Raw genomic sequence first — 72,089 nt, 5'->3', positions numbered from 1 at the left:
ATAAAGGAATCGGCCAAGGGAAGCTTCGCCTCTTTCTCACGCCCCTGCCGATTTTCCTCTTCGTTTTCTTTGCGTCGACTCTACTCGACGTCACCGCTGCTCGATGTTGCACCCCTCTTCCTTCGCCGATTCTTCCTCCTCATCTATTCAGAGCTGTGCGTCGATCACCAGCCACTGGAATCCAGCGCCGTCGCCTGTGCCCTAGCACACCGCCCATCGCTGTTCCCTTGATCTGAGCAGCACAACCCGTTGCACACCGCCGCCTTCTCCCTACTCGAGTTGTGTTGTAGCGACGAGAAGAGTCCGAGCGCCGGCCACCAGGTCCGACCCAGCGCCGACGCCACCACCGCCATCTCCCTCTATTAAATCTCCGGCAGAGAGGATCGAGCCACCATCAAGCCTCGCTGCCGCACCTCTGCACAGTGCCGACGTCGCTGCCCTTGATCAATCCACGGTGAGGTTCAATTTTGGTTTTTTTTTAGGTTAATAGGGATTTGATTCTATGCTATGGATGAATCCCAAATCTGATCCGTGATCTCCACCCTTGACCTCACCTTGATCCGAACAGTGTACTGGAATTCAGAAGAGAAGTGCTTGCGGTGGGGTGTTTCTTTGGTCCAGCAGCCACGTTCTTGACTGTGGATCAGTAGAGGAGGGTGTGAAGTGAGATCTTGTTCTCTGAATCGCGGCGGTGAGTTGCTGATTGACTACTATACCTTAAGGTGGGCATCTGTACAGTGATGAATTTTAGATTTATAATTGGATTTGGATTTATGTTAGCTTCTCGAGGATTTGATTTAGCTAATTTTTTTATATATATAATTAGCTAAATCTGGATACCATGTACTACAGGACTTTGACGCGAGACGAGTATCTCGACATCAGATTTGGACCGGATACGATCCCTTTATTGGAGGCGGGTACTTTGACTTTATGCCATTTGATATGTATAGTAGTGTTTTTAACAAATAACAATGATTATGCTTCTTATCTGCTTCGGTTGGTCACTACCCGATCTGTTACATGCTTGTTTTTTTTATTTATTATGCACTTCATGTTAGTACCTACCTGATTATACATGCTTATAGGGCTAGTGGCACAACCATATTTTTATTATGTTCAGGACCTAGGTTTTTGATACCTTATCTGATCTGTGTACCTTGACCATTGATTTGGTCAATTTGTTCTAGGGTACACATTATATATATGGATAGGTTCCGGATATTTCCTTTATGCTTAGTGTCATGCACCATTTCGCATGATTGCATGTTGTGCGATAGTCGGCTCCATTATTGTTGAGCACATCGCCAGTTACATAGATCTGCACACACCACCACTCATGGGTTAGTGGTATGTCAGGTAGGTGTGTGCCAGTTTTGCTGTTAGGCTCCGCTGGTCCGGTGACTCAGCGTGGTAGCCGACAGACAGTTCTGCTCTGTCAGGTTCCGTTGATCAGGAGATGCAGCGTGGTAGCCGGCAGACAGTTTGATCTGTTTGGCTCCGTTGGTCTGCTCATGGGTAGTGGACGCAGCGTGGTAGTCGGCAGGGATCCCTCCCCGTCATCATGTACCGAGAGATGAGAGCATTGAGCTCCCCCACTTATGATTTGGGGTAGGAGAATAGGTGTACTCCGACAGCATCCCGTCCACTCGGTCACTCATCAGAAGCAGTGATGGCAGAGTGCACGGTTGTCACAGCCCTACCCACTCGGTCTCACCATCGTGTGTGAGATGGCTGACTGGCGTCAGGGGTGACCATGACATTGACATCATATGCATGATGCATTTATTGCTTGTGTTTACTGCATTTATTTACTGCATTTGGATGGATGCATATGATTGACATGCATACAGGATTTATGACACTGTCGGTCTGACGACCTTGTTATACTTATTTCCAGGTTCTGGTTAGTACAGTTTTTCTCCTGTTTATTTAGTTGCATTTCTGTCTTTCTTATATCAGGAGACTGTACGCATGATTACTGCTAGTTGTTATTTTCTTACTATGCATGTCGATATTACCCGCTGAGGAGTTGACTCACCCCGTTGATATTATCATTTCAGGTTGAGGCTGTATGGAGAAGTTCCAGTCGCTAGTCCCCTGCAGTCCACGAGGACGTTTGTTGGTCTTTTGGTTTTTCTTTATTAGACTATGTTTAGACTTGTTCTGTTTTGATACTTTGGATCTTGTATGGAATTTTACTTGTCGATAGATTTGGTTTGGATATGTTCTGCTACATGCCTGCCTGGATAGCAGAAGAGGTATGTTTGTTGTGATTTGTGTTTTATAAGTGTAGTGGAGTAGGACATCGGTTTTGTGCTTTATGGGTGTAGTTAAGTAGGGTTGTTTTTGAGTCTTCTTATCACTGTTCTAGTTTGTTAACTATTAAACTGCGTGGATGTATATGTGTTGTGTTTTAATTATTATTATTATTCCGGCCGTGCTGGCCGATGTATATGTGGCCCTGGTGGCAATGTATTAAGTTTCAGATTGCCGCCCGTACAGGGGAGATGCTGCTGAAATTTTATTCGGGCAGGGACTACCTGGGGCGTGACAATTTATTTGGTATCAGAGCCAGGTTGGCGATACTTGTTTGTATATCGTGTTACAGATTTCGAGATTTATCTGATACCAATTTATTGGTATCAGAGCGGATTACGAATACCTACTTTTGGTGTTCTGGATTTTTGGGTTAGCCCAAATTTGCGAGTAAACTTGGGTACTTATTTTTCGGATTTATATGATTTCTGTTGGTTTTCTTGTATGGAATTTCGAGGTAAAAGAGAACTGGACAGCGACGGAACATCTCCAGATGGCTAATAGGTATAAAGGTAATTTAAGTAATTTTATACTTGTAGTGATATTTGTGTTATCACTTAACAGATATGAGGAGATCTACACGAATAGCTGCGAGACGTGGTGCTGGACGGCCACGTACGAGGACTTTGGAATCTCTGGACTCGCCAGAGATGCCTATTGTGGTTGAGCCTGTCAGTCAGGGACAGACTCAGGATATTGCGGGTGCGTCGGGCTCTCAGACCCCGATGGCTCCTTTAGAGGTACCCACCTCGGCTATACTGGCTATACTCATCCCTACTGTATTTACGGTACCACCAGGGGTACTACCGGCATACCCCGCACCTACTCCGGCCGAGCCTACGGCGTACCCAGCACCACCGCCACTTGGACCTAGCGTGTACCCGACACCAGCGGCACTTGTGCCCCCTAGTACCTACAGTGTACCCAGCAGTACCTGCACCAGCGATACCGATCGCTCCACATCCGGTACCATTACCTACCGTACATCCATCCGCGGCCACCTATGCTGACCTTGTAGTACCACCAGCGGTATATGCTCCAGTTTATGCAGTAGCACCGGGAGTACCTCCCCCGGTCTATGCAGCGGTACCACCTGTAGCACCAGCTCCAGTGTTTTCGCCAGTTCCTGCAGCCGTCCCTACACACCTCACTGATATTGTTGAGGCACGAGCTCGGATCCCAACATTAGCAGAATCGATGAAGAGTCAATTTACACTCTTACGAGGAGAGACTGATCCGAGTGTGGCCCAATCCTGGTTAGAGCCCATGGAGCGGACTTTCTTCTACATGGCTTGTTCCGAGTGGGAGAAAGCGGAGCTAGCTGCTTTTCACTTACAGGACGAGGCCGACACTTGGTGGGTTACGCAGCGGTCCATCATAGGCAAGCAGAACATCACTTGGGCCAGATTCAGAGAGGCTTTTGAGAGCCGTTACTTTCCACGGGCCTATCAAATGACTCGCCGTCAGGATTTTCTGAGTCTGCGGCAGAACAACCGCTCAGTGACAGAATATAATACAGAGTTTAACAGATTGGCCAGGTTTTGTCCAGAACTGGTTGCTGAGGACAGTTCCCATATGCTGCAGTTTATTCAGGGACGGGATGGACATCTGCAAATAAAGCTTGCCGGTTTTGGGAACGCATCTTACTTAGAGACACTGGACAGAGCCCTTATGATTGAGTCAGCTCACCAGAGAGTGTATCCGGATAAGAAAAGGAAGCAGCCGGGTCAGACATCTGGACAGACCCAGCAGCCACAGGCTACACAGCAGCAAAGTGGTCACAGTCAGCTAGGTCAGGGTACTTCTGGGGCTTCTGGTCAGCCTCAGAAGTCAGGGCGATTTACATCAGGACGTTTCTGATCTTCTCAGCATAATCGGAAACAATCCGCTAGTGACATTCGCAGCGACATTCGCTGCATCAAATGTGGGTCCAGAGACCACATCACCTCAGAATGCGCTATGGGATAGTCAGTTTGCTATTATTGCAAACTGCCTGGGCACCAGAGTCGAGATTGTCCGCGAAAGGCTCAGCAGATTGCTTCCAGAGTTTCTGCTTATGGAGGACAACATAGTTAGTCAGGGACTCATCGAGGAGGGCGTAGAGCCCAATCTTCGTATGGCCAGCAGAGGATTGCTCCCCCTGCAGCTGCTGCTTATGACATGTATGGACAAGAGCACCCCAGTGCCCTCTTGGTACCACAGAGTTTTGTCGTGGGACCCCAGTATCAGTATCAGCCATAGCCACTAGTCCAGTACCAGTCATCGCCCCAGCCGTCGGTCCAGTATCAGTCTCAGCCTACCTATCAGTCATTGGCTCAGTGCCCAACACCGTCACAGTGGCAGGCTCAGACACAGGCATAGCAACCTATGGCCGCACTACCACCTCCTCCACCGCCAGAGACTGGACGTATTCATGCGGTGACCAGAGAGGATGCGCAGCGGGCCGACGGATCCGTTTTCCGCGGTACGATTTCTATTTATGCCTTATCTGCTGATATGCTGATAGATACTGGTAGCTCACATTCATTTATATCCCGTACCTTTATGCGGGAGATTGGTAGATTACCCACTTTCAGACCGCAACGACTGACTGTCTCCCTACCATCCGGTGATACCTTGGACTGTTGGGTTTTTCGGGCCGCAAAAATCGCTTTTCGCGTCGCGGAAACCCCGAATCACCCAAAGCCATAGGATCCGTGCAAGGAAAAATTTCGAAAACACGAGTACGAGTTATAAACTACGATCTACAGTAGATCTACAAAGAAAACACTTTATACCTTTGATGCGTGCCCTCGCAAAATTCCCGCTCGTCCAAGGTATGTGTCGGATCTCCAAAGTATCAAGGTAGATACTTCTCTAGTGATATCCACACGAACAAGGAGTGTCTCTCACACTCAAAGGATGGAGAAGAGAGCCCCAAGTGTGCTAGCACTTTCTAGGGCTCTCGGGTAGGATTTAAAAGGAAGAAAAGAAAGGATGCAAAAGGAATGTCTTACACTCAAGAAGTAGTATCCCTCCTTTGTGACCTTCACTCTTCCTTTGCTCTTGGAACTCACTCAACCACCTTCATCTTTTCTTGGAACCCACGGCAACCACAAGAGAAGAGGAGGAAGAAGCTAGGAAGAAGATGGAATAATTACCACACATCAATTACACTAAATGAAAACCTTATCATCCTTTAGTGTGGCCGGCCACACACTCATTACTCCCTCATTTAATGTGGCCGGCCACATTAAATGGAATGGGAGGTGTTGTAACCTCCATGAGGTGGCACACCTCATGAGGTGGAGATGATGTGGCAAGGTTAGTCATGCCATGTAGGATGAGTCAACCTTATGATGTGGCAATACATCAAGTCAAACTTGATGTTTCAACTTCTACTTGGTCAAGTCAAACTTGACCAATTGTCTTCCTTGTTGAGTTAAATCCAACCTTTGACTCAAGTCAATTTTAATTTAATGAATCTCAATTCATTAATATAAATTGACTCAATGAATCAAATCTAAATTAGACTCATTCAACAATTGAATCTAATTGAGTCTAACTCAATAAGTCTAATTTGAATCCAATTGGTTCATCATATGAACCCAATCTCCATCCACTTGTTCTTTGTGTGTGACCCAATAGGTTCTTGTAACGTTGGCAATGTTTCTAAACTCCTTTAGAAACATAAGCAATGAGCGGCATCTAGCAATACATCATTGCTACCCAAGTTACAAGAAATGTTGAGATCCAACATCACCTTGTGACTATTAATTATGACTTCTCACAATATATGACAAGTGTCCTTCTATCCTAGACATCTAGATTGATCAATGTGAGGCATAGACCGTGTCATCCTCTGACCAATCTAATTCTTGAACTCCAAGTAGACTCACTCAATCAAATGAGCTCAATATCTCATATTGACTCATTTGGGTATGACCATACACTTCGTGGTCTCACTCTATCAAGAATATCGATGTCACTCCTGTCATATAGGAGGGATAGATCACATCTACATCACTCACATCCCTCTGCATAATTCGTTACATACCCAGTAATCGCCTTTATAGTCCACCCAGTTACGGGTGACGTTTGACGAAACCAAAGTACATAACTCCTTATGTAGGGATCCATGGTGACTTCAGGTCTAAGGACTAGTAGTCATACTAATAGCCACATGAGAAAGTATATGACACTCATATAACGATCCATGATACTTTCTCATGGCGGGTCATTCAGTATACATTCTCTAATGTATACCCATGTGTCAACTTGATATCTCTATATCCATGACTTGTGAGATCAAGTCTTCGAGCTGACCTATATGCTAGTCTTATTGTATTAACATTGTCCCTGAATGTTAATACTCGACTAGGAATGATTTAGAGTAGTGTTCCCTATATCATCTCACTATCGATTCAACTAATCGATTGATATAGGTATGAACCTTCTACTCAAGGACGTTGTTATACTTAGTCTATTTGGCACTAATACAAATAAGTATAATAACCAAACAAATGCCTTTATTAATATACAAGAATATCATACAATGAGTCCATACAATCATCAAATGATTGGCTCTAGAGCTCTAACTAACAATCTCCCACTAGCACTAGTGCCAATCAGTATAGGCTCTAAGGCCTAATGACCTAGTGTGACCATCATGCTTTCTCTGTGCCAAAGCCTTGGTCAAGGGATCTGTGATGTTAGCCTCTGTAGGTACTCTGCAAATCTTCACATCTCCTCTATCGATAATCTCTCGAATGAGATGGAAGCGCCGTAGTATGTGCTTGGTCCGCTGGTGTGAGCGAGGTTCCTTCGCCTGTGCAATATCTCCATTGTTGTCACAATAGAGCTCAACTGGGTCAGCGATGCTAGGAACCACCCCAAGTTCAGTGATGAACTTGCAGATCCAAACTGCCTCCTTTGTTGCCTCTGATGCAGCAATATACTCGGCCTCTGTTGTAGAATCAGCTACTGTGTCCTGCTTTGAACTCTTCCAGCTTACAGCACCACCATTTAAGCAAAACATGAACCCCGACTGCGATCTATAGTCATCCTGGTCTGTCTGGAAGCTAGCATCACTGTAACCCTTTACAGCTAGCTCATCATTACCTCCATATATCAAGAAATATTCTTTAGTCCTTCTTAAGTACTTAAGAATATTCTTGACCGCTATCCAGTGACTTTCACCTGGATCTGACTGGTATCTACTCGTCATGCTCAAAGCATACGAGACATCAGGTCGAGTACATAGCATGGCATACATGATCGATCCTATGGCTGAGGCATAAGGGATCTGATCCATACGGTCTCTCTCCTCTCTAAAAGAGGGACCTTGAGTCTTTGAAAGACTCACGCCATGTGACATCGGCAGAAATCCCTTCTTGGAGTTCTGCATGGCAAACCGAAGGAGTACCTTGTCAATGTATATACTCTGACTTAGGCCAAGCAATCTCTTAGATCTATCCCTATGGATCTGTATCTCTAGAATGCGAGAAGCCTCACCTAAGGCCAGGTCTTGACAGACTGAAACATAGGGATGTCCTTCCAAATGAGTAGTATGTCATCCACATACAATATGAGGAAGACAACTATATCCCCTACAACCTTCTTGTAGACACAAGGCTCATCTTCATTCTTGTTGAAACCAAACTGTTTGATTGCATCATCGAAACGAAGATTCCAGCTCCGAGAATCTTGCTTTAGTCCATAAATGGACCTATGCAGCTTGCATACTCTGCTAGTATGCTGTGGATCTACAAAACCCTTAGGTTGTGTCATGTACACATCCTCGAGCAGGTTTCCATTCAGAAACGCGGTTTTGACATCCATCTGCCATATCTCATAGTCATGGTAGGCTGCAATAGCAAGCATGATCTGAATGGACTTAAACATCGCTACTGGAGAAAAAGTTTCATCATAGTCAATACCATGAATCTGCTTGAAACCTTTAGCTACCAAGCGACCCTTATAGATAAGTTCATCCATGTCAGTCTTTCTCTTAAAGACTCACTTGCACCCAATGGGTTTTACCCTTTCAGGTGGATCAACCAAAGTCCATACTTGGTTGGTGTACATGGATTCCATTTCGGATCTCATGGCCTCTAGCCATTTCTCGAAATCTGGTCTCATCACAGCTTCCTGATAGTGTTAGGATCCTTCGTACGGCTAGAGAGGGGGGTGTGAATAGCCGACCCCAAATCTTTCTCGTTTCTTCCTACGATTAGGGTTAGCGCAGCGGAAAATACAACAAAGAAACGAAAGAGAAGAAAACCAAACCTTAACACAAGGATGTAACGAGGTTCGGAGATTAGGGCTCCTACTCCTCGGCGTGTCCGTAAGGTGGACGAGCCCTGTCAATCCGTCGGTGGATGAATCCCCGGAAACCCGGCTAATAAATACTCCTTATGGGTGGAGAAACCTCGCCACAGTCTTTTGCAACAGCAAACAAAGGAGTACAACAATAGAGACAACAAACAAGAACAACAGAAATTGTAAAACACTTGCTTGCCTCTTGTTGTCGACTGGAACCTTGATGAAGCAGCAGCCAGCAGCTAGAACACCAGCAGGAAACTCACGCAGAGCTTCAAGACGATGAGAGCTCAGAAAGCTCAAGAGCACACCTGCAGAGAAGAGAAGAGGAAGGGGAGTAATGCGGCCCCCCCTTTATACTGCGAAGAAGAAAAAACTAGGCGTTGCGTCGCGGCGCTAGAACCTCGATCGGCCGATCGTGGAAGAAGCCTTAGCTGATCGGTCCATGGACCGATCGGAACCTCTGATCGGTCGTGGGGACCGATCAGGGCCTATCGAGTCGGTTCCTCGCACTCCTCAAGACCGATCGCCTCGTCTCACGATCGGTCGTGAGACCGATCGATACACTGATCGGTCCTGGACCGATCAGAGGAAGCTCTTCGCCGATCCCTGATCGGCCTGTGGACCGATCAGAACTCCCAACTCTCTGGGTGGAATCTGATCGGTCACCCGATCAAGAAACATCGAGATCGGATAGACCGATCCAACTCCTGGGTTTAGATTGCCCTCTCTAACCTAGTTCGGAGAGCGAGCCACCGAGCCCTCTCCGACTCCATATGCCAAGCTTTACTCACTTGGACTTCTCAACACCGGATGTCCGATCACCCTTGATCCATCTGGATTTTCCCTCGCCCGGCTTCACTCACCAGTTTCCACTTCACTCACCAGGATTTCCACACCGCCTAACATCCCACTTAGGACTCTTTACTTACTTTTCAACCTTTTTCTTCAGGACTTTCCCACTGCCCGGCTTCACTCACGGGACTTTCCAACCGCCTAACATCCCTTAGGACTTTCCCCTCGCTTCACTCACTGGACTTTCCAACCGCCTAACATCCCAGTTAGGACTTTCCCACTGCCTTCATCCCAGGACTTTCCAACCGCCTAACATCCCAGTTAGGACTTTCCTCGTGCCAAGCTCCCCGCTTGGACTTCTCCGTCCAAGTCTCCATACTTGACTTTTCCCAAGTCTCCATACTTGACTTTTCCCAAGTCTCCATACTTGACTTTTCGCCAAGCTCCTGCTTGGACTTTTCCCGAATCAGGTCAACCAGGTCAACCTTGACCTAAGGTTGCACCTATAATCTCCCAAACACCTATTCTTGTCAAACATCAAGAATACAACTCTCTCACGAGTGTCAAACATCAACATGCAACTCAACTAGGTCAACCTTGACCTAAGGTTGCACCGACAATCTTCCCAAGTCAAACATCAAAATACAACTCGAGTCAAGTCACCTCGAGTCGGGTCAACCAGGTCAACCTTCACCTAAGGTTGCACCAACAATCTCCCCCTTTTTGATGTTTGACAAAACCCATAATCAAGTTAGGTTAACCCGATAACCTAACTTAGGTTTTCCAACCATCTTCCAATGTCCAATGTTCTTTCCTTGAACATTCTCTGGACATTCTCCCCTTAGGTTAACCCGATAACCTAACTTGGGTTCTCCAATAATTCTCCCCCTTTTTGACACACATCAAAAAGAATTTCAATGTTCTTTTCTTGAACATTCCTTGACATTCTTTTCCTAGCTTAGGTTAACCCGATAACCTAATTTGGGTTCTCCAATAATTTCTCCAATGAACACTCTCCCCTTTTTGACACACATCAAAAAGGAAAAAGAGGGTATCAAGGTCAAGAGTTTCTTCCTAATGAAAGTCTCATACCTTTCATTGACACTCTTAATTTCCCCCTTGACACTAAACTCAACAATCAACTTAGTGATAATCCCATATCACTCAAGTCTTTAAGAGTAAAAACTCCCCCTAAAAGTCAACTCCCCCTTGACTAATAGGTAAAACTCCCCCTAAAGGTCAACTCCCCCTTGACCATTGCACCAACAATGTCTTGGAGAGTTCCAAACCTTTAGAAATCCAAAACACCAATTCCGCTGAATTTCGGACAAACAATCGAAAATCAGCAGATTGGCACGCCCTGATCGGTCAGATCCCATTGGATCGGTCCCCAGACCGATCCACATTCACTGCGATCGGACTGCCTCACTGCCTCTTACTGGATCGGTCTCCGGACCGATCCACACCTCCCTGGATTGGTCCAGTGACCGATCCAAGCTCCCTTATCAGAATTCCTGAATTTCTTTTACCCGAAATTCAGAAACCCATAAACAATTCCAAAAAATTTCAAAAATTATGAAACTTTGAGGATACACTCCTCATAACATATACTATCAAGAAAAAATAGTTTTCTATGAAAATAACTTCCATTTTTCAATCTTGATACAAAGTTCAAAAACTTTGAAATAGTTCAAGTTTAGCTCAACTTTGTATCACTTTGGTCAATGATGAATGCTATCACTAGGAAAGCTTCATCAAGGTTTTCCAAATCAATTTCAAAATGATTTTAAACCTTTTAATTTAGGACCATAATCTTAGGGCTAAATGTACATGACTTGTACACAAGCTTTCCCTATGATCCTCCTTTTCTTGAATTAGGCTCATCTAGGTACAAAAACTATGCACCTTGATCCTAACTCATGATCCTAATATCTCACATACATCTAAAGTGTATCAAACACATCCAAGTCAATGTTGATGTGAGATATGGGTTTAGGTATCTTAGACTAAGGTCTCATGCATTTTCTAAACACAAATTTGATCTCAATATCAAAATGTGTTTTCATCCTTAAATCAATTTCATTGATTATTAATGCAAGAGATGATGACATGGCATAAAATGATATCATAAGTAAAAACATGTGCCAATGTCATGATGTCATGACATAAAGTTTGAAAACTTAAATAAACATGACATATAGATAACCTAAGCATTATCATGACATTTCAAATGATAATAAAATAAATATGATGTCATGGCATGGCATATGGCAACCAATCATGGCAAGTTAGCACAAATAAAATACCTAAATTCCCTATCTAAGTATCCTTGGCCTTTGCTAACTTAAAATCTAACCCTAGATTGCCCATATATCCCTAAGAGAAAACCAAAATCCCAATTATGGTATTTCTCTAGGTTTTCTTAAATTGTGCCAAATAAGATTAAAATCGATATTTTTCAAATATGGCACAATTTACTCTTCAAGGAGTAAACGATAATTCCTTTTCATTTTCAAAGGTTCACAAAACCTTGAAAATGCTCCTTGAGTGTCAATTTCCTCAAAGTTGGGTTAACTACCCTTCTTATTGGAGTTGGCACTCTCTAACCCATTTATGGGGTAGAGAAGATGCTCCTAGGAACCCAATACATATTTGAGCTCATTGGGTTCACTAAATATTCACTGGGGATGACTTCCCTAGCAACCCTCCTAATGACCCTCTTAGGCTTTGAAGCCTTGGTCATTTGGGTCTCGTCAAGGTCAACTATAGGGGTGACTCCCCTTGTAACCTTGGTAATAGTCTTCCTAGCCCTAGGTTTTGTTCTATAATCGAATGGAACATTGTGGTAAGTGGGCTTGACCATTTGGGACTTAGGTTTGTGACCCAAACCTTTCTTGTCCTTGGACTTGAGTTTTTGACTCTTAAACCCTAGAGATGACTTCTCCAAATTTTTAAGAGCCTTTTCTAAATTATCAAGTCTTGACCTCAAGACTTGATTTTCTCTCTCTAATACCTCAAGTTTTAATTTGTCATTTTCTCTTGAGATATTCCTAGGCATGTGTCTAGTCTTCTTGGGATTTCTACCTAGGTTTTCCTTAACTTTAGAAGCGTTAATCCTAGGGTTGGTATTTCTAGTGTTATCCTTACCTAGGCTAACATGTTTAGCTCCTAAGCACATGTATTGGTTCCTAAAGTTAACATGCTTATCATTATTAACAATTGCAACAAAACTACTAGCATGAGTTTTATTAGAATTGCAATAATGAACCTTAGAGGTTACCTTAGGGTTTGCCTTAGCTCCCCCTATCGTTGTGCCCGGTCTCTTGCCCTTGTGAGGTTGCCTCCCCCTCGGACAATGGCTCCTATAGTGTCCCCTTTGCTTGCATTGGAAGCACACGATGTGCTCCTTGCCTTTGCGTGTTGGGACTCCGGCTTCCTTGACCTTTGGTGCCGGTGGAGTCTTTCTTACCCTCTTTGGACACTTACTCTTGTAATGTCCATGTTCCCTACACTCAAAGCACATAATGTGTAATTTAATTGAACTTAAATTGCTTGAGTTACCTAGGGTTGAGGGTGGAGATGAGCTTTCTTCTTCAACCCTTCCGGAGGTGGAAACTTCTTCTTCTTGCTCCGAACTTGAACAAGAGGAACTCTCCTCCTCTTCTTCCTTGGATGTTGAGTAGCCCTCAACTCTCAATTCGCTCCCTCCATGATGTGAGCTACTTGGCTCACTAGGCTCCTCTTCATGGCTTGAAGTGGAGCTCTCCTCATGAAACTTGGCCAAGTTATCCCACAACTCCTTGGCATTGTTGTATTTACCTATCTTACACAAAATATTAGTAGGTAATGAAAATTCAATTGTTTTCGTTACCTCTTCGTTGATTTCGGATTTGTGAATTTGTTCTCCGGTCCACTCCTTCTTCTCAAGAGGTTTTCCTTCCCTATCCACCAGAGGAGAAAAGCCTTCTTGTACACAAAACCAATTCATTATGTTAGTCATAAGAAAGTACTTCATCCTTACCTTCCAATACGCGAAGTCACCGCATTCGTAGAAGGGTGGAATGGTGACATCTTCTCCGAGTAGATCCATCCTCTAGCTCGTGCTCCCCGGGTGTTAATCCGATGAAGAGCAAACCTTGCTCTGATACCACTTGTTAGGATCCTTCGTACGGCTAGAGAGGGGGGTGTGAATAGCCGACCCCAAATCTTTCTCGTTTCTTCCTACGATTAGGGTTAGCACAGCGGAAAATACAACAAAGAAACAAAAGAGAAGAAAACCAAACCTTAACACAAGGATGTAACGAGGTTCGGAGATTAGGGCTCCTACTCCTCGGCGTGTCCGTAAGGTGGACGAGCCTTGTCAATCCGTCGGTGGATGAATCCCCGGAAACCCGGCTAATAAATACTCCTTATGGGTGGAGAAACCTCGCCACAGTCTTTTGCAACAGTAAACAAAGGAGTACAACAATAGAGACAACAAACAAGAACAACAGAAATTGTAAAACACTTGCTTGCCTCTTGTTGTCGACTGGAACCTTGATGAACTTCTCGGATCCAGCAGCTAGAACACCGGCAAGAAACTCACGCAGAGCTTCAGAATGAGAGCTCAGAAAGCTCAAGAGCACACGGCTCAAGAGCGTAAGAGAAGAGGAAGGGAGTAATGCGGCGACCCCTTTATACCGCCAAGAAGACGGCGAATGAAAACTAGCCGTTGCGTCGCGGCTAGAACTCGATCGGTGGACCGATCGTGGAAGAAGCCTTAGCTTGCTCCGTCCCCGATCGGTCCATGGACCGATCAGGAACCTCCTCTGATCGGTTGTGGGGACCGATCAGGCTCTATGCTGGTCCCCAGACCGATCCCACCTCTCAGAGAGGTGGCTGCGTCTCCGATCGGTCGTGGAGACCGATCAGAGAACCTGATCGGTCCTGGACCGATCAGAGCTTTCTTCGCTCGATCGTTGCCGACGGCGTGGACCGATCAGAACTCCACAAAGACGCCATCGAGTGGAATCTGATCGGTCACCGCACCGATCAAGAAACACCGAGATCCGGATCGGTCTGCACCGATCCAACTCTGGTTTAGATTGCCCTCTCTAACCTAGTTCGGAGAACGAGCCACCGAGCCCTCTCCGACTCCATATGCCAAGCTTTACTCACTTGGACTTCTCAACACCGGATGTCCGATCACCCTTGATCCATCTGGATTTTCCTTGCCCGGCTTCACTCACGAGACTTTCCACGGCTTCACTCACCAGATTTCCACACCGCCTAACATCCCAGTTAGGTCTAGCCTCACTTACTAGGGCTTTTCAACCGCCTAACATCCTTAGGACTTTCCCCCTGGCTTCACTCACGAGACTTTCCAACCGCCTAACATCCCACTAGGACTTTCCCACCGCCTGGCTTCACCAGGACTTTCCAACCGCCTAACATCCCAGTTAGGACTTTCCCAGTCGACTTCACTCACCAGACTTTCCAACCGCCTAACATCCCAGCTTAGGACTTTCCCTCGTGCCAAGCTCCCTGCTTGGACTTCTCCGTGCCAAGTCCATACTTGGACTTTTCCATGCCAAGTCTCCATACTTGACTTTTCCGCCAAGTCTCCATACTTGGACTTTTCGCGTGCCAAGCTCCTTGCTTACTTTTCAATCAGTCAACCAGTCAACCTTGACCTAAGGTTGCACCTATAATCTCCCAAACACCTATTCTTGTCAACCATCAAGAATACAACTCTCACACGAGAGTCAAACATCAACATGCAACTCAACTAGGTCAACCTTGACCTAAGGTTGCACCGACAATCTTCCCAAGTCAAACATCAAAATACAACTCGAGTCAAGTCACCTCGAGTCGGGTCAACCAGGTCAACCTTGACCTAAGGTTGCACCAACAATCTCCCCCTTTTTGATGTTTGACAAAACCCATAATCAAGTTAGGTTAACCCGATAACCTAACTTAGGTTTTCCAACCATCTTCCAATGTCCAATGTTCTTTCCTTGAACATTCTCTGGACATTCTCCCCTTAGGTTAACCCGATAACCTAACTTGGGTTCTCCAATAATTCTCCCCCTTTTTGACACACATCAAAAAGAATTTCAATGTTCTTTTCTTGAACATTCCTTGACATTCTTTTCCTAGCTTAGGTTAACCCGATAACCTAATTTGGGTTCTCCAATAATTTCTCCAATGAACACTCTCCCCTTTTTGACACACATCAAAAAGGAAAAAGAGGGTATCAAGGTCAAGAGTTTCTTCCTAATGAAAGTCTCATACCTTTCATTGACACTCTTAATTTCCCCCTTGACACTAAACTCAACAATCAACTTAGTGATAATCCCATATCACTCAAGTCTTTAAGAGTAAAAACTCCCCCTAAAAGTCAACTCCCCCTTGACTAATAGGTAAAACTCCCCCTAAAGGTCAACTCCCCCTTGACCATTGCACCAACAATGTCTTGGAGAGTTCCAAACCTTTAGAAATCCAAAACACCAATTCCCAGCTGAATTTCAGACACGCCCTAATCGGTCAGCAGACCGATCAGGATCCCATTGGATCGGTCCCCAGACCGATCCACATTCACTGGGATCGGACTGCCTCACTGCCTCTTACTGGATCGGTCTCCGGACCGATCCACACCTCCCTGGATTGGTCCAGTGACCGATCCAAGCTCCCTTATCAGAATTCCTGAATTTCTTTTACCCGAAATTCAGAAACCCATAAACAATTCCAAAAAATTTCAAAAATTATGAAACTTTGAGGATACACTCCTCATAACATATACTATCAAGAAAAAATAGTTTTCTATGAAAATAACTTCCATTTTTCAATCTTGATACAAAGTTCAAAAACTTTGAAATAGTTCAAGTTTAGCTCAACTTTGTATCACTTTGGTCAATGATGAATGCTATCACTAGGAAAGCTTCATCAAGGTTTTCCAAATCAATTTCAAAATGATTTTAAACCTTTTAATTTAGGACCATAATCTTAGGGCTAAATGTACATGACTTGTACACAAGCTTTCCCTATGATCCTCCTTTTCTTGAATTAGGCTCATCTAGGTACAAAAACTATGCACCTTGATCCTAACTCATGATCCTAATATCTCACATACATCTAAAGTGTATCAAACACATCCAAGTCAATGTTGATGTGAGATATGGGTTTAGGTATCTTAGACTAAGGTCTCATGCATTTTCTAAACACAAATTTGATCTCAATATCAAAATGTGTTTTTCATCCTTAAATCAATTTCATTGATTATTAATGCAAGAGATGATGACATGGCATAAAATGATATCATAAGTAAAAACATGTGCCAATGTCATGATGTCATGACATAAAGTTTGAAAACTTAAATAAACATGACATATAGATAACCTAAGCATTATCATGACATTTCAAATGATAATAAAATAAATATGATGTCATGGCATGGCATATGGCAACCAATCATGGCAAGTTAGCACAAATAAAATACCTAAATTCCCTATCTAAGTATCCTTGGCCTTTGCTAACTTAAAATCTAACCCTAGATTGCCCATATATCCCTAAGAGAAAACCAAAATCCCAATTATGGTATTTCTCTAGGTTTTCTTAAATTGTGCCAAATAAGATTAAAATCGATATTTTTCAAATATGGCACAATTTACTCTTCAAGGAGTAAACGATAATTCCTTTTCATTTTCAAAGGTTCACAAAACCTTGAAAATGCTCCTTGAGTGTCAATTTCCTCAAAGTTGGGTTAACTACCCTTCTTATTGGAGTTGGCACTCTCTAACCCATTTATGGGGTAGAGAAGATGCTCCTAGGAACCCAATACATATTTGAGCTCATTGGGTTCACTAAATATTCACTGGGGATGACTTCCCTAGCAACCCTCCTAATGACCCTCTTAGGCTTTGAAGCCTTGGTCATTTGGGTCTCGTCAAGGTCAACTATAGGGGTGACTCCCCTTGTAACCTTGGTAATAGTCTTCCTAGCCCTAGGTTTTGTTCTATAATCGAATGGAACATTGTGGTAAGTGGGCTTGACCATTTGGGACTTAGGTTTGTGACCCAAACCTTTCTTGTCCTTGGACTTGAGTTTTTGACTCTTAAACCCTAGAGATGACTTCTCCAAATTTTTAAGAGCCTTTTCTAAATTATCAAGTCTTGACCTCAAGACTTGATTTTCTCTCTCTAATACCTCAAGTTTTAATTTGTCATTTTCTCTTGAGATATTCCTAGGCATGTGTCTAGTCTTCTTGGGATTTCTACCTAGGTTTTCCTTAACTTTAGAAGCGTTAATCCTAGGGTTGGTATTTCTAGTGTTATCCTTACCTAGGCTAACATGTTTAGCTCCTAAGCACATGTATTGGTTCCTAAAGTTAACATGCTTATCATTATTAACAATTGCAACAAAACTACTAGCATGAGTTTTATTAGAATTGCAATAATGAACCTTAGAGGTTACCTTAGGGTTTGCCTTAGCTCCCCCTATCGTTGTGCCCGGTCTCTTGCCCTTGTGAGGTTGCCTCCCCCTCGGACAATGGCTCCTATAGTGTCCCCTTTGCTTGCATTGGAAGCACACGATGTGCTCCTTGCCCTTGCGTTTCGGGACTCCGGCTTCCTTGACCTTTGGCGCCGGTGGAGTCTTTCTTACCCTCTTTGGACACTTACTCTTGTAATGTCCATGTTCCCTACACTCAAAGCACATAATGTGTAATTTAATTGAACTTAAATTGCTTGAGTTACCTAGGGTTGAGGGTGGAGATGAGCTTTCTTCTTCAACCCTTCCGGAGGTGGAAACTTCTTCTTCTTGCTCCGAACTTGAACAAGAGGAACTCTCCTCCTCTTCTTCCTTGGATGTTGAGTAGCCCTCAACTCTCAATTCGCTCCCTCCATGATGTGAGCTACTTGGCTCACTAGGCTCCTCTTCATGGCTTGAAGTGGAGCTCTCCTCATGAAACTTGGCCAAGTTATCCCACAACTCCTTGGCATTGTTGTATTTACCTATCTTACACAAAATATTAGTAGGTAATGAAAATTCAATTGTTTTCGTTACCTCTTCATTGATTTCGGATTTGTGAATTTGTTCTCCGGTCCACTCCTTCTTCTCAAGAGGTTTTCCTTCCCTATCCACCAGAGGAGAAAAGCCTTCTTGTACACAAAACCAATTCATTATGTTAGTCATAAGAAAGTACTTCATCCTTACCTTCCAATACGCGAAGTCACCGCATTCGTAGAAGGGTGGAATGGTGACATCTTCTCCGAGTAGATCCATCCTCTAGCTCGTGCTCCCCGGGTGTTAATCCGATGAAGAGCAAACCTTGCTCTGATACCACTTGTTAGGATCCTTCGTACGGCTAGAGAGGAGGGTGTGAATAGCCGACCCCAAATCTTTCTCGTTTCTTCCTACGATTAGGGTTAGCACAGCGGAAAATACAACAAAGAAACGAAAGAGAAGAAAACCAAACCTTAACACAAGGATGTAACGAGGTTCGGAGATTAGGGCTCCTACTCCTCGGCGTGTCCGTAAGGTGGACGAGCCCTGTCAATCCGTCGGTGGATGAATCCCCGGAAACCCGGCTAATAAATACTCCTTATGGGTGGAGAAACCTCGCCACAGTCTTTTGCAACAGCAAACAAAGGAGTACAACAATAGAGACAACAAACAAGAACAACAGAAATTGTAAAACACTTGCTTGCCTCTTGTTGTCGACTGGAACCTTGATGAAGCAGCAGCTTCTCAGATCCAGCAGCTAGAACACCAGCAGGAAACTCACGCAGAGCTTCAGCAGCGATGAGAGCTCAGCAAAGCTCAAGAGCACACCAGCAGCTCAGTAGCAGAAGAGAAGAGGAAGGGGAGTAATGCAGCAGCAGCCCTTGACCCCTTTATACCTGCGAAGAAGACAGCGAAAAAACTAGCCGTTGCGCATCGTAGAACCTGATCGGCGTGGACCGATCGGAAGAAGCCTTAGTTGCCCTGATCGGTCCATGGACCGATCGAACCTCTGACGGCGTGGGGACCGATCAGGCGGCCGATCGGTCCCCGATCGATCCCAGCCTCCCACCTGTGAGAGACCGATCGATTTTCGTCTCCGATCGGTCGTGGAGACCGATCAGATACACCTGATCGGTCCTCGGACCGATCAGAGCTCGTTCTTCGCTACGATGGATCGGTCTGTGGACCGATCAGGAACTCCACAGACGCTACTGAGTGGAATCGATCGGTCACCGGACCGATCAAGAAACACTGAGTATCACCGGATCGGTCTGCAGACCGATCCAACTCCTAGGTTTAGATTGCCCTCTCTAACCTAGTTCGGAGAACGAGCCACCGAGCCCTCTCCGACTCCATATGCCAAGCTTTACTCACTTGGACTTCTCAACACCGGATGTCCGATCACCCTTGATCCATCTGATTTTCCCTCCCGGCTTCACTCACCAGACTTTCCACCTCACTCACCAGGATTTCCACACCGCCTAACATCCCGCTTAAGACTTTCTCACCGCCTCGCTTCACTTACCAGACTTTTCAACCGCCTAACATCCCGCTTAGGACTTTCCCACCCGGCTTCACTCACGGACTTTCCAACCGCCTAACATCCAGTTAGGACTTTCCCACCGCCTAGCTTCACTCACCAGACTTTCCAACCGCCTAACATCCCGGTTAGGACTTTCCTCGTGCCAAGCTCCTGCTTGGACTTTTGCCAAGTCTCCATACTTGGACTTTTCCAGTGCCAAGTCTCCATACTTGGACTTTTCCAGTGCCAAGTCTCCATACTTGGACTTTTCGCGTGCCAAGCTCCCTGCTTGGACTTTTCCCGAATCAGGTCAACCTTGACCTAAGGTTGCACCTACAATCTCCCAAACACCTATTCTTGTCAAACATCAAGAATACAACTCTCTCACGAGTGTCAAACATCAACATGCAACTCAACTAGGTCAACCTTGACCTAAGGTTGCACCGACAATCTTCCCAAGTCAAACATCAAAATACAACTCGAGTCAAGTCACCTCGAGTCGGGTCAACCAGGTCAACCTTGACCTAAGGTTGCACCAACAGATAGGTGGTAGGCTCATCCTCTATGAGCATAACGTCATCATGGTCAGACAAGAGAAATGAGTATCTCTCAGGCTGACGACGTACCCTATCAGACCTGCGAAGAGGTATGTCTACTTGAACCGGTTGTTGTTCCTCAACTCCTTGTGGAACATCATCCACAACACTTTGTGGTTCCAGTTCAACTTCCATCGAGGCTTCAGTGCTAGTATTCGCATCTTGAACTTCTTCAAGATCAAACGTGCTCCCACTAGTCTTTCTAGAAACAAAGTCCCTTTCTAGAAAGACCCCAGTCTTTGCCACAACTACCTTGTGCTGACTGGGAATGTATAAGTAATATCCCTTAGTTTCCTTGGGATATCCAATGAAAAAGCACTTGTCGGATTTGGGTCCTAATTTGTCTGAGACTTGACGTCTAACGTAAGCCTCACAACCCCAAATCCTCATGAAAGACACCTGGGCATCTCTCCCAGTCCATATCCTATATGGTGTCTTTATCACGACCTTTGATGGAACTCGGTTGAGTATGAAAGCTGCCGTGTCTAGAGCATATCCCCATAGATATGTCGGAAGATCTGTGTGACTCATCATAGATCGTACCATATCTAATAAGGTACGATTCCTCCTTTCGGATACACCATTCCACTGTGGTGTTCCAGGAGGAGTGAGTTGGGATAGAATCCCACACTCAGCTAGATAGTCACGGAACTCATGGCTAAGGTATTCTCCACCTCGATCGGATCGAAGTATCTTAATACTCTTGCCAAGCTGGTTCTTTACTTCATTCTTCAATTCTTTAAACTTTTCAAAGGATTCGGACTTATGTGTCATTAAGTACATATCTACTGAAGTCATCAGTAAATGTGATGAAGTACCTATAACCGCCTCTAGCAGTGACATTGAAAGGGTCACATACATCACTATGTATGAGTCCTAACAAATCGATCGCTCTCTCACTGTGCCCACTAAAGGGAGTCTTGGTCATCTTGCCTCGTAGGCATGACTCGCATACTCATATGATTCAAAATCAAATGAGTCCAGCATACCATCCTTATGGAGCTGGGATAAGCGCTTGTCATTTATATGACCTAAGCGACAGTGCCAGAGGTAGGTTTGATTCATGTCATTTGACTTGAACCTCTTGGTATTTATGTTATAGATAGGGCTCTCAAGGTCTAGAATATAGAGTCCGTTTATCAGAGGTGCACTACAATAGAACATATCGTTTAAATAGACAGAACAACATTTGTTCTTTATTATAAACGAGAATCCTTTCTTGTCCAAACAAGAAACTGAAATTATGTTCTTAGTCAAGGCAGGCACATAACAACAATCATCTAATTCTAGTACAAGCCCAGAGGGAAGAGATAGATGATAAGTTCCTACAGCAATAGCAGCAACTCGTGCTCCATTGCCTACTCGTAGGTCTATCTCACCCTTCGTCAATGCCCTGCTATTTCTCAGCGCTTGTACATTAGTACAAATGTGCGAAGCACATCCGGTATCTAATACCCACGATGAAGAAATAGAGAGGTTGACTTCTATAACATGTATACCTGAAGTAGAAATCTTATTTCTCTTCTTCGTAAGATCTTCCAGGTATTCTTTGGAGTTCCTCTTCCAGTGCCTTGCTTGTCCTTGATATAGGTGACAAAGATGTTCAACCATATCGTAAGCGCTCATCAACTCATGTTGCTTCTGAAGTTCAGAGTTCATGGTTGCGAGCATAAGACAGGACACATCTAATGCGTTATCTTGATGCTTCTTGTAAGCATCCCGGTCAGCTCGCGTGGCAGTGGCAGGAGGAGCCTCCGGAATGGGCTGCTCCAGAACGTACAGTTTACGTTCCTGAGTGAGAACTATTCTCAGGTTCCTGTACCAGTCCAGGAAATTTGCTCCGTTGAGCTTGTCCTTCTTAAGGACAGATCGCAGAGAGAAAGTGTTCGTATTCGACGTCATGGATATTCTACAACAGAAATAAATGCAGAAATAAATATCATATTCTTTTAAAATCATTTAATTAGGCCTTTAATTAAATGATGCTCCCACTGAATTCTATAATTCTTGTGGGACAAGATCCACATCATACTAACCTTTGAGTTAGCTTTGGCTAATACGCCCAAGGCTTAGTATGATCGGTAGGTAACGATTATCAATTACATCTCTATGCAACTCTTGTTTATAAAATTAATATCCGCATTTATATTAAAACTCGAGTTAGCTTTGGCTAATACGCCCGAGAGTTAATATAGATGTGATTTTGACCTATCATTCCAACTATTGGAAGAATGCCTATAGTTGACTCGATCCAACCGAGTAACTAGGAATACTCAATCTAATTGAGTTTGTATTCACCCATGCGTTGATAGGCGGGACCAAGATTGTCCCTCCGTACCCTACCAAGATAATATGTATTGCTCTGCTTTGGCAGATTCAACAATACATGTGATCGAGGTAGTGATAGGTATCACGGCACGATTAGGCATTTAGAGTTGGTTCGATCAAGATCTAATCTAATCGAAAAGGATGCATCTTGTGCACGACTTAGATCTAATCTAATCGCAAGGGTGCATCATGTGCACGACTTAGATCTAATCTAATCGTAAGGCACTAATTAATTAATTACTTATTAAACATGCATCATATACATAAGCAATTAACTAATTAATATATTTGTGATTTAGTAATGGCCCTACTACGATCTTCTCAAGCCAATGAGAAGATCGAATGGTCAACCTAGGGTCAACAGCTTCTCCAAGCTCCTCCACCGCTCCAATTTGTACATTATAATTTGAAACTCGAGTTACATTCGAGTCTAAATCTAATTTACAACAAGAATATAAGAGAAAGGCACGACGCGCAGGTCGCGGAAAAATAAAACATACAACACGCGCAAACACATAACGGCACGCAGGCCGTATTATGAATTACAACATAATCCAATCATATTGGGTTTTTGGGCCATGACTATCACAAAATTAATATATAATTCAAAATTATATATTTTCATAATTTTCTATAATTTTAAAAATAAATTTTTTTACAATTTTTACGTTTAGCAGTTTCGGGCGCAATCGCGGAACGGATCCCCTTGCGGGGCCAGGGGCAGCGCCCCTACCCGCGATCTAACCATCGCGAGGGTTCCTTTGCGATCCAACAGCGCCCAAACTCGCTTTCCCAAAACGATTTGGGTCGAGACATTGCCGTTTCGGAAAAATCTTCTCGGCAGGTTCGTTTTTAGCGATTTCGGGTGTAATCGCGGAGCAAATCCCCTTGCGGGGTTAGGGGCAGTACCCCTACCCACGATCTAACTATCGTGAGTTGCTCCTTTGCGATCTAATGGCACCCAAGCCCGCTGTCCCAAACGGATTTGGGGCAAAACGAAGCCGTTTTGGAAAAATCTTTCCGGTAGCCGAAGCCTACAAGTGCCGAGACACTTGTGCTTCGCTTCTACGGAAAAATTACCCATAAAAATTATAAAAATCATAATTTTACAGAAAATTACAGAAACTTTAGTTTCCATAAAACCAAAAATTAAACTCGTACAAGCCTTGCACGTGGCTCTGATACCACTGTTGGGTTTTTCGTGAAAACCCCGAATCACCCAAAGCTGTAGGATCCGTGCAAGGAAAAATTTCGAAAACACGAGTACGAGTTATAAACTACGATCTACAGTAGATCTACAAAGAAAACACTTTATACCTTTGATGCGTGCCCTCGCAAAATTCTCGCTCGTCCAAGGTATGTGTCGGATCTCCAAAGTATCAAGGTAGATACTTCTCTAGTGATATCCACACGAACAAGGAGTGTCTCTCACACTCAAAGGATGGAGAAGAGAGCCCCAAGTGTGCTAGCACTTTCTAGGGCTCTCGGGTAGGATTTAAAAGGAAGAAAAGAAAGGATGCAAAAGGAATGTCTTACACTCAAGAAGTAGTATCCCTCCTTTGTGACCTTCACTCTTCCTTTGCTCTTGGAACTCACTCAACCACCTTCATCTTTTCTTGGAACCCACGGCAACCACAAGAGAAGAGGAGGAAGAAGCTAGGAAGAAGATGGAATAATTACCACACATCAATTACACTAAATGAAAACCTTATCATCCTTTAGTGTGGCCGACCACACACTCATAACTCCCTCATTTAATATGGCCGGCCACATTAAATGGAATGGGAGGTGTTGTAACCTCCATGAGGTGGCACACCTCATGAGGTGGAGATGATGTGGCAAGGTTAGTCATGCCATGTAGGATGAGTCAACCTTATGATGTGGCAATACATCAAGTCAAACTTGATGTTTCAACTTCTACTTGGTCAAGTCAAACTTGACCAATTGTCTTCCTTGTTGAGTTAAATCCAACCTTTGACTCAAGTCAATTTTAATTTAATGAATCTCAATTCATTAATATAAATTGACTCAATGAATCAAATCTAAATTAGACTCATTCAACAATTGAATCTAATTGAGTCTAACTCAATAAGTCTAATTTGAATCCAATTGGTTCATCATATGAACCCAATCCAATTGGTTCATCATATGAACCCAATCTCCATCCACTTGTTCTTTGTGTGTGACCCAATAGGTTCTTGTAACGTTGGTAATGTTTCTAAACTCCTTTAGAAACATAAGCAATGAGCGGCATCTAGCAATACATCATTGCTACCCAAGTTACAAGAAATGTTGAGATCCAACATCACCTTGTGACTATTAATTGTGACTTCTCACAATATATGACAAGTGTCCTTCTATCCTAGACATCTAGATTGATCAATGTGAGGCATAGACCGTGTCATCCTCTGACCAATCTAAATCTTGAACTCCAAGTAGACTCACTCAATCAAATGAGCTCAATATCTCATATTGACTCATTTGGGTATGGCCATACACTTCGTGATCTCACTCTATCAAGAATATCGATGTCACTCCTGTCATATAGGAGGGATAGATCCCATCTACATCACTCACATCCCTCTGCATAATTCGTTACATACCCAGTAATCGCCTTTATAGTCCACCCAGTTACGGGTGACGTTTGACGAAACCAAAGTACATAACTCCTTATGTAGGGATCCATGGTGACTTCATGTCTAAGGACTAGTAGTCATACTAATAGCCACATGAGAAAGTATATGACACTCATATAACGATCCATGATACTTTCTCATGGCGGGTCATTCAGTATACATTCTCTAATGTATACCCATGTGTCAACTTGATATATCTATATCCATGACTTGTGAGATCAAGTCATCGAGCTGACCTACATGCTAGTCTTATTGTATTAACATTGTCCCTGAATGTTAATACTCGACTAGGAATGATTTAGAGTAGTGTTCCCTATATCATCTCACTATCGATTCAACTAATCGATTGATATAGGTATGAACCTTCTACTCAAGGACGCTATTATACTTAGTTTATTTGGCACTAATACAAATAAGTATAATAACCAAACAAATGCCTTTATTAATATACAAGAATATGATACAATGAGTCCATACAATCATCAAATGATTTGCTCTAGAGCTCTAACTAACATGGACGTCACTCAGGAGGTTAGAGGTTGCCCGTTAGATTTTGGCAACATGATACTTACGATAGATCTGTTAGTATTGGAAATGGTCGACTTTGATATTGTTCTTGGCATGGACTGTTTGTCAGCATATCATGCCACTGTTGATTGCCAGACGAGGGTGGTCACATTCTGACCTCCGAACCAACCCTCGTGGGATTTCACTGGCATCAGAGACGACGGCATATCGATCATTTCAGCGATTCAGGCTCAGAAGCTACTGTTACATGGCTGTCAGGGTTTTATGTTATCCTTGATTCATACTGAAGATGGAAGTAGTTCTCAATTCTCCAACGTTCCCATAGTCCGAGAGTATCAGGATGTATTTCCAGAGGAGCTACCAGGTTTGCCTCCCCGAAGGTAAGTGGAGTTTGCTATTGAGTTGATTCGGGGACCACGCCGACATCGAAAGCTCCTTATCGTATGACACCAAAAGAGTTGAACAAACTGAAGGTTCAACTCCAGGAGCTTTTGGATAGGGGATTTATTCACCCTAGTGTTTCTCCATGGGGTTCTCCAGTATTGTTTGTCAAGAAAAAAGATGGTACACTGAGGTTGTGCATTGACTACAGACAGCTGAATACAGTGGTCGTCAGCAATAACTACCCTCTTCCACGGATCGAGGATTTGTTTGATCAGCTCAGAGGTACATCAGTGTATTCTAAGATTGATCTGCGATCCGGATATCATCAACTGAGAGTCAGAGAATCTGATATTCAGAAGACATTATTCCGTACCAGATACGGTCATTATGAGTTTTTGGTAATGCCATTTGGGCTTACCAATGCTCCAGCGGTGTTTATGGATTTGATGAACCGCGTCTTCCTAGAGTATCTTGATCAGTTTGTTATCATTTTCATCAATGACATATTGGTCTACTCGCGTTCCGAGGAGGAACATGCGCAACATCTTCACATAGTCTTGGAGACTCTTCGACGACATCAGCTGTACGTGATGTTCAACAAGTGTGTCTTCTGGCTATCCTCAGTCGGTTTTCTGGGGCACGTGGTCTCTAGTAGAGGTATTTCAGTAGATCCTCAGAAGATCGAGGCTGTCGCCAGTTGGGAGCAGCCGAAATCAGTTCAGGAGATCCGCAGTTTTCTGGGACTAGCAGGATATTACAGACGGTTCGTCGAGGGTTTCTCCCGGATTGCTATGCCACTGACACGCCTGACTAGGAAAGGCGTGAAGTTCACTTGGACCGAGGACTGCGAGACCAGTTTCCAGGAGCTGAAGCGGAGATTAGTGTCGGCTCCAGTCTTGGTTTTGCCCTCTAGAGAGGACGGATTTGTGCTCTACACCGATGCGTCTCTATAGGGTTTGGGCGATGTTCTAATGTAGCACGGCAGGGTAGTGTTGGAACCCCAAGGTTGTTTTGGTGTGATCAACAAGTTAAGTTAGGTCCTGCGTTGTTTCTAACCTTGTGTCTAAGTGTGCAGGAGCTTAGGAGCACAGGTACTCGAGCGGAAGACGCAGCTAGCCAGAAGGACGGCACGCTGTGCGTCCGAGGGACGAGGTGCTGCGGAAGAGTACACCGGCGGACGAGAAGGAAGTGCGCGCGGTGGTTCCGAGGTACGAAAGCCGGAGCGGAAGATTGCTCAGGGAGCAAGAGACGCAGCTAGCGCGAAGGTCGGCACGGGGTGCAACCGAGGGACGAAGTGTGCGGATGAGTACGCTGGTGGACGAGAAGGGACACGCGGTAATTCCGAGGGATGAGAAGCCGGAGGGAAGCACGCTCGAGAAGACCGGAAGATGGGTTCGGGTGAGCCCTATTCCGGATGTCAGAGATCACCCAAGCAAGCGGAGCCAGAGCAGAAAGACCCGGACCATAGGCGAGCTGAACCAGAGAAGAGAGCACGGACCAAAAGTCAACTGGGTTGACTTTTGGCTCCGGGGCGCCCGGAACCATCCGGGGCGCCTGGAAGGGACTTTTTCACAGGATCGAGCTTTGACTCGATCCAACTGTTGGGGGATAAATTTTATCCCCCCAGGGTGCCCAGAACCCATCCAGGCGCCCCGACCAAGGCTATAAATATAGCCTTGGTCCAGAAGCTTTTCAACCATCACGATCATTCTATTTCCAAACACTTGTATGCTTTAGTTGTAGTTAAGCTTCTGTTTTCTGTGCCTAAACACTGTAAGAGGCTTCTCCGCCTGAAGGAGTTTTTGAGCTTAATCTTCCTTGGATTAACAACCACATCGGTTGTAACCAAGTAAATATCCGGTGCCTCGTTTTTTCTTTTATGCTTTTATTTATCTGCTTAATTCATTTTACAAGTGTTAGCTTAATCGTTCGAGGAAGGGTTGTCTGTTTTTAATTGACAGGTTATTTACCAACCCTCCTAGCCGGCCCAACGGTCCTACAGGTAGTCTCCTATGCTTCTCGACAGTTGAAGGAGCATGAGAAGAACTACCGTGTACATGATCTGGAGCTAGCCGCAATCATCTTTGCTTTGAAGATTTGGCGACATCATCTGTACAGCATTACCTTTGAGATTCTTACAGATCATAAGAGTCTCAAATATATTTTCACCCAGAAGGAACTTAATCTCCGACAGAGGAGATGGATGGAGTTCCTGAAGGATTATGATTGTACCATTAGCTATCACCCGGGGAAAGCTAATGTGGTTGCCGATGCACTCAACAGGAAGTCCAGAGGTACTTTGGCTTGCCACTGAGTTTCAGTCACAGACTTGGTTCAGGGTTTTTTCGAGTTGGGCCTTCAGGAGCAGGGACAGACAGAGCAGGGTATTTTGGTTACCAGGGTTGCTCAGTCGTCAATCTGGATGAGGATCCGAGAGGCCCAGGCCGGTGATCAGCATTTGTAGTTTATTGGCAGCCAGATAGCTTCCGAGCAGCAGACCGAGTTCACACAAGATGAGGAGGGTATTATATACTTCCGAGGCAGATTATGCGTGTAAAATACCGGAAAAATGACGAATAATGATAAGTGAATTTTTCGAAATTTTACATTAAATTTTTCAGGAATCTTTCGGAGACCGTATGGACGAGTTTACGGGGATAGAAACGGGGCCCGGGGAAAGCCTGTTTAGGTTACCCAATTTAAGTGAGGAAAAGTTTTATTTTTTCCTTTTTGGTTTTCTTTTTCTTTATTTTGTTTTCTCCTCCTCTTCTGTCGTCGTGTCCCCAAGCCTTCCCCGCGCGCCTTCTCTTCCTCTCACGCGTGCCCTACACCGCCGCCTCCCTCTCCTCTGCCCGACGCCGGAACAGAGAGTCGGCGATTGAGCATCTCCTCCCTCCCTCTTCCTTTCTTCTTCTCTCTCGCCACTAAGGTCGGGATGCGCCGCCCTCCTGGAAACTACCTCCAAGCCAAGCCCTAGTGAGGTCCGAGCCCATTCCCCGCCTGAGCAGTGCCACCGGCCTTCCTTTTTTCCCTAGCGCCGGTGGCCGCGAGCCCTAATTGTGGGCGTAGGGTTCTGCCAAACCCTCTTCTCCATTTGGTTGATCTCTCGCTGTGCCCTAGTTTGGGTTCACAGCCGCCGCCACTCCTCTGCCCTAGCCTCAGTCGACGCCCCACTCCGATGCTGACAGCCACCACCAAGCCCATTTTCTCCTTCTGATTCTTCACTACCGGTCGCGGTTGCTGCTCTCCTCTAGAACAGTCACTGGAGTTGGAGTTCTCTCCGACCACTGATATTCTTCTTCGGGTCATGGACAGAAGCAGAGCATCCAAGTCGTTTCTGTGGTCCCGTTTTGTTGTACCGTGCCCTAGCAGTGGTTGAAGTGGTAAGGGAGATTATTTTACAGCTGGATTTCAGTTGTGATTGTGCATCTCATCTCAGTATTGTGATGATTAGGTGTGGGATTGCTAATTTAGAGTTTATGGTTTGGTTGGGCAGTAATTTCTCTTAGTGTTGACCACTGTTATCGACAGGAGGATGTTTCGGTCGCGAGGCAACTGTAGAGTCCTCAGATTTGGGAGGGACAGTGATTTCATCTACGCTGGCAGAGAGTTATACCAGCTATACGTCATTGGTGGAGCCATCAATTCTGGTGAGTGGTTAGCATTGATAAATGTGTAGTCTAATCTAATGGATTATAGACTTAGTTTATGTGTTCTTGGATTAAATTGATGTGAAGGATTTGAGTTGGATGCGATCTCTTGGACTTATTGAGGACGGTTGATACGACATGCGTATGAAGGCGGGTACCTCTTGACTTATCTTTTATGATATTGTCATTTGTATATGCATAGTATTTTATAACTACAAGCAATGAACATGTTTGCCTTTGGTATGTCACTGTTTGATATCCATAGCATGTTAGGTTTGTCGCCTGTGATGTGTCCATGCTTATATCTCGTGATTTGTTGCCATGAGTATCTTAGTTTCTAGAGTGACATACCATGCTTTACTGAGGTTAGGATTAGGTTCTGGATTTTTGTTTCTGGCATGTGTATCTAAATTATCTGATACTTAGGTTTTTGTGTCATACCAGATTTGAGTACCTCTATTTGTATGTCATATATGATTCGTGTACCTAGACCTTGATTCTTTGATCTTTGTATATAGTTGGTACATATGTTATGGAAGGGGGATATGTTTAGGATCTAGGTTGTTATACCTTAGAGTACTTGTATACCCTAGATCCGTGGATTTGACCTACTGATACTGTGGTACCCATATTATATATATATGGATTTTTCTATGCTGATCAGGATATACCATACTTGTTATGTTCAGGACATATGTTTTTGATATTTTATCTGACCTCTGTACTCTAGATTTTGGTATGTGACCATCGCTTTTACAGTACCCATTTTGTATATATGGATATGGTTATGTTGATCAGTTTTTGCTATGCATAGTGACATGCATCATGATTGCATGTTGTGCGATTGTCGGCTCCACTATGGTTGAGCCCATCGCCAGTTACATGTACTGCACACACCCCCACTCATGGTTTAGTGGTATATCAGGCAGGTGTGTGGCGGTTCTGCTGTTTAGCTCCGTTGGTCATGCGACTCAGCGTGGTAGCCGGCAGACAGTTCCGCTCTGTTTGGCTCCGCTGGCATTTAGTGTAGCAGCGTGATAGCCGGCAGACGGTGGACTCTGTTTGGCTCCGTTGGTCAGGTGACTCAGCGTGGTAGCCGGCAGAGATATCCTCCCCATCATCGTGTACCGGGAGATGAGAGCATTGAGCTCCCCCATTTATGATTTGGGGTCACAGGACAGGAGTACTCCGACAGCATTCCGTCCACTCGGTCATTGTTCAGGAGCAGTGATGTTAGAGTGCACGGTCATCACATGCATTGATTGTATTTATTTGCTTGTGTTTGCTGCACTTATATGCTGCATTTTGGTGGATGCATTTGTTTGACATACATACAGGAGACATACTGCGTATCGGTTTGATGACCCTTTAGTTCAGGATAGGAGTTCCTGGTGAGTACAGCTTCCTTGGTTACTTTTCAGTTTTGTATATTTCCTATATATTATTCGGAAGCTGTATTCCATGTTTATTGCTGTTAGATATATCTTACTAGGCATGTCTATTGGTATTCGCTGAGTTGTGGAACTCACCCCCGTGGACACTATCTTTTTCAGGTACCAGGTTATTTATGGTGTCGCTTGGAGCATCCTGTTTGCTGGTCCCCGCGTCACATCAGAAGACATATCGCTGCCTTTCTGTTGTTTTATCTTGGTATATGAAATTTCTATATTTCGATTTGTGTTCTGGTTTTGTTTCCGGGTGTTATGTTGTTGGTTGTGTAAGCCTAGCCGGCTAGCAGTTTTGTGTTTGGTTGTATTTGGTTTCTGTCATTTTCCGTTGTGTTGGTTTTGTGACAGGCAGAGGCTGAATATCTATATAAACTGCGTGGTGATTGTTTTTATTTGTTGTTATTATTCCAGCCGCCTGTGGCTGAGGAATATTATGCCTGTAGAAATGCTTCAGATTGTCACCCGTACAGGGGAGGTTCTGTCGAAATTTCTTCGGACAGGGACTCCTTTGGGGCGTGACAATTTAGTGGTATCAGAGCAGGTATACGATACTTGCTATGTGTTTTGGATTTTCGAGATTTATCTGATATCAATTTATTTGGTATCAGAGATCGGCTTACGAGTCTTATTTTCCCGGTGTTTCGGATTTTCTGTTTTGGTCTTCTCGATGTGACTTTTCGGGTTTTGGGACCTGGCAGCAGCAGGACATCTCCAAGCTATAGGAGGTATGTTGGTATACTGTTATCCTACTATTTAGTTAGTGTATGCATCGTTGACTATTATAGTTTATGACATGTATTATTATGACATGTATTAGCACGCTTTACTAGTACCTGTCTAGTTGAGATAGTAGATATTTTATGTATTAGGTAAAACCCTGATGATGATCGACCTTGATAGAGATTAAGGGTTACAGTTTCTGGGGATTTATCATATCATACATCAGTAGTTTTTTTAGCTTATGTTATTACTAGTTGGTTAGCAGATTGAGGCACATACCAGCCTCTGCTTTTATTAGCTTGGTAGTGGATAGTATCTATATCTTTATGTTGACCTAGCCAGTAGTATACCAGGTTATCTTAGTTAATTTCATCCGTAGATAATTGATTTACTCTTGTTAGATCGGTCAGTAGAAGATAGATTGACGTTTGTTGACTTGGGTAGTCGTGATCGATTTACCTTAAATGCTTGTAAAGGCTTTATTTATTCTTGATTAGTTAGTAGATGACCGATTAGTTTTTGCTGATCCGATCAGTAGGGGATTGACCTACTTTACTTTTAGATGTTTGAATCTTGGGTTATTCGTGCTTAGTTGGATATCTTGAGCACATCGAGTACCTAGCGTATACTGACATGGGAAAGGGTTGAACTAGACATATACTATTGACGACTTGGTCAGTCGATAGAGGATCGATGTAACATGTTCCATGAGTACTTTAATTTTAGACTGTATGTACTTAATTGGATAACTTAGAAGGTGGCATAGGATTTGTGTGGTAGATTGGATTAAATATGCTGATCCTGCATATCTATGTAGTGTGTACAGACGATTATTACGGGTTGTAGGAGTGTTTTGATGGACGGTCTAATTGCATGTAGTGGGTGCATACTTTTCCAGTTATGATTATTGTGGGTTTCTAGTAGATTATACCCGAGTGGTCTGGTTGGTTTATTGGAGATATCTTATCGATTTAATCTGAGTTGTGATATGAGCAGAGGTGTTTGGTGTGGTATCTGGGGTATATTGTTGCTTATGTTTGATATGTGAGTGCACCTGGGTTTAGTATGCTTTATTGGAAATTGATGTTGATTATACTCTTAGCATAGACGGATATATGTCATGTGAGTGTTGTTTGAGGTGTATTGTTGATTTTACCTACGATGATATATGCACACGGGTTCGGTATGTATTGTTGGAGATATCACGGTGATTTACACCTATATTGTGAGTATGTTGGGTGTGCACTAATTAGAGGATTATGTTGATCATACCTATGTTGTGTGTGCACGTGTGTTAGGTGTATGGTTGGTAGCATCATGATGAGTCTACTTATGTGGAATGTAGAATGTTAAATGTCTATATTATGACATTAGTTGTATTACCCTGTCAACTAATTCTCCTATTAGTGGGTGACCGACCCACTAGGATGATGATATAATTGACTATGGATTTGATTTGATTACTGGATTGTGATACCCTAGGCTAACCACAGTGATCTGTGGTAGAGAGATCTCGTGCAGTCTCTAGCTAGATAGTTAGGTGCCTTGGACACTTATGTATTGTTGGTGGTGGAGCGTTGCTTCCACACATGTTATGGATTATCTGTGGTGGAGAGTTACTCCCACCTATTGCGGATTGCTTATAGCGGAGCATTGCTCCCATATCTATTGCAGATACATTTTCGGATTATTTGTGGTGGAGCGTTGCTCCCACATATTGAGGATTTCTTGTGGTAGAGCGTTGCTCCCACATTTGTGGTATTTCGTGTGATGGAGCGTTGCTCTCACACTAGAGGATCTTTTCCTTGGTGATTTATGTTGTTGGTGATTAGATTTTTGACTTATTATCAGAGATCTTATGGATAGGGATGTCTGTGATACGGATGTCATGTGTCTTGGTTTTTGCCATATAGGCTTACAGTGCCTTAGATGTTTTCAGGGACTCGATGATTCTGGTAGTTCGAGGATGTTTGGATCGGTTTCCATTGTCTTTGTTGACGATGTTGTGATCTATTTCGGATCCGCGGTGAGTCACGCACACCACTTTGCTTAGATCTAGAGATGTTTCGACGAGAACATCTATATGTGATGATCAGTAGTGCTTATTTGGATTGTCTTATGTGATGATTATTGGGACACGCGGTCACCAGTAGGAGTATACCGTGGTTCCACAGGAGATCGAGGTTGTTACCGTTGGGAGTAGACGGAGTCGATATAAGAGGCTCACAACTTCCTTTGTTTGGCTCGATATTTCCGGAGATACGTTGAGGATTTCTCACGGATTGCTATGTTGTTTACACGCCGGACCGGGAAAGGCGTGAAGTTCACTTGGACTGAGGATTGCGAGACCAGCTTCCAGGAGCTGAAGCGGAGACTAGTGTCAGCTCCGATTTTTGGTTTTACCTTTTGGAGAGGACGAATTTCCTCTACACTGATGCATTTATTCAAGGTTGGGCGCTGTTTTTGATGTCGCACGAATGAGTATTCTTCTATGCTTCTCGTCGGTTGAAGGAGCATGAGAAGAACTACCCTGTACATGATCTGGAGTTAGTCGCCATTATTTTTGCCATGAAGATTTGACGACATTGTTTATATAGCGATACATTTGAGATTCTCACTGACCATAAGAGGCTCAAATATCTGTTTACTTAGAAGGAACTTAATCTCCGACAGAGGAGATGGATGGAGTTCCTGAACGATTATGATTGTACCATTAGCTATCACCCGGGGAGAGCTAATGTGGTTGCCGATGTACTTAGCCGGAAGTCTAGAAGGACTTTGGCTTGCTACCGAGTTGTGGTTATGGATTTGATTCAGGAATTCTCCGAATTAGGCCTTAAGGAGCTGGGACGGACAGAGTAGGGTATTCTGGTTACCATGGATGCTCAATCCTCGATCAGGATGAGGATTCAGGAGGCCCAGGTTGGAGATCAGTATTTACGGTCCATTGGCAGCTGGATAGCTTCCGGGCAGCAGACTAAGTTTCCCCGAGATGAAGCGGGTATTATATACTTCTGAGGCGGATTGTGCCTACCTCAGTCTTACCCGGTCTTATCAGAGTTACGTCAGGAGGCTCATCGCTCACGGTGTGCTATCCATCCAAGCGGGACCCGCATGTATCGAGATTTGAGGTGTTCCTATTGGTGGAACGATATGAGGGAAGACATCGCGTAATCTGTAACGAGAGGTCTTGTCTGTCAGCAGGTGAAGGCAGAGCACCAGATACCTGCTGGATTATTTTAGTGGATCCCTATTCCTGAGTGGGAATGGGAACATATTACCATGGACTGTGTGGTGAGTCTGCCTAGAACACGACGAGGTCATGACACGATTTGGGTAATCGTTGATTTATTTACCCAATCTGCGCACTCGTTAGCGATCCGGAAGACTGATTTCCTGGATCGATTGGTAGATCTGTTTTGTTGGGAGATCATCAGATTACGTGGTGTCCCGTTGACTATTGTTTCGGATAGAGACCCCCGGTTCACGTCTCATTTTGACAGAGACTGCAGTAGGCCTTGGGCACGCAGCTCTGTTTCAGTACAGTTTTCTATCCTCAAACAGATAGATAGTCACAGCGGATCATTCAGACTCTAGAGGACTTGCTGAAGTCTTGTGTACTAGATTTTAGGGGCAGTGGGAGGACCATTTTCCATTGGTAGAGTTTGTCTACAACAACGGTTTGCATTCGGCTATCCAAATGCCACCGTTGAAGCGTTGTATGGTAGGCCTTGTCGGACACCTACTCTCTGGATGAGGTTGGGGAGGCCCAGTTGTTGGGACCTTATAGAGCTCAGCATGAGGCGGAGTTGGTCCGTACTATTAGACGGAGAGTGTTAGAGGCACAGGATTGCCGGAAGAGTTATGCTGACCGGAGTCGGAGACTCTTAGAGTTCTCCATTTGCGACTATGTATTTCTGCGAGTTTCACCCACGAAATGGGTGAAGAGATTTGGCCTCAGGGGTAAGCTGGCCCCACGGTATATTGACCCTTTCGAGATCTTGGAGAGGATCGGAGCGGTAGCTTACCGACTGGCACTACCACCGTCCTTGTCAGGCGTTCACGATGTTTTTCACGTATCTATGCTGAGGAGATACGTACCTGACCCGACGCATGTGCTGACAGATGTCTCAGTTCCAGTTCAGCCTGACATTACTTATGAGAAGGTTCCAATACGGATTCTCGACCGGAATGAGCGTCAGTTGCGGAACAAGACTATCCGACTAGTTAAAATCGGATGGCAGCATCATTCGGACGAGGAGGCTACTTGGGAGCTCGAGGATACGATCCGAGCTCGATATCCCCATCTTTTCACTTGAGGTATGTGATTTATTTACCGTTCAGCATTTATACTCTATATCTGTTGTTAGTAATTGCTGATGGTAGATAACGAAATTTGGGGACCAAATTTTTATAAGTGGGGGAGAATGTAAAATACCGGAAAAATGACGAATAATGATAAGTGAATTTTCCGAAATTTTACATTAAATTTTTCAGGAATCTTTCGGAGACCGTATGGACGAGTTTACGGGGATAGAAACGGGGCCCGGGGAAAGCCTGTTTAGGTTACCCAATTTAAGTGAGGAAAAGTTTTATTTTTTCCTTTTTGGTTTTCTTTTTCTTTATTTTGTTTTCTCCTCCTCTTTTGTCGCCGTGTCCCCAAGCCTTCCCCGCGCGCCTTCTCTTCCTCTCACGCGTGCCCTAACCGGCGCCGCAACCGCCGCTGCCTCCCTCTCCTCTGCCCGACGCCGACGACACCAGGGAACAGAAAGTCGGCGATTGAGCATCTCCTCCCTCCCTCTTCCTTTCTTCTTCTCTGTCTCTGCTACTAAGGTCGGGATGCGCCGCCGCCCCTCTCGGCCGGAAACTACCTCCAAGCCGAGCCCTAGCCGCGGTGAGGTCTGAGCCCATTCCCCCTGTCGCCAGCAATGTCAAGCACTTCTGAGCAGTGCCACCGGTCTTCCTTTTTGCCCTAGCGCCGGTGGCCGCGAGCCCTAATTGTGGGCGTAGGGTTCTGCCAAACCCTCTTCTCCATTTGGTTGATCTCTCGCCGTGCCCTAGTTTGGGTTCACAGCCGTCGCCGCTCCTCCGCCCTAGCCTCAGCCGACGCCCCACTCCGATGCTGACAGCCACCACCAAGCCCATTTTCTCCTTCTGATTCTTCACTACCGGTCGCGGTTGCTGCTCTCCTCTAGGACAGTCACTGGAATTGGAGTTCTCTCCGACCACAGATCTTCTTCTTCGTGTCGTGGACAGAAGCAGAGCATCCAAGTCGTTCCTGTGGTCCCGTTTTGTTGTACCGTGCCCTAGCAGTGGTTGAAGTGGTAAGGGAGATTATTTTACTGCTGGATTTCAGTTGTGATTGTGCATCTCATCTCAGTATTGTGATGATTAGGTGTGGGATTGCTAATTTAGAGTTTATGGTTTGGTTGGGCAGTAATTTCTCTTAGTGTTGACCACTGTTATCGACAGGAGGATGTTTCGGTCGCGAGGCAACTGTAGAGTCCTCAGATTTGGGAGGGACAGTGATTTCATCTACGCTGGCAGAGAGTTATACCAGCTATACGTCATTGGTGGAGCCATCAATTCTGGTGAGTGGTTAGCATTGATAAATGTGTAGTCTAATCTAATGGATTATAGACTTAGTTTATGTGTTCTTGGATTAAATTGATGTGAAGGATTTGAGTTGGATGCGATCTCCTGGACTTATTGAGGACGGTTGATACGACATGCGTATGAAGGCGGGTACCTCTTGACTTATCTTTTATGATATTGTCATTTGGATATGCATAGTATTTTATAACTACAAGCAATGAACATGTTTGCCTTTGGTATGTCACTGTTTGATATCCATAACATGTTAGGTTTGTCTCCTGTGATGTGTCCATGCTTATATCTCGTGATTTGTTGCCATGAGTATCTTATTGCCATGAGTATCTTAGTTTCTAGAGTGACATACCATGCTTTACTGAGGTTAGGATTAGGTTCTGGATTTTTGTTTCTGGCATGTGTATCTAAATTATCTGATACTTAGGTTTTTGTGCCATACCAGATTTGAGTACCTCTATTTGTATGTCATATATGATTCGTGTACCTAGACCTTGATTCTTTGATCTGTGTATATAGTTGGTACATATGTTATGGAAGGGGGATATGTTTAGGATCTAGGTTGTTATACCTTAGAGGACTTGTATACCCTAGATCCGTGGATTTGACCTACTGATACTATGGTACCCATATTATATATATATATGGATTTTTCTATGCTGATCAGGATATACCATACTTGTTATGTTCAGGACATATGTTTTTGATATTTTATCTGACCTGTGTACTCTAGATTTTGGTATGAGACCATCGCTTTTACAGTACCCATTTTGTATATATGGATATGGTTATGTTGATCAGTTTTTGCTATGCATAGTGACATGCATCGTGATTGCATGTTGTGCGATTGTCGGCTCCACTATGGTTGAGCCCATCGCCAGTTACATGTACTGCACACACCCCCACTCATGGTTTAGTGGTATATCAGGAAGGTGTGTGGCGGTTCTGCTGTTTGGCTCCGTTGGTCATGCGACTCAGCGTGGTAGACGGTAGACAGTTCCGCTCTGGTTGGCTCCGCTGGCATTTAGTGTAGCAGCGTGGTAGCCGGCAGACGGTGGACTCTGTTTGGCTCCGTTGGTCAGGTGACTCAGCGTGGTAGCCGGCAGAGATATCCTCCCCGTCATCGTGTACCGGGAGATGAGAGCATTGAGCTCCCCTATTTATGATTTGGGGTCACAGGACAGGAGTACTCCGACAGCATTCCGTCCACTCGGTCATTGTTCAGGAGCAGTGATGTTAGAGTGCACGGTCATCACATGCATTGATTGTATTTATTTGCTTGTGTTTGCTGCACTTATATGCTGCATTTTGGTGGATGCATTTGTTTGACATACATACAGGAGACATACTGCGTATCGGTTTGATGACCCTTTAGTTCAGGATAGGAGTTCCTGGTGAGTACAGCTTCCTTGGTTACTTTTCAGTTTTGTATATTTCCTATATATTATTCGGAAGCTGTATTCCATGTTTATTGCTGTTAGATATATCTTACTAGGCATGTCTATTGGTATTCGCTGAGTTGTGGAACTCACCCCCGTGGACACTATCTTTTTCAGGTACCAGGTTATTTATGGTGTCGCTTGGAGCATCCTGTTTGCTGGTCCCCGCGTCACATCAGAAGACATATCGCTGTCTTTCTGTTGTTTTATCTTGGTATATGAAATTTCTGTATTTCGATTTGTGTTCTGGTTTTGTTTCCGGGTGTTATGTTGTTGGTTGTGTAAGCCTAGCCGGCTAGCACTTTTGTGTTTGGTTGTATTTGGTTTCTGTCATTTTCCGTTGTGTTGGTTTTGTGACAGCCAGAGGCTGAATATCTATATAAACTGCGTGGTAATTGTTTTTATTTGTTGTTATTATTCCAGCCGCCTGTGGCTGAGAAATATTATGCCTGTAGAAATGCTTCAGATTGTCACCCGTACAGGGGAGGTTCTGTCGAAATTTCTTCGGACAGGGACTCCTCTGGGGCGTGACAATGCGTACCTCAGTCTCACCCGGTCTTGCAGGAGCTACTTCAGGAGGCTCATCGCTCTCGATTTGCGATCCATCCAGGTGAGACCCATATGTATCGAGATTTAAGGCGTTCCTACTGGTGGAACGGTATGAAGAAAGACATCGCGGAATTTGTAGCTAGATGTCTTGTCTGTCAGCAGGTGAAGGCTATGTTGGTGCGGGAAGCATCCGACGATCGAACTCGTGTTTTGATAATGGCAAAGGATTCAAAGTTAAGGTGTTTTGTAATCTAACAAGTCTAGTTGAGTATTTCAGGAAAGTCCTAGCTGCGGTTAGGCAAAGGGAAAACCCTAGGGGGTGGTAACCCTATGCGGAAAGTCTTGGCAGGTCGATGACTTCAGGCAAAAGTCCTAGGGGGTGGTAACCCTAGGTGGAAAGTCCTGGTGTCGCGAACCAGGTGAAAGACTGGAGTAGCCGGGAAGCGGATGTCCAGCAGAAAGTCCGAAAGCGTCGAGTGCTGAGCAAAAGTCCAGTTGATCTGGAGGATCGACTGGCAACAGGTAAATTTCTTGAGTGGAGTAGGTGAGGATGCGTTCCCCGTAGAGGGAACAGTAGGCGTCGGGTCGACCTAGGGTTTCCGGTTGGAAATCCGAAGTCAGACCCGGACAATCCGAAGACTGTCAGAATATTTTTATCATATTCATATTGCTGTTTTATGCTAACTTTGTGTTTGCAGGATATTGTTTGGGACTAACACATCTTGCAGGTACAAAGAAATGAAGTTCTCCTCGGATGAACAGTGTCCGAGGCGCCTCCATGGGGCTTGGAGGCGCCTCGGGTGCAAAAGTTGATCTGGCCGCGAAACAGGGTTGAAGGCGCCTCAGCTGGCTCTGGTGGCACCTTGGAAGGCGCCTTAAAGACCCTTGAAGGCGCCTTCAAAGGTGATAAGCGCAAACTGGTCAGCGCTCATCTGCACGGTGGACTCAGAGCTATGAAGGAGCCTTCGGAGGCTTCCAAGGCGCCTTGGATGCCCTTTATAAGGGGACTTCGAGTAGCATTGAAGTACAATCAACTTCCAAGCTTCCATTCTGTTGTGTTCTGCTCAAGTACTGCTTCTGAAGTGCTGTTGCAACATTCCGACGACCCGGAGCTCAGATTTCTGTTCTACTACTATTGTCGGTATAATTTTAATTGCAGTTAAATTTGTAATTAGTTTGTAATATTCATACGAGCTTATAGTTGTTGCCCACGGAAAGCGATCAAGGATCGCGGGCCTTCGAGTAGGAGTCGACCTAGGCTCCGAACGAAGTAAACGACCGTGTTCTTGTGTTTGTTTTCTTTATTCCGCTGCTTTAATTACTCGACGAACATTTTATGATTCCGATAATCGAACGATTTAGCCACGAGCGCTATTCACCCCCCTCTAGCGCAATCTCGATCCAACAATTGGTATCAGAGCCCGGACTGCCAGAAGGTTTAACCGCCGACTGTACACAAGAGCTATGGTCTGATTGAGCCATGTGGGTACAATATTGACCTCGAACAAAGAAAGTGGGGGCTCCTATGTTCGGATCAAGAGGATCAGACACCAGGCAGGAAGTCCTAGTTGCGACTAGACAAGGAAGTCCTAATAGGTCGGGTGGACCGAGGGGCAGGAAGACCTGGTGGGTCGAGGATCGGACGTGGGAAGCCTACGGTCCTTTGTTTGAGGGGGGGATTGTTGGGGTTGCAAGGTTGCAAACATAATCCCATATTGGAAACACATGGGAAAGATCATGGGTTTATAAGAGAAAAGATATCTCCATTGGCATGAGGCCTTTTAGGGAGAGCCCAAGAGCAAAGTCATGAGGGCTTAGGCCCAAAGTGGACAATATCATGCCATTGTGGAGATATCTAATCTACCCGAAATGGGTAAAGCAAGAGTAGATTACCCGGCAGGGTAATTAAGGTTAGATTAAAATGGGCTAGGTTTAACTTGACCCATAGTACTGGTAAAGTTTTTGGATGATAGTACGTTAGGGAAGCTTGGGCATCGCATGTCTAGGAAGATATGGCTTCGACCTGGTGCATTTGGCCAAGTGGAACTGACCGAAGCTACCCTTAAATGGATCCTAACTAGTTAGACCAAGGATTAGTATTAAGTTCAATGGGTAGGACTATTTGGGAAACCTCGAAGGCATGGTTACTTTAATGAGCTCCTTGTGACTCACCATAGCCCAGAAGTTTATCCAAAGAATGGTTACTTGTTGAACCCAAAGCTAAACCTGAATCTAACACAAAGTTAAACCAGACCCTTAATTTCAACAATAATTCATCTCACAACAATAATAGGGTTCCCTGATTGACAATTTAGATCGGGTGAGATGACTAGGTTAATTAACAATTAAATAATCTCTAATTTAAATTTCAAAATTATTTTAAAACTTAATTTCAAAATTATTTTAAAATTAAATTTCAAAATCATTTTTTTAAAAAAAAAAATTAATTAACTTAAAATTATTTTCAAAATTAATTAACTTAAAATTTCTTTTCAAAATTAATTAACTTAAAAATTATTTTCAACATTAATTAACTTAAAATCATTTCAAAATTAATTAACTTAAAATTATTTTCAAAATTAATTAACTTAAAATTATTTTCAAAATTAATTAACTTAAAATTTCTTTTCAAAATTAATTAACTTAAAAATTATTTTCAAAATTAATTAACTTAAAATTTCTCTTCAAAATTAATTAACTTATAAAATCTTTTCAAAACGTTAATTAAAAATTAACCATAGGATTAAGTGTTTGCTAAATTATTTCAAATACAATTGAGTGAGATAGTAAATCTAAGGAGTCTACTTCAATTAACCTATCTTTAAATCTATTAAAAACCAATTCAAACTACTTCATGTGTAGGAATTGGATCAATGGATGTTGGATAGTGGATGCTCCAGACATATGACTGGAGATAAGTTGAAGTTTACTAAACTCAAGTACAAGAAGTTAGGATCAGTTGCATTCGGCAACGACGGTAAACTAAAAGTAATCGGAAAAGGTAATATTGAACTTAGTTCCGATTTCATTATTCGAAATGTTTTATTGGTTGAAAATTTTAACTTTAATTTACTAAGTATAAGTCAATTATGTGACAGCGGATATCTAGTCAATTTTGATAAAACTGGATGCCTAGTTGAAAATATCGAAAACCCTGATATTAGACTTAAGGGACTTAGGAAGAATAACATCTACACAATTGACTTATCAATCTCCTCAATAAAGTGTCTCTTGACACAACAAGAGGAAAGCCAACTGTGGCACAGAAGACTGGGTCACACACACACTAGACTCATTTCAAAAATGAGTCAAAATGATCTAGTTAGAGATTTGCCTAAATTAAAATTTATTGAAAACTCAATCTGTGATGCGTGTCAAAAAGGAAAACAAACCAAGTCAACCCACAAGTCAACCAACCTAGAAAGAACTAACACCGTACTTGAGCTCCTTCACCTTGACCTATTTGATTCACATGGAGCCAAATCACTAAGCAAGAACCAATATTGCTTAGTAATAATTGATGACTACTCTAGGTACACATGGGTAAAATTCCTAAAAACAAAAGATGAAATCTATGAAGTATTTAGTAATTTTTGAAAATTAACGAAAAATGAAAAAGATACTCAAATCAAAAGAATAAGAAGTGATCACGGGGGGGGGAGAGATTTGAAAATCATAGGTTTACCCAATTTTGTATAATAAATGGATACCAACATGAATTTTCATGTCCTAGAACCCCCCCCCCCCCCCAACAAAATGGTCTAGTGGAACGTAAAAATAGAACACTACAAGAAGCCGCTAGGACTATGCTAAACGAATATAATTTAAATCATCAATTTTGGGCTGAAGCAATAAATACTGCAAATTATATTCAAAATAGAATTTTAATTAACAAACTTCACAATAAAACACCTTATGAACTTTACTACCATAAAATTCCCAATCTAAACTATCTAAAAGTATTTGGGTGTAAAGTTCACATTTTAAATACTAAAGATTACTTAGGAAAATTTACACCCAAGTCTAACCAAGGAATATTTTTAGGATACTCCTCTACCAGTAGGGCATTTAGAGTATATAATCAAAATACCTTGAAAGTTGAAGAAACAACTAATGTAATATTTAATGAAGAAAACAACCTATCCAATATAAATGAAAATATTGACATCAACCCAAGAGATATAGAAGATGATGAAATCCAACCTAACATTAATGGGTCAGAAGAACCAGTTTCTGACCCACAGATAAGACCATCTAGAGTAAGTATCTCTCACCCACCTGACCAAATTTTGGGTGATCCAAACCTAGGGATCAGAACAAGATCATCCTATAGAAACCTAAGTCAGATTGCCCTTATCTCTAAAATTGAACCTAAGACTATAGAAGAAGCCCTACCTGACCCAGATTGGATCATTGCAATGCAGTAAGAATTAGCACAATTCGAAAGAAACCAAGTCTGGGACCTTGTACCTAAACCCATAGATAAATCAATAATAGACACTAAATGGGTTTTTAGGAACAAGTTGGATGATCAGGGTGATATAATAAGAAACAAAGCTAGACTAGTAGCCAAAGGGTTTAGTCAAGTTGAAGGCTTAGATTATGATGAAACCTATGCTCCGGTAGCTAGACTCGAATCTATTAGGATGTTATTACCCTATGTAGCAAATAAAGGATTTAAATTGTACCAAATGGATGTTATGTCATCCTTTTTAAATGGGTTTATCAAGGAAGAGGTCTACGTAAGCCAACCTCCAGGATTTGAAGACATAGACTACCCAAACCATGTATTCAAATTAAAAAAGGCATTATATGGACTAAAACAAGCCCCTAGGGCATGGTATGAAAGATTATCTAATTACTTAATATCCAAAGGCTTTAACTAAGGACAAATAGATCCGACCTTATTTGTAAAAACTATAGAAAAAGACATCTTCATAGCCCAAATCTATGTTGATAACATAATTTTTGGCTCAACTAACTCTAAATTCTTAAAAGAATTTGTTAAATTAATGGAAAATAAATGCGAAATGAGTATGGTTGGGGAACTCAATTTTTTCTTAGGATTACAAATAAAACAAACCAAAGATGGAATCTACATTTATCAAACTAAATATGCTAAGGAGTTAATTAAAAAATTCTGCATGGAAAATTCAAAAATTATAAATACTCCAATGGCAACCAACATTAACATTGACTCTAACCCTGAAGGAAAACCAGTAGATCCAAAATACTATAGGAGTGCTATAGGTAGCTTACTTTACCTAACTGCAAGCCGACCCGACATATTGTTTGCAGTAGGTATGTGCGCAAGATACCAATCATGTGCAAAAGAGTCACACCTAACATATGTTAAAAGAATACTAATGTATATTAAAGGAACTCTAAATGTAGGACTTTGGTACCCAAGAACTTGCACCTTTGACCTTTATGGCTATTCTGATTCGGACTATGCCGGGTGCAAATTAGATAGAAAAAATACAAGTGGTAGCTGCCTGATTCTAGGTCAGTGCCTAGTAAGTTGGTCAAGCAGAAAGCAACATTGTGTTGCTCTATCCACTACAGAAGCTGAATACATAGCTCTAGGAGAATGTGCATCTCAACTGTTGTGGATGATGCATACATTAAAAGATTATCAACTAGAATATAAAAATACAAAAATCTTTATTGATAATATCAGCTCAATTAATCTGACCAAAAATCCTATTCACCATTCTAGGACTAAACACATAGAGGTAAAACACCACTTTGTAAGGGATCACGTAGCTAAAGGTGAAATTGCACTCAACCATATTGAGTCCAAATCAAACCTAGCTGACATCTTTACAAAACCCTTACCTGAACTGGAGTTCAGTGCACTTAGAAGGCAAATAGGAATGTGTTGGGTAGAGTAGATGTCACATTTTATTATCTCATTTTCTTTCAAAATCTAGGAAAAATAGCTTTCAAAATTCCACTTTATTAGAATTTTATTATCTCATTTTCTTTCAAAATCTAGGAAAAATAGCTTTCAAAATTCCACTTTATTAGAATTTTATTATCTCGTTTTCTTTCAAAATCTAGGAAAAATAGCTTTCAAAATTCCACTTTATTAGATTTTTCAAAAATTGGACTTAGCCTAAGCTTTCCCCCTAGAAATCTTGTTTCCCTAGAATTAAGCCAGAGCATCTCACAAACACGTAGGTATACCTTGATTGTGATTGAAAAACATAGAATGACGTGAGATGCATAGGGTATAGCCTGGACTCAAGTATGCTTATATCTGTGCATCAATATGAGTCTGGGCGTTAAACACGCAATATACATTAATCAAGTCAAGTCTTCCAGCTCTAGTCAAATCTAACTGGACCAAATTGACTTAACTTGACTAACCATGTGAAAGCTGTTGCTCTATAGGCAATCAGCAAGTAGCTAAAGGTTAGACAGTTGGTAAAGGATACTCAATTTTCTAGTTAAGCATGTTTGATCTTTAGGGCTCTGATACCTCTGAAACTCAATCCATTATACTTGACTCATGCTTGGACTTAAGGACCGAATGAATATCCTAAACCAAATTTTCTAACTACTTTGCTCCCTCCTAGCCATAAAATTTTATAAGTATTGTTTAAAATTAAGTACCAATCTTTATTTTCAAAACCTTAAATCTTAGCTCACTTTGAAATCTAACTTTACAAATTCTTATTTTCTTAAATAGAGCAAAGATTTCAAAGCTACTCCAAAGATTTCTAAATAAAGATTATTGTTTTACTAGCTTTTTAAACCATTAAAAAGATCCACTTTCTAGAGAAAAAAAAAAGGGCTAACATCATTTTCTCACTTAGCTAAACTGTTAAATATTTTTCAAAATCTTGTTGAATCAAATGACTATTTTTACTTATTTTTTTTATTTATGGCAAAGGGGGAGAATAGCAAATTCAAAAGTAGCAAATACAAAATACTTTATGAATAATGAATATTAAAGGGGGAGCAACAGTTAAGGGGGAGCCTATACTTTAAATTCATAGAATTTAATTTAACAAAATTAATAAGCTTGTGTTAAATGTGTTAAATTCATAGAATTTAATTTAGCAAATTTGCTAAGCTTATGTTAAAAGTGTTCGTTTGTGATATCGGTTTACTTGACTTTGAATTCGAGTTGCCATAATCAAAAAGAGGGAGATTGTTGGTGCGGGAAGCATCCGACGATCGAACTCGTGTTTTGATAATGGCAAAGGATTCAAAGTTAAGGTGTTTTGTAATCTAACAAGTCTGGTTGAGTATTTCAGGAAAGTCCTAGCTGCAGTTAGGCAAAGGGAAAACCCTAGGGGGTGGTAACCCTAGGTCATAGGGGGCGGTAACCCTATGCGGAAAGTCTTGGCAGGTCGATGACTTCAGGCAAAAGTCCTAGGGGGTGGTAACCCTAGGTGGAAAGTCCTGGTGTCGCGAACTAGGTGAAAGACTGGACTAGCCGGGAAGCGGATGTCCAGCAGAAAGTCCGGAAGCGTCGAGTGCTGAGCAAAAGTTCAGTTGATCTGGAGGATCGACTGGCAACATGTAAATCTCTTGAGTGGAGTAGGTGAGGATGTGTTCCCCGTAGAGGGAACAGTAGGCGTCGGGTCGACCTAGGGTTTCCGGTTGGAAATCCGAAGTCAGACCCGGACAATCCGGAGACTGTCAGAATATTTTTATCATATTCATATTGTTGTTTTATGCTAACTTTGTGTTTGCAAGATATTGTTTGGGACTAACACATCTTGCAGGTACAAAGAAATGAAGTTCTCCTCGGATGAATAGTGTCCGAGGCGCCTCCATGGGGCTTGGAGGCGCCTCGGGTGCAAAAGCTGATCTGGCCGCGAAACAGGGTTGAAGGCGCCTCAGCTGGCTCTGGTGGCACCTTGGAAGGCGCCTTAAAGACCCTTGAAGGCGCCTTCAAAGGTGATAAGCGCAAACTGGTCAGCGCTCATCTGCACGGTGGACTCGGAGCTATGAAGGCCCCTTCGGAGGCTTCCAAGGCGCCTTGGATGCCCTTTATAAGGGGACTTCAAGCAGCATTGAAGTACAATCAACTTCCAAGCTTCCATTCTGTTGTGTTCTGCTCAAGTACTGCTTCCGAAGTGCTGTTGCAACATTCCGACGACCCGGAGCTCAGATTTCTGTTCTACTACTATTGTCGGTATAATTTTAATTGCAGTTAAATTTGTAATTAGTTTGTAATATTTATACGAGCTTATAGTTGTTGCCCACGGAAAGCGATCAAGGATCGCGAGCCTTCGAGTAGGAGTCGACCTAGGCTCCGAACGAAATAAACGATCGTGTTCTTGTGTTTGTTTTCTTTATTCCGCTGCTTTAATTACTCGACGAACATTTTACGATTCCGATAATCGAACGATTTAGCCACGAGCGCTATTCACCCCCCCTCTAGCGCGATCTCGATACAACATGCTAAGCACCAGAGACCTGCCGGATTGCTTCAGTGGATTCCTATTCCTGAGTGGAAATGGGAACATATTACCATGGACTTTGTGGTGGGTTTGCCTAGGACACGACGAGGCCATGATGTGATTTGGGTAATCATTGATCGATTAACCAAATCCACGCACTTCTTAGCGATCAGGAAGACTGATTCCCTGGATCGATTGGCAGATTTGTATTGCCGGAAGATCATCAGATTACATGGTGTCCCTTTGACTATTATTTTGATAGAGACCCTCGGTTCACGTCTCGTTTCTGGCAGAGTCTGCAGCAGGCCTTGGGCACTCAGTTTCGATTCAGTACAGCTTTCCATCCGCAGACAGATGGACAGTCAGAGCGGACCATTCAGACTCTAGAGGACTTGCTGAGGTCATGTGTAATGGATTTTGGAGGCAGTTGGGAGGGCCATTTGTCATTGGTAGAGTTCGCCTACAACAACAACTTTCATTCGGCTATCCAAATGGCACAATTTGAAGCGTTGTATGGTAGGCCTTGTCGGACACCCACCCTTTGGGATGAGGTTGGGGAGGCCCAGTTGTTGGGACCTCATAGAGCTCAGCATGAGGAAGAGTTGGTCCGTACTATCAGACGGAGGATGTCAGAGGCGTAGGACCGCCAGAAGAGTTATGCAGATCGGAGACGCAGACCCCTGGAGTTTTCTACAAGCGACCATGTATTTCTGCGAGTTTCACCCACAAAAGGGGTGAAGAGATTTGGTCTCAGAGGTAAGCTAGCTCCGCGATACATTGACCCTTTCCAGATCCTGGAGAGGATTGGAGCGGTAGCTTATCGGCTGACACTATCACCGTCCTTGGCAGGCGTTCACGACGTTTTCCACGTATCTATGTTGAGGAGATACGTACCTGACCCGACACATGTGCTGACAGATATCCCTGTTCCCCTTCAGCCTGATGCTACTTACAAGGAGGTTCCGGTACGGGTTCTGGACCGGAAGGAGCGTCAGTTGCGGAACAAGACTATCCGACTGGTTAAAGTCGGATGGCAGCATCATACGGACGAGGAGGCTACTTGGGAGCTCGAGGATACTATCCGAGCTCGATATCCCCATCTTTTCACTTGAGGTGTGTGATTTAATTTACCGTTCAGCATTTATACTCTTTACCTGTTGTTAGTATTTGCTGATGGTAGATAATGAAATTTGGGGGACCAAATTTTTATTAGCGGGAGAGAATGTAAAATACCGAAAAATGGAGAATAATGATAAGGGAATTTTTCAGAATTTTTAGAAATTTTTCTAGAATTTTTCGGAGACCGTATGGACGAGTTTATGAGGATAAAAACGGGGTCCGGGAAAGCCTGTTTAGGCTACCCATTTAAGCGAGGAAATATTTAATTTCTTAATTCCTTTTTCCTTTCTTTTTTATTTTATTTTATTTATTTTCTTTCCTCTTTTCCCTTGCGTGTCCGAGTTCTTCCCCCGACGCCGAACTGATTTGCCCTAACCGCTTGACGACGGTTTCCTTTCCCTCATGATAAAGGAATCGACCAAGGGAAGCTTCGCCTCTTTCTCTCGCCCCTGTCGATTTTCCTCTTCCTTTCTTTGCGTCGACTCTACTCGATGTCACCGCCGCTCGACGCCGCACCCCTCTTACTCCGCCGATTCTTCCTTCTTATCTATTCGGAGCTGTGCACCGATCACCGGCCACTGGAATCCAGCGTCGTCGCCTGTGCCCTAGCACACCACCCACCCCTGTTCCCTAGATCTGAGTCGCACAACCCGTTGCACACCGCCGCCTTCTCCCTACTCGGGTTGTGTTGCAGCGACGAGATGAGTCCAAGCGCCGGCCACCAGGTCCGACCCAGCGCCGATTCCACCACCGCCGTCTCCCTCTGTTAACTCTCCGGCAGAGAGGACCGAGCCACCATCAAGCCTCGCTGCCGCACCTCTGCACAGTGCCGACGTCACGGCCCTAGTGCCCTCTGCCCTTGATCAATCCACGGTGAGGTTCAATTTTGGTTGGTATTAGGTTAATAGGGATTTGATTCTATGCTATGGTTGAATCCCAAATATGATCTGTGATCTCCACCCTTGACATCACCTTGATCCGAACAGTGTACTAGAATTCAGAAGAGAAGTGCTTGCGGTGGGGTGTTTCTTTGGTCCAGCAGTCGCGTTCTTGACTGTGGATCAGTAGAGGAGGGTGTGAAGTGAGATCTTGTTCTCTGAATCACTGTGGTGAGTTGCTAATTGACTGCTATACCTTAAGGTGGACATCTATACAGTGATGAATTTTAGGTTTATAATTGGATTTGGATTTATGTTAGCTTCTCGAGGATTTGATTTAGCTAATTTGTTTATATATATAATTAGCTAAATCTGGATACCATGTACTACAGGACTTTGACGCGAGACGAGTATCTCAACGTCAGATTTGGACCGGATACGATCCCTTTATTGGAGGCGGGTACTTTGACTTTATGTCATTTGATATGTATAGTAGTGTTTTTAACAAATAGCAATGATTATGTTTCTTATCTGCTTCGGTTGGTCACTACCCGATCTGTTACATATTTGTTTTGTTTATTTGTTATGCACTTCATGTTAGTACCTACCTGATTATACATCCTTATAGGGGTAGTGACACAACCATGTTTTTATTATGTTCAGGACTTAGGTTTTTTATACCTTATCTGATCTGTGTACCTTGACCATTGATTTGGTCAATTTGTTCTAGGGTGCACATTATATATATGGATAGGTTCCGGATATTTCCTTTATGCTTAGTGTCATGCACAATTTCGCATGATTGCATGCTGTGCGATAGTCGGCTCCATTATTGTTGAGCACATCGCCAGTTACATAGATCTGCACACACCACCACTCATGGGTTAGTGGTATGTCAGGCAGGTGTGTGGTAGTTCTGCTGTTAGGCTCCGCTGGTCTGGTGACTTAGCGTGGTAGCCGGCAGACAGTTCTGCTCTGTTAGGCTCCGTTGGTCAGGAGACGCAGCGTGGTAGCTGGTAGACTGTAACGACCCAATTTTCCCTATTTCAAGTTTTAAAAGTCCATAAAAATATTTGAAAATACTTTTAAAATATTCTAGAGATTTTTAGAAATTTTTAGAGTATTTTTACGTAATTTTTGGAGGTCGTTTAGTAGGGTTACAAAAAGAAAGAAGTTTTAAAAAAAACGTTGAAGGTGAGATTCGAACCCACGACCTCGGGTCGGACTGACCCAAGCAAAACCAGCCCAACCAGCTGAGCTACATGGTTTTATTAACCTTATATGGTGAGAACTATGTTTATAGCATAGCTAATGATTTGGGAATTAATTGGAAGAAAAATGGTTGCAGCCGAGACTCGAACCCGTGAGCTGCGCCTTGAGCAAAACGCAGCCAACCAACCGGTCTGCAATTGTTTTGTGATCAAGAAGGGAAGCGAATATATTTAAGTAGTAGTTGATGACAGAAGTTTTTGGGTATTAAAAGGAGAACTTAGGTTTTAGCCGAAACCTAATTTTCCTTCTCCCCTTTCTCCTCTCTCGCGACGGCGGCTTTTCCCGAGCGAAACCAGAGACGAGGCTAGGGCATCGTCTCCGGCACCGGCCAAGGGGTGTTTCCACGTGATTTTCACACCGTCGAGATCCTCTCGTTGAGGAGAAGCCATAAGCACGAAGCAGAGGCCGAAAGCTTGAGTTCTCCGAACCCTAGCAGCCATCTTCTTTGGTTGTAAGTCCAAGAATAGCGAGGTGAGTTGCTACTCACCTGCAGTAGGAGTAGTTCCGCGAGTTTTGATTTGCGAACGAGCTCTGATTTGGTGTTCCTGCACCTTCCTGTTGTTCGGCTGGTTTCCTTTGGTTTCCTGCGATTTCTGGTGTTTAAGTTAGATCAGTGAAGCTCTGTTTTCTTATTGTAATGAGATTTCTGGCCGGATTTGAATTTGGTGAAGCATTTGTGTTGCCGGCATTTCCATAAGCAGCATTTGTAGATCATAGTTTCCTTTCAAAAAGGGGCACGAACAGTCCCTTTCGAAGCTTACTGTTAAGTTTTGTTTGTGCATGTCCATGGGCAAGAACAACCCACAATCTCATAGCAGTTTAGATCTTGTGATGACTTAGTAAGCATGATATTCCGTTAATTCCAAGTATGATCAGCTTAAAATTCTTTTGCTGTGTAGACCTTTCATTTGCTATTAAATGGGCATGATCGGATTTCATTTAGCCTTGTAGTTGCAAGTTTTGTTATTGGGATAGTAGTGTATTGAGGTCACAACCAATGTTAAACCATTCTCACTGTCCTTATTTGGATACTACAGCAATAAACTTTAGAACCAACGTAGCTGGGGAGTGTTGGATCCTTATGTAGCTAAATGCTTAAAGTTATAGTCATGAATAGGTAGACTTTGATAAAACTGGTCTCCAATTAACAGAAGAAAGAATGCTATCTCCTAGTCCACAACATGCACATTTTCTCATACTTAACCCTTGCTTAAGTTCTGAATTACATGCTTAAATGCTTACCCAACAAGGAATGTGCATATTATGATCAGATCTAGGCTAGCTTGATAGCATACAACCCCAAACATTTTATTAAAGGTAATAACACTACCAAGCTTGAACTCTTTTATGATTAGCATAGTATGCAGATTTTTCTAAGCTAGTATGCAGATTTTTAATAAGCAGATTTTGTAAGTATAGCATGCAGATTTTTTTATAAGTATAGTATGCAGATTTTTAATAAGCAGATTTTCATAAGTATTGCTTGCAGATTTTGATAAGTATTGCATGCAGAACCTCAGTTTTAGAACAGATTTTTTTTTATAGCTTACAGTGCAGAATTTTGATTAAGCTTGTATGCAGATTTGTCTTTTTGCCTTGAAAGTTTAGAATTGTTTAAGCATATCAGATTTAGAACTTGTTTAAACATTTTAGCTTAGTAGAAGCATTCCTTTATTGGAAGTATTAATGAGAACAAGTATTTTACTTGAACAAGTATAAGAAAGTACTAAAGAAAAGAAAGAAAAGGCCAAGGCCTTAAGTAGATCCTAAAGTCAAGACTTTAGGGATTTTGGCACACAGGGTGCTTATTAAAATGCCAAGACATTTTATTATAAGAAGTATTTAAAGATAAAAGTATTTTACTTTTTAATGGCATGTACCGGACACAAGTTCCAAGGGATGGGCTCCAAGTTGCCCCTAGACATAAGGTCTAGAAGTGTCTTAATGGTTTTGGGATTAGCTACCTCAATTCTCATTAAGAAAGGGATGGGCTCCAAGTTGCCCCTAGGCACATGGCCTAGAAGTATCTTAGTAGTTTCGGGATTAGCTACCTCGATTCTTATTAAGAATGCGCGCAAAGTGGTACAATGCCGGGGCCCAAGAGAAGTTGATTATTATTTTGAAGTATAAAAGTAAAAGTTTTTGGAAACAAATGAAACAAACATCAAATATGTTTAGAATTAGAAAGTTTAGCTTCTTGTTATTTGAAGCATGCAGTATCAGTTTCCATTTGCTTCCTTATGAGTTTATTTGAGCATGACTATATGTCTTATCATTTAGTTGATTTCTTGCTATTAGATTATTTAGCATGATTAGTTTTATTTGCTTTTCAGCATGCAGTTATAGTTTTATTCTTGTATAGCATGAGTAGCTTTACATGTTAGCTTTTCAGTTAGTATGATTCCTTTATTGGATTATGAGCATGATTAGCTATACATGTTTAGTATTTTCAGTTAGTATGATTCCTTTATTGGATTATGAGCATGATTAACTATACATGTTTAGTATTTTCAGTTAGTATGATTCCTTTATTGGATTATGAGCATGATTAGCTATACATGTTTAGTATTTCAGTTAGTATGATTCCTTTATTGGATTATGAGCATGATTAGCTATACATGTTTAGTATTTCAGTTAGTATGATTCCTTTATTGGATTATGAGCATGATTAGCTATACATGTTTAGTATTCCAGATAGTATGATTCCTTTACTATTTATGAGCATGAGTAGCTTTACATGTTAGCATTCAGTTTTAGCATGTTTTTATTTATATACATGCATATCGAGTTTTTGTGAGTAGATAGCGCTCACTAAGCTTTATGCTTATAGACTGCACTTCCTCCTACTGCAGATAAAGGAAAGGAAAAGATTTAGCAAGGAAGGCGACAAGGTGGTGGTGATGAAGGTGTGTGATGGCTGGACTATGGAGAGATCATGAGTTTGCTAAGGAGTTGTTAAAACTTACCTGATTAGAGTTTCCTTTTCTTTCTCCTTAATGCTATGATGAAGTTGAGATTGTAATTGAGTCTATTCCGCACTTTGTTATGTTTTATTGTTGGAGTATTATCTGTTTACTATTGCTAGAGTAGTTTCATTCTTCTTATTGAGTTATTATACTGCGTGGTTGAGTGATTATATGTTCCAGCCACCTGTGGCTGAGTATATATTATTTGTATTGTTGATTTGGTCACCGGTACAGGGGAGATTCTGTCGAAATTTTTCGGTAGGGATTTCTCGTAGTTTTTAATTATACCGGTTAAGTAGAGTTAGTAGTTAAGTAACGGTCACTCTTAGAGAGTAGTAATAGTAGTAAGAAGGGTGGTCGTTACATAGACAGTTTGTTCTGTTTGGCTCCGTTGGTCTGCTCATGGGTAGTGGACGCAGCGTGGTAGCCGGCAGAGATCCCTCCCCGTCATCGTGTACTGGGAGATGAGAGCATTGATCTCCCCCACTTATGATTTGGGGTAGGAGAATAGGTGTACTCCGATAGCATCCCGTCCACTCGGTCACTCATCAGGAGCAGTGATGGCAGAGTGCACGGTTGTCACAGCCCTACCCACTCGGTCTCACCATCGTGTGTGAGATGGCTGACTGGCATCAGGGGTGACCATGACATTGGCATCATATGCATGATGCATTTATTGCTTGTGTTTGCTGCATTTATTTGCTGCATTTGGATGGATGCATATGATTGACATGCATACAGGATTTATGACACTCTCGGTCTGACGACCTTGTTATACTTATTTCTAGGTCCTGGTTAGTATAATTTTTTCTCCTGTTTATTCAGTTGCATTTCTATCTTTCTTATATCAGGAGACTGTACGCATGATTACTGCTAGTTGTTATTTTCTTACTATGCATGTCGATATTACCCGCTGAGGAGTTGACTCACCCCGTTGATATTACCATTTTAGGTTGAGGCTGTACAGAGGAGTTCCAATCGCTAGTCCCCTGTAGTCCACGAGGACGTTTGTTAGTCTTTTGGTTTTTCTTTATTAGACTATGTTTAGACTTGTTCTGTTTTGATACTTTGGATCTTGTATGGATTTTTATTTGTCGATGGATTTGGTTTGGATATGTTATGCTACATGCCTGCCTGGATGGCAGAAGAGGTAAGTTCGTTGTGATTTGTGTTTTATGAGTGTAGTGGAGTAGGACATTGGTTTTGTGCTTTATGGGTGTAGTTGAGTAAGGTTATTTTTGTGTCTTCTTATCACTGTTCTAATTTGTTAACTATTAAACTGTGTGGATGTCTATGTGTTGTGTTTTAATTATTATTATTGTTCCGGCCGTGTTGGCCGATGTATATGTGGCCCTGGTGGCAATGTATTAAGTTTCAAATTGTCACCCGTATAGGGAAGATGCTGCCGAAATTTTATTCGGGCAGGGACTATCTGGGGCGTGACATTAGAGATATCAAAATTTTATGAAAAAATTTTCTATGCGTTCGTATTTTTCTCATCATCATAAAAATATCATAATCCTAAATTTTTACCTAATATATTAAGTGTAGTGATTTTTTTTAAACATGAATTAGGTCACATTCGGAGGCACAAAAAATTGACCTAGGAATGTCGAAATTTTATTAAACAAGTTTCTATGGAATCTTAATTTTATCCTCATCATAAAAATATCCTAATCCCGATTTTAACCTAATATATTCAGTTTCGTGATTTTTTAAATACGAATATGACCTAATTTGGGGTTAAAAAATCATAAAACTAAATATATTAGGTTAAAAATTAGGATGAGGATATTTTTATGATGAGGATAAAATTAGGAATCCATAAAAACTTATTTCATAAATTTTCGACATCTCTAGGTCAATTTTTAGGCCCTTCGAATGATTTTTCTTTTTTTTAATTATTTAAATCTAGGACGAATCCTGGATTCGTCCCAGATTTGGGGATGAATCCAGAATTCGTCCCAGATTTTGGGACGAAGCCAGAATTCGTCCCAGATTTTGGGACGAATTTTGAGACGAAAATATTTTTGTTCGGAATTTGCGACGAAAATTTTTTGTTGCATATTTTGTTTCTAATTTGGGTCAAATTTGTTTTTTGTCGCCAAACTTATTGCGATTTTGGAACGAAAATTATTCCTCCCAAAATTATTATTTTTTTATAGTGATCTCAGATTCGATATTATCTGATTTAATATTAATTTTTTTACTATATCATTGGGCAGAATTCAAGTAAATACTCAACTATGAATATCCATAATGAAGGATAGTTAAAGAGGATATTTCTCTAAATATCCATCCCTCTCAAATACCTCCATTAGAAGGGGATATTTGAGAGGTATTAGAAATCAATGGGTTGTGTCCGGTGATTTATTTTTTATTGCATGTAGTGGACCCACCAAAAGGTGAGGGTCATTATTTTTTTATTTTAAATTTAATCGTTTAGAAAAGTTGATGGGGAATGAGATATTTTAGGTGTATGCGTATAAATATTTGATTGGTAAAATATTTAATTGTGAGATTTAAAATATTTAAAAAGTGATATAGAAGTATATAATTAGATTATTTTAATAAAAATCTAAAAATATATATATTTTTATTGGATTATTTTAATAAAGACTAAAAAATATATTTTCCATTAAAATTTAAAAAAAAATCTAAAAAAGATAAGCTAAGAAAGAAAAAAGAAAGAATATAAACTATCCTTTTTTTCCCTTTGCAAGACTTTATTCCTTCTACAACTATTTCTTTTACATAAGTTTGAAGACTCTAAAAAGTAAATTTTTATAGACTCTAAAAAGTAAATTTTTAATCATGAACGATAATTTATTCCCTTTTTCTCTTTTGAATATCTTCTAATTAAATAGAAAGTCTATCCTCTAATTGAAATTTTAGTTTAATCAATATATAAACTTACAATGTAAGTTACCTGTTTATCTATATTTTTTTTATTGTCAATATTCAATATTAATTTTTAATATTGTATTGGAGTTCAATATTTTATGATTTTTCTTGTAGATTTTAAAGAGTTTAAATAAATCATCTCAATTTTAATCATCATAGAACATATTATATTAATTGCTTCAAGCACAAACCATACTTTATTGTTCTTTCACTATTATTTTCACTTCTTGTGTTTGTTTCATTTCTAGCTTTGTTGTTGATTTTGTGTATTTTATTTTTACATTTGAAATTTATAGTACAAACATATTTCCAAATAAATATCAATTTGAGAGTCAGAAAAAAAAAAGAGTGGACCATATTATTAAAACTCACAAAGGTGTTCTTCATAAGTTTTTTTAAAACTAACTCTTCAATTGAAGATTTAGTTGATAAATTACAAGAAGAAAATCAAGAAAAACTAAATGATCATATAACAAATGACCCATCCCATACCCGCCCCGAACATGTCTCATTCCCCCCCCCCCCCCAACCCAAAAAAAAATCCCGAACTCATCCCCATCCCCGAATAAATCAAGGATCCTCGTTCCCATTTTGAGTTTTCCCTGCAGGACTCTGAACCCACGGGAAAAATTGACATCCCTGGTAATGAGGCCTGTGAATGTAACTAGTGTAATAAATGCACAAATTCCTTTTTAAAATATTTTTTATCTTATTTTTATGATTAATAGAGATTATTAAATTTTGGCATTAATTAATGAAGCAAGGCCCAAGCGTTGCTTATCGAACCCTTGGATCAACAGCTAAAGAAGCCATTAAGATTTAAGGCCTATTGACAAAACCGTTGTTATAGCTCAATCAATACCAATGTTTTTTTTTTTGTCTTATCTTAACAAATATTAATTAATTCTAAGTTAATTAATTTCTCCAACTAGATCGACCAACTATCTCGACTAATTCCATCGCTAAATTTGGAGCGACTTGACTAGTTTAACCGACCCATCTAGCCTAATCAGCTTATCAGCTTAATCAACTTGATTGACTAAGCGAATTGCCCAACTCCCTTGGACCGATTGAATCAACTTGCCCAACTAACCTGACTTGACTCTGACAATTGATCCAGCTAGTCTAACCAAACCACTTGACCTAAATAAATCGACCAGTCACTCGGACCAATCAATCAACTCGAGTACTCCATTGTTGATAAATCATTAAAAAATTTAGGATAATCTATCTTCATCGAACCGTACCGTCCACCCAAGCAAATTGTCCAGCTCACTCGGCTTGACAATTATGTCAATCAAATGCATTATTAGGATAATAATTAGTTGTTGTTAGAATAGAGTAAACAGTATTTATTTCTTATTGATTTTAAATAATAATTTTATGAGAATTGATATTTTAAAGTTTTAATCAATTATAAAAAAATAATTATTAGTACATTCGGAAGCAAATTTGGGGTGATGACTTGATGAAAATGACTTATTGTTCAGTACGATCTACGAAATTCTAAATTGGTATATCCTATTAAAAAAATCAGTAAAAAAAATTATATATCGTTTATATTAAAATTTTAATATTGGTACGGTATATATAGTATATCGATATTAAATTTTATAGATGCATATAAAAAATTTGTTATTAAAATTTTTAATATATTGATAATATTGATATATTTAATATGATAGGTGTGATATTCTAAATTTTTGATATTTTTTTTTCGTCTCACTAATCCAAGCAGTTCGTGCAGTAATTTGTAACTAAATGGGACCAACGCTACAGTACGTAAGCTTGCAAATTTTGTTTCCTTCGGAGCTTGTTGGCATGTTTCTTTCCATGCACACCGAAAACGTACACCTGTCATGGCTGAGTTCACTGTTAAGGTTTGGACCATAAATGCAAGGCTTGGTATATGGACAAGGCGAGTCGGCTAACCGAAACAGAGTGCCTGAGGTTGATAAAACAGAAGAAGGACAAGGATCATGAAGCCTCTGACAAGTTGATTTCATGCGCACTGTTGCACATGGACCATGCATGACCTAAAAAAGACGGCGGTTGCGTTAATAAATAGGTCCTAAAGGCTTGATGACTTGATAGCCAAAGACCTTTTCCTTGAGAGATCTCATGCACAATCTCTTTCACTAAATCCCCCTGTAAATTCCCATATATCTGTCCAGTATTGTCAGAATGAGTCCAGTTTCCAGTAACAGGTCAGGAGAGAGGTCAAATGAATGTGGTCATGAGACCAAACTGTGTGCTAGAAGAGCTCACTGGATGCCTCAGGAGGACTGCAGGCTAAGAGATCTGGTGCTACTCCATGGCCCTCAGAACTGGAATCTCATAGCTGCTCAGCTGCAAGGAAGGTCAGGTACGGTATAATTTAAGTTTATGTTGAGGCTGATATTACTTGGATATATCTTATTTTATCTCGAGTCACATGATCTTGTGTGTTCAATTAAGGGAAGAGTTGCAGGCTGAGATGGTTCAACCAGCTCGATCCGAGCATCGACCGAACCGCGTTCACCGAGAAAGAGGACGAGAAGCTAATTGTAGCTCAGGGATTGTACGGCAACAAGTGGGCTATGATCTCCTGCCTCTTTCCCGGTCGGACTGATAATGCAATCAAGAACCATTGGCATTTGCTCGAGGCGAGGAAGTGGAGAGAGGTGCAGCCTGATGGCTACAGGAAACGGAGGTTTAAGAAATCTGAACCCACCATTAGAAGCTATATATCACAATCAGCGTCATCAGAAGTTTCATGCACTGAAAGAAATGAAGAGCGCAGCTGCTTCGAGCGTAATGCATCACCTCCATTCATAGATTTTCTTGGAGTAGGAGACAGTTGAAGGAAGAGAGAACTATACACAATTATATTTGTGCATCTGTTTTAAGATTCCTTTGTCTTATTTGATGAAGCCTCTTTCATTCCAAATTTGATCCACCGAAGAACAGCTTTCCATGCTTGCCTTGATCTGCATTGATCACATGGTCTGGTCTCTACCATAAGGCTACCAACTCGAGCTTTTTTGGAAGCAGCCAAGGTTACAAATATGACTTGTGTGGACGCTTCCAGTGCCATCTTATCTGTTGTCCTTTTCGTGGGGTGAGTTATAGGTCCGCCTGGCGCGTAGCCACGAAAACTATCTGTAATTGGTATAATAAATTAATTAATTCAAAATATAAATGATGCGGATGATATTAAAAAACTCAGGATCAGATTGTCAACCCTTTTAGTGATGAGGTGGTCAAACGCCGGTCAGAAACTAGAATTCCTCTCAGACTTGGAAACTTGTTACCGATAGGATTCTGCAACCTCTATGGATTGGTTCCACTTTTCTTAGTTCTAAGACACTTAGTCGAGCATTATCGCAATCCTAAAGGTTCTGCTCTTTTCGACTCGGTGCTCCATTCTGCTAGGCTGGGAAGATCATCAATTGATCGAATTAGCCTAATCATAATAGACGTTCCCGATTCCGTCCGGAAGCTGAGTCGGACAGAGGCTAGTCGCGCTATCGTCGGTGTTGACGGAAAGTCGTGGAAGCGCCTGGTTGATCTGGCACCTACCGGAAGGGTTCTCACGAGCGGATGAGGGGGGTGATGACGAGGATGACGACGCGAGGGCTCTGCGCACACTCAGACAAGTCACCTCTGCGTTAGAGACCAAGAATCAGGGAAAGAGTCCTCGGGTCAGACCCTCCGACGTTCAAGTCAGGTATTTTTTCCCCAGAAGCATAGTGAAAGGACGAAAAGTAAAAGACGATAATGAAAAGACGAGTAAGCGTACCTACACAGAGACAAAGCCTCACTTTTTATATGGCAGTGGATGCTTCTGGAGTCTGACGAGTGTCAGGGAATGTCGGGTGTCAGGATTTGTCTGACGGTGAATGACACGTGACATCTTTCTATAGGTCTGAGGAGGGATCAGGAGGCAACGAGTCACAGACCGTTAGCATATTCCCTGACAGGTGGTGATTATTCTCTGACGGATTGTTACGATTCTCTGTCTTGATTGTCGTGTAATGCCTGTCCGCTCTGATCTGTTAACCTTAGACTGGGTCTTCGTACTTGTAAATCTTGACCTGTAGGCCCAAACCCGCATTCACTGGGGCAATCCCTAGCTTGTGTTTGTTGTACCACAAATCCAGATCTGTACGCCCCACCCTGCATTTGCTATTCGGTCTATCTCAGTAGATCCAGACCTGCGCCTACCGCCTTGCACAACCCTGTTCTATATTTTCTCCTGACCTGTAAGCCTTCGTCCGCATATCCTGGCTTGTACGTCTTTAGTTCGTGTATCCTGTTCTGCATATCTTGTCCTGTAGATCCCGGCCTGTAAGCCCTAGTCCACATATCTCGACCTGTATGCCTTTGATCCGCATATCCTGCTCTGCAAGCCTTGGTTTGCGTTTCCCGACCTGTATGCCTAGGTCCATGTATCCCATTCCGCAAATCTATAAGTCCTGCCCTATAATCCTTGGCTTGCATATTTCGATCTATACGCTTTGGTCCGTGTATCCTGCGCCGCAAGTCTATAATTCCTGACTTGTAATCCTTGGCTTGCATATTTCGACCTGTACGCTTTGGTCTGTGTATCCTGCACTGCAAGTGTATAATTCCTGACTTGTAATCCTTGGCTTGCATATTCCGACCTGTACGCTTTGGTCTGTGTATCCTGCGCCGCAAGTCTATAAGTCCTAACCTGTAATCCTTGGCTTGCATATTCCGACCTGTACGCTTGGGTCTGTGTATCCTGCGCCGCAAGTCCATAATTCCTGACTTGTAATCCTTGGATTGCATATTCCGACATGTACGCTTTGGTCTGTGTATCCTGCACTGCAAGTCTATAATTCCTGACCTGTAATCCTTGGTTTGCATATTCCGACCTGTACGCCTTGGTCTGTGTATCCTGCGCCGCAAGTCCATAATTCCTGACCTGTAATCCTTGGCTTGCATATTCTGACCTGTACGCTTTGGTCTGTGTATCCTGCGTCGCAAGTCTATTAGTCCTGACCTGTAACCCTTGGCTTGCATATTCCGACCTGTACGCTTTGGTCCGTGTATCTTACGCCGCAAGTCTATAAATCCTGCCATGTAATCTGTAACGACCCAAAATTCCTCATTTCAAGTCCTAATAGTACGTAAAAATATTTAGAAATGCTTTAGAAAAATTCTAGAGATTTTTAGAAATTTTTAGAGTATTTTTATGTAATTTTTGGAGGTCGTTTAGTATTTTTACTAAACGAAAGAAGTTTCGACAAAAATAATGTCCAAGCCAAGAATCGAACCGGAGACCTCCGGCTAAGCCAACTTTTAAACGAATCCGGCTGACCAAGTGTACCAACGGGCGTTGCTGATTAAAGAAGGAGCAAAAATCTATTTAAGCAGTAGTTGAGGAATAGGAAATAAATTGAAATAAAAAGGAGCGGCTGAGGAATCGAACCCGCGACCTCTGACCCGGTCAAGATTTAGCAAAGCGCAGCTGACCAAGTGTCGCAGCGAGCGTTGCCGATTAAAAAGGGGAATGAAATTTATTTAAGTAATAGGTAATAGGAAACAGAAAATAAATAGGAATAAAAGGGGCGGCTGAGGAATCGAACCCGCGACCTCTGACCTGGTCAGAGGTTTCGGTGAATCCGGCGGACCAAGAATCCAAGCAGACGGATCTGTTTAGAAAAGATAGAAAATTTTATTTAAGGAGTTAACATAAATATTAAATTATAAAAAGGGATAAGTTGATGCTCTGTTTTCCGGTGACCTAAACCATTCTCTCCTTCTCTTCTGCGTGCGACGGCGGAGCTCGGGCAGAAAACAAAAGGGAGTTAGGGCATCGTCTCCGGCGACCGACCAAGGTCCTAGAAGCCCTTCTTGTTCGGTTATGAGTCCAAGAAGCAAGGTAAGTGCTTCCTCACCTGCAGTAGAGTAGTTTCGGATTCATGTGTTCTTGATTTCCGACGCATGCCGCAAAGATTGATGATTTTGAAGAGATTTCCTGCCGTGAGTTTCATAAAGAAGATGAGAAGAGGTTTTAATTAATTTGAATATGTGGTTTAGTTTATTCCTTATTGTTTGATTGGTGCTGCTGCCATGAAACTAAATTTGGTTCATTTAGATTTGGAAAAGAGTAAATTGTTTTGTTATGCAATGAGCATGAGACAGATATCATATTGATTAATTTATGGGAAGAGAATGCATAAATTTAAGGAAATATTATATTCAGAAAAGATGATGATCAAATGTTGATGACGGAAATTAAGGATGGAAACTTTACTTTCAGATTTTTGATGGTTTAGCATTGGAAGATCCAAAATGCAGATTTCTTTAGAGCAGATTTCTTTAGAGCTTATAGTGCAGATTTTTGGTGGAACTTGTAGTGCAGATTTTTTGTGGAGCTTATAGTACAGATTTAATTAAGCTTATAGTGCAGAATTTTGATTAAGCTTATAGTGCAGAATTTTGATTAAGTTTGTAGGCAGATTTGATTAAGCTTATAGTGCAGAATTTTGATTAAATTTATAGTGCAGAATTTTGATTAAGTTTGTAGGCAGATTTGATTAAGCTTGTATGCAGATTTAGTTTTAGTGCAGTTTCAATAAGCATTTCAGTACAGTTTTATTAAGTATTTCCATGCAATTCTGTTAAGCATTTCGGTGCAGAGTTAATAAGCATTTTAGTGCAGTTTTGTATGAGACATCTTTTTAATAGAGGTATTAACAAGTATAAGCAAGGTAAAGAAAAGAAAGAAAAATGTCAAGGCCTTAAGTAGATCCCAAAGTTAAGACTTTAGGGATTTTGGCACACAAGATGCTTATTAAAATGCCGAGGCATTATATATTAGAAGTAATAAAAGATAACGAGTATTTTACTTTTTTTAAGAGGCTAGTACCCGACTTCCGAGGTTGTCGTTAAACAAATCCAGGTGTCCAATTCCGAGGTCTTGGCCCTGGTAGACCAAGGTCTGCTCTTTTAGAATTGGTGGCTCGCTACCCCAACCTATTAGGGAACGCGCATAAGATGGTACTACGCCTGGGCCCAAGAGAAGTTGATTATTATTTTGAAGTATTAAAGTATAAGTTTTTAAACAAAAGAAATAAGCTTCACATAAGTTTAAAATTCAGCAAGTTTAGTTTTCTTATATATTGACATGTTGTTTAGATTTGCTTACATGTTTAGTATTTCAGTATGCTATGCTATTAGATGAGCATTCAGTTTCTAGATTTCTTTCAGCTTACATGCATACTCAAGTTTTGTGAGTTAGATAGCGCTTACTAAGCAATTTTGCTTATAGATGCATTTTCCTCTTACTGCAGATAAAGGAAAGGAAAAGATATAGCAAAGGAAGACGACAATGAGGTGCGGATGGATGTGTGATGTCTGGACTATAGAAGCCTTGGGACATAGTTCAGAAATTTATTAAGATTGCTATGTATTTAGACTATTGAAATTGTTTATTTAGTCTTCCGCTGCCAGTTAATTGCATGTTTTGAGTTTTAAGTATAGATATTTTCATGCGAACAATTTTAATTAAAGTATAGTTAGTAGTCAAGTAGCGCTCTACCCTCACAGTCTAGTAGTGAGGAGGGTGGAGTGTTACATAATCCTTGGCTTCCAAGTTCCTACTCGACACGTAGGCCTAACTCCGGAATGCCACTTATGCCTGACCAGGACTATCCTATAACCTGGCCCTTTAAACACCACGTAGGCCTGACTTTTGACCTTCACGTAGGCTTGACTTTTGACCGCCACGTGAGCTTGACTTTTGACTGCCTCATGAGCTTGACTTCTGACCGCCCCGTGGCTTGACTTCCGACCACGTCGGCTGTCCGACCCTACTATCTTGCGCCGTATCACAAGCCTCCCCCTCAAGTCTAGTCGAAGGAGGCTCCAGTCCGACTAACTAGACCCAAGTCTCATTCTTACCTGACCTAGCCTTTGTGTCTCTTTGGCTGCTGGCCCTTTTCCCGATATCCTACTCAGAAGTTATCACCCTTCCTAATTGAGTCTTTATTGCTTGCGCGTTTACTCCACTATCCTCGATCCTGCTATTTTCCCATAAATGCCACACTATTTTCCAAATATCCTCACATGTTCCGAAGTTAACTCTTCACATTCCCCTCCTTTAAAAGAGGGGGCGCGTATACTGTTACCTTTACTTTCCTCAGGCTCCCTTGGTACTCATGAATCAGATGAGGTATCTTCTCTGCGTCATCAACTCGCTCATTTGACCCAGTCGCTAACTCACAGAGATGAGGCTCTACTTGAAATGACACAGAGTAGGGACCTTCAGTCCTCTCTCCGTCGGGAAATGGAAGAACTCTGGCTAGCGGCTAAATCTAGAACTCGAGCCGAGGTAGCTCTCAAGCATAAGGCTTATTCAGACCTGAGGAGTCAGACTCATTTTATTGCCTATCTGAAACTGAAACATGAGGATACTGAAACCCTCCTGCAAGAGGAAAATCGGATCAAAGATGAAACCATCACCCATCTGCAAAGCAGCATCCAACGCATCAAGGAAGAACTGGCTCAAGTGCAGGCTCATCTGATGAAAAGGAACCAGGCGTCTTGTTCTTGTAATAGTGTGAACCCTTGACAAATGTTGCCCAACTTTTTAAATAAACCTTGTTCTCTGCCTTATCTGCCTATTGAGTTGTGGGTCTGTATTTCCTTGTCTTTCCAATTATCATGTTCCATATGCGAATGTCCCCAAGAGAATTTGCTAGAAAAGATAATTTATAAAGGACAATTTACTTACCACACTTTTTTCTTACCATAAGGGGTGGGAAGTCATGGTTCATACGGACCCGCCTGCTTGCATCTCATATTGGCAATAGAAGTGTGGCTACAGATCTGTTGAGCATGAAAGTATACCTCGCGGCTTCACATTGAGGTGAGAGTAGGAAATACTTACCGAGAAAGTCATTAGTCGTGAGAGTAAGTTCACTTAAAACTCGCACTGAGGCAAGAGTCTGGGACCCGACCTGGAAGGTCGTTGGACATGAGAGCATGCTCACTTATAACTCGCACTGGGGCGAGAGTCTGGGGCAACGACCTGGAAAGGTCGTTGGGCGTGAGAGCATGCTCACTTATAACTCGCACTGGGACGAGAGTCTGGGACACCGACCTGAAAAGGTCGTTGGGCGTGAGAGCATGCTCACTTATAACTCGCACTGAGGCGAGAGTCTAGGACCCGACCTGGAAGGTCGTTGGGCGTGAGAGCATGCTCACTTATAACTCGCACTGGGGCGAGAGTCTGGGACACCGACCTGAAAAGGTCGTTGGGCGTGAGAGCATGCTCACTTATAATTCGCACTGAGACGAGAGTCTAGGACCCGACCTGGAAGGTCGTTGGGTGTGAGAGCATGTTCACTTATAACTCTCACTGGGAGAGAGTCTGGGACACCGACCTAGAAAGGTCGTTGGGCGTGAGAGCATACTCACTTATAACTCGAACTGGAGCGAGAGTCTAGGACACCGACCTTGAAAGGTCGTTGGGCGTGAGAGCATGCTCACTTATAACTCACACTGAGGCGAGTTTTTGGGACCTGACCTGGAAAAGTCGTTGGGCGTGAGAGCATGCTCACTTATAACTCGTACTGGGGTAAGAGTCTGGGACACCGACCTGGAAAGGTCGTTGGGCGTGAGAGCATGCTCACTTATAACTCGTACTAGGGCGAGAGTCTGGGACATCGACCTGGAAAGGTCGTTGGGCGTGAGAGCATGCTCACTTATAACTCGCACTGGGGCAAGAGTCTGGGACCCGACCTAGAAGGTCGTTGAGCGTGAGAGCATGCTTACTTATAACTCGCACTGGGGCGAGAGTCTGGGACATCGACCCGGAAAGGTTGTTAGGTGTGAGAGCATGCTCACTTATAACTCGCACTGGGGCGAGAGTCTGGGACCCGACCTGGAAAGGTCGTTGGGTGTGAGAGCATGCTCACTTATAACTCGCACTGGGGCGAGAGTCTGGGACACCGACCTAGAAAGGTAGAAAGGTCGTTGGACGTGAGAGCATGCTCACTTATAACTCGCACTGAGGCGAGAGTCTGGGACCCGACCTGGAAAGGTCGTTGGGCGTGAGAGCATGCTCACTTATAACTCGCACTAGGGCGAGAGTCTGGGACCCGACCTGGACGGTCGTTGGGTGTGAGAGCATAGCTCACTTATAACTCGCACTGGGATGATAGTCTGGGACCCAACCTGGACGGTCATTGGGCGTGAGAGCATGCTCACTTATAACTCGCACTGGGGCGAGAGTCTGGGACACCGACCTGGAAAGGTCAGTAAGAAGTTCTTTGGGGGCTGATCCAGGAATTGACTTTGATATTTGAGGATTAGCTTGAGGATTATCCCCAAAATACCCGCCCTGGTGCCACATCTTGAGTGTCTAGCCAATTGTGCGCGACCTCAGATATTTCCTGCAAATATCTCATACAAACTTTAATTAGCTCAGTCATTTGTTTATTTTAAATCTCATGGAGCGCCAAATTCAAATTCTTGCTTTTCTTCATTTTCCTCCCTCTTTCCCGAGGTGGCCACATAACCCTTACGTATGGATTTTCTTTGTTTTTCCCGAGGTAACCGCATGACCGTCTTTCCTTCTGACGTATGATCTTCTTGTGCCAGAATAATGCCGTACGAAAATCTTTTTTCATGATTGGCTTGTCACATCCATCATTAATACCTTTTTAATACCTTCCATAGGAGAGTGACGCGTGCCGCACTAACCTTTCTTGCCACTGTGGCTGATTAGCGCCTTTTGGCACGCGACCCTAGATCTGAAGACTTAAATTATTATACATTCCCTCCTTTCGATGCTTCCTAGGGGTTTGGCTTTATAAACCCTAAAGGTTGTCCGCTGTCTTCTTCTCATCGTTCGTGCTTCTTTCGACTCTTTCACTTCTTTTTGCTCTTCCTGTTAAGTCTTCCTTCCATGTTTGTTTCTTGTGAACACTTCTTCTCCTCTTCATCTCCCTCAGTTCCCTCATGGCTAAAGGTAATGAGGTACTCTAGTATTCGTATTATATTTCAGACTTGGATGATGGCGACCTGTTCCAGATCAGTACTAACTTGCACCTTACCGAAGACTATCAACTGCGAGCTCCCCGACCGGATGAACACCCTTCTTCCCCTCCCCTAGGCTTTGTAACTTTCTTTAAGGACCAACTTTTGGGAGGTCTCCGCTTTCCTCTTCATCCAAATTTTTCTTCCTTGAGGCAATATTTTAGTATTCCACTTTCACAGTTTACTCCCAATGTCATTCGTGATATCTCTGGCATGGTCATCCTCTGTAGGGTATACCAGGTTCCTTTAACCGCACAACTCTTCCACCACTTCTATTCTCTGAAACGATCTGAGCCTGGCGTGATCATGGTGCAATCCAGGGTCGGGTGTAAATTTTTCCCTGATATGCCCTCCTCCAATAAGGGTTGGAAGTCCCGCTTCTTCTTCATCAGACTGCCTGAGTTGGTATCCTGGCCGACCAACTGGCGTTCCAGCCTTCCCTCACCTTTTGAATTACCAGAGCATAAGCATCTACCTATCTGCCATACGTCTTCAGAGAAATAAAGGGCGTCCGCCTTCTCCTGTCTATAATATTGCGAGAAGGCTTTTTACACTTTTTTGGACTCAGCCCGATCCCCTCAGATATAGGAGCTCCATTCGGTAAGACTTTGTTTTTCCTTCTGCTGGTCTTCGCTAACTGAGGTATTTACTTCTTGCTTTGCAGAGGCTGCTATGTTCTGGGCCTATTCGCGTGAATCAAGAAGGCTGCCCAGCAATGTTTTGAAGGCTATGGGCGAGGAAATCGCAAGAGGCCTCGCTGTTCCCTCGACTACTTCCTCCCAGGAAACAGCAACGGAGCCAGCAGAGTCCTCCAGCCAACTTCTTCTGGAAGTTGTCCTCCTAGAAGCTAGCTCTGCAGCCCTGGAGCCCATCGCGGAGGAGCGGCCTCTTTCTCCACCTCTAGATAAGCGCCCGCGCCTCACTTAATTAGTGGACATTCGACATCTTAAACATAGGGAAACTAACACACTCATAATAAGAAAGAGCCCAAAAATATAATTTGGGATTGGTGCGGTAGTTCAATAATAGTTCTCTAGTGGAATGAATTATTATTAATAAAATTAAGTTGTGTGTTCGGGGCGAACACGGGATGCTTAATTTTATCGGGAGACCAAAACCAATTCCTCCTCTCGGTCCCTATCGTAGCCTCTTATTTATAGAGTACTATACCCACCTATATCCACCTTCATACCCATGATGTAGGGGCCGGCCAAGCTAGCTTGTGAATCAAGCTAGGGCCGGCCAAGCCTTGATTCATGGGTGGTCGGCCCTAGCTTGAACCCAAGCTTAGGTGGCCGTCCCCCATTAAATTTAAAAGAATTTTAATTTTAAAATTTTCTTATGTGGAAGATATAATTTATTGGAGAGAATTAAAATTAAAATATCTCTTCTACAAAAGATTAAGAAAAGAGATTAGATCTCTTTCCTTATTTGTAGATAGGAAAGATATTTTATTTTTTCTCTTTGTAAATTATTCACATGTTGAAAAATTAAAATTATAGAAATTTCTTTTTATCAACCATGAAGAGATTTTAAAGGGAAATTTTATTTTTTAAAAATTTCCGAAGACAAATAAGGAATTTTTAATTGTTGATTAAAAGTTGTCTTGTTTGATCTCCATGAGGTGGCCGGCCATTACAAGGTTAATTGGGAAATTTTATTTTATTTTTCTCAATTAATTCATGTCAAGGAAAGTTAAGGAAATTTTATTATAATTAAATTTCCTTATTTGCCAAAGCTAAGGAATATAAAAGAGGGGGTTGGGGTGCCTTCATGACACACAACTTTTATTATTCTTCTTCCTCTCTTCTTCCTTGGTGTGGCCGACCCCTTCAAGTTCACTCTTCTCCTTGTTGTGGCCGAACCTTCTCTTCCTCTAGGAGATCAAGTGGTGGCCGGATTCAAGCTTGGAGAAGGAGAGAAAGCTTTATCCCTTGGAGCATTGGTGGTGTTTTTCTCTTCATCCTTGGAGGAGCTATTGACTTGGCCGAACCTTGCAAGGGGGAGAAGAAGGTGTATTGGTGGTCCTCATCTTGGAAGATCGTTGCCCACACAACGTCCGAGGTTAGAAGAGGAATACGGTAGAAGATCAAGAGGTTTTTCTAAAAGGTATAACTAGTATTTTTCCTTTCCGCATCATGCTAGTTATTTTTGGAAATAATACCAAATACAAGAGGCATTCGATTCTAGTATTCGAATTTTGTTTTCGATGTTGTGTTCTTTTGTATTTTTTTCTTTTCCTTGTGATTTGATTGTTCTTTTCGGTTGACCTAAAGTTATTTAAGGAAATTAAATATTAACTTTCCTTAAAAGGCTTTGTCTAGTCGGTGGTGGTTGTTCCAATATCCAAGAAGGTCATGTGTCTCGCCACGTCAGTACTGGGAGCCAATTTTGGAAACTAATATTTAATGAAATTAATAACCTAGGTGATTTGGATCGAACGTGTTAAATTCCGCAGGAGATCCGAGTCACTAAGGGCTCAGGTTCAAGAATTGGAGTTGTCCCTCACTCCCCGCGATCTGCTCGACCCTCTGACTGTGGATGACCTTCTGGATTCTTATCTTCACTCTGTAGGGGAGTCCGCTCGGTCAGCTAGGAATCTGGCTCAGGTATCATCCGAAAATATAAAGGAATTACAAGCGGCCCTGAAGACCAGTGATTCAAAATTGAACTCAAAGGGTCAGCGTCATCACCAGTTGGCGACAGAGTTGGAGGAGAAAGAGTCAGAGCTGGTCGCTTTCTCTGCGGATCTGAAGGCACTCCAGGAGTCTAATAAAGCCTTGCAGAAAGACCTAGGAGTTGCACGAGCAGACCTGGCCGCAAGTGCTGACCGGGAAAAAGCTCTCCAGGCTCAACGGGATCTGGACCAGGCTACTATCAAGTCTCTTCAGGCAGATCTTCTCAAAGTCCAGGCGAAGGCTTCTACCCTCAAGCAGGAGAATGCGCTGGCTCTGGCAGCTGCAGACAAAGTAAAGGTAGAGCTGGTGGAGTACAGGTCAGGCGAAAATGATCGTCTTAGAGCCTATAGAATTTCCTACGTTGAGTCTCCGCTCTTCCAGAAGAAGATAGGTGATCTAATCGATCGGATGCTCTGCTACGGGGGCATGGGTGTTGTGCCCCAGTTGTTTGAACAAGGACTTCTTCGCTCTACCCCCTTAAACGACTTCCTGGATAGGGATCGCCTGATGCGAGAACTTCCTGATGAAGCCTTCCCATCCTTCATTGCAGACGATGACTTTCTGGCTGTTCCTGTTCCTCCCCCGAGGGATATACCTCCTACAGAGCCTCAGCCATAATGTAAAACTTTTAATGTGTAAATATTCCAGATCTGCTTTTATTCGAAGTTGTTTAAACTTATGAAATCCATCGGTCTGCTTTTATCCGAACTTGCTTAAACTTAGGAAACTCCTCGGCGATCCTCTATCTTTAAAATTCTCTATTTTACTTGTTCCCAGACCCCAGATCTGTTTTGCCCATGATGGCATTCCGACTGGCGCCCCTGACCTGGGCTTCTAGTTGTTTAATTTCCCGAGCTGGCTCCCTAACGGGGTTCTCCCTCCAAACTTTGGCAAACCAGGACTAAGGTAGGAGAGAGAAAATGTGCGGAGATCTCAAACGCTTTGTACTACAGTAGCGCGCTTTCCCGAGGCAACCTCATGATGACCCTCGTAC

The 72,089-nt window shown here is 42.5% G+C and overlaps 2 protein-coding genes across 2 annotated transcripts; both read left to right on the top strand.

Annotated features, from left to right (window-relative positions):
• The first annotated feature begins 59,460 nt into the window (after positions 1-59,460).
• Positions 59,461-60,492, top strand: LOC122025144 (transcription factor MYB105-like). The gene is made up of 2 exons (XM_042583910.1): positions 59,461-59,727; positions 59,820-60,492. Exons 1-2 carry the CDS (start codon positions 59,547-59,549, stop codon positions 60,203-60,205), a joined length of 567 nt encoding a protein of 188 aa, XP_042439844.1. The 5' UTR covers positions 59,461-59,546; the 3' UTR covers positions 60,206-60,492.
• A 7,847-nt stretch (positions 60,493-68,339) lies between these two features.
• On the top strand, positions 68,340-71,713 carry LOC122023290 (programmed cell death 6-interacting protein-like). Its single transcript, XM_042581350.1, has 3 exons — positions 68,340-68,349; positions 69,082-69,301; positions 70,876-71,713. The coding sequence occupies exons 1-3, from the start codon at positions 68,340-68,342 to the stop codon at positions 71,711-71,713; spliced, it is 1,068 nt and encodes a 355-aa protein (XP_042437284.1).
• The last annotated feature ends 376 nt before the right edge of the window (positions 71,714-72,089 follow it).

Source organism: Zingiber officinale, chromosome 9B, assembly GCF_018446385.1.
Source record: "Zingiber officinale cultivar Zhangliang chromosome 9B, Zo_v1.1, whole genome shotgun sequence".
Taxonomy (NCBI): Eukaryota; Viridiplantae; Streptophyta; class Magnoliopsida; order Zingiberales; family Zingiberaceae; genus Zingiber; species Zingiber officinale.
The sequence above is the reverse complement of the archived record's forward strand: the minus strand, read 5'-3'. Positions and strand labels throughout refer to the sequence as shown.

Bases quoted from the DNA above. Each gene is read 5' to 3' on its own strand.
- LOC122025144 (XM_042583910.1), top strand. From the start codon at position 59,547: ATGAGTCCAGTTTCCAGTAACAGGTCAGGAGAGAGGTCAAATGAATGT. The intron at 59,728-59,819 runs GTACGGTATAAT...TGTTCAATTAAG, and splicing joins TCAGCTGCAAGGAAGGTCAG to GGAAGAGTTGCAGGCTGAGA.
- LOC122023290 (XM_042581350.1), top strand. The intron at 69,302-70,875 runs GCCTCTTTCTCC...TAAATTCCGCAG, and splicing joins GAGCCCATCGCGGAGGAGCG to GAGATCCGAGTCACTAAGGG.